Here is a 72089-nt window from a genome sequence, read left to right on the forward strand (position 1 = left end):
CAATCTCCTGGATCATTAAGGGGTGTAACCTTCACCCTGTGAACGGTTTACAAGTTCCTAAAACTTGTTGGCGACTCTTTTGCTCTAGCTTCTTTCCCTTTGGACGCCACCATGCTTTAGTGTATGATCACATTGGGGTTCAAGTTTAGGATATTGCTTGAAATATTCCCTATAGTTTTTGGCGACTCCACTGAGGAGGATTTCTATTTTAATTCCTAAAATTTATTTTGGTAATTATTTAGAATGAGTGGATGAGACTCGAAAAGTTTTAAGTATTTCATGTGCGTAATTTTGATCAATATTATTGTCAAATGCATAAAAAATATCTCATGGGAAATACCATCCATAATGAGTTAAAAACATAGGATTTTGACACGTAGGAAATTTAAGGAATATCTTTCACAACTAGGACCGAAATAATGCTGCGCGAAACTGGAAAATTGTATCGAGCACAGAAAGTTGCTGAGGCATGTAGGAACTAGCGTCCGAAAACAGAGTCTGTTGCCAACGATTTGATTCTGGCGCCAGGCGACACTTTTGTCGACAGGCGCCAAAGGCAAATTGCGGCGACGACCTCTATTCGCTAGCACCAAGTTCTTCCAATATCGAGCCAGAAATATGCGTTCTAATTTCGACCAGTTTCCAGCACTGCTTGCTCGATCCTACTTCCTAATTGAGTTTTTCTCACTTTTCTGAAACCCATATGCGTTCTATATATGGACATAACCCTCTGGTAATTCATGCTCCATCTACCTGATTGAACGCTCTGTGCAACACAGGGTACATCCGAGAATGTTGAATTCACCAAACCATGGAAGCAAGTTTTTAACTCGCGGTATCCCATCCACTCGCGCCAACCCTCTTTGACCCTCTTTGACTAACCCATATTCCGAACTTTAGAGAACTAGAGCCATGGTTAGGTTGCAAACTCATTGCATCATGTTGTGACTACTTGACTACTTGTGCATCTCTTACTTGTGCGTACTTATTATGTGACTAAACTAACCGTTTGGTTTGACTTGTGTTTGTAAATAAGTCTTAATAAACTAATTAATGACTAAAGGACTTTGCTTAATTAATTAATCAATTAATTTGAGCTAATAAATATGTCTAAAACCGAGTCATAGTCCTTTAAGTCAACCCGGATTTTTATTGCCGTATACTGCACAAGCGTTAACTAGTTTTGGTCATAGCCGGAGTTCTAGGAAAAACTACGAGTCTTACAAAATATGGATCTGTAGCCCCGAGTTTTATCTTTAATTTGGAGTTGGTTTCATTTCAATCAAAGTCACAGATCAAAAGTTATGACTAAAATACCACAGCTTGTCCAGCTTAATGCATATACATGAAGTCTTAATTTAGTCTTTGCTTGAATCTAGTCACATAGTCTAGTCACATGGTCATCAAACAAGTCTTAACATTTCACTTACACTCACTAGTTGTAGCACACACATTGTGTATATGTCACCATGACCATGTCTTAGGTTCATGCATGAGTCGGTTTTTTTCCGTCATTTGAGTTGGGGATACATTCTATTCCTAATTTTTCCATTTCTCTCCATCTACTTCATCTTTTCATTCTCTACATGCTTTCCCCATATCACAATATTCATTCTTCCTACCTTCTTCCATCTATTGCATGTTGAATAGAGTTTGAGTCAAATAATTAATATCCTTAATTTCCCTTTCCACAGTACTTGGTCAAGGAGAGAAGGGCGATTAATCAAGGACAACACCTTCATTCAAGTTCAACTTTTTGATAAACCAGTGAGTCGGAAAAGAAAAGCTAAGAAAATAATGGCAAGTCAAGAAGAAGTCAATGAGCTTAAGAAGCAAATGGTTGACGTGACTGAGGCGCTGAAGGCTTTAACCCTCAAAATAAATGACCCTGTGAAGTAACAACAAATGGAGCTTATGCAAGAGAGCTTGAGCAAGATATCTAATGACTATAAATTCCAGGGCATTAGCTCACAAGGGGTCTCGGTGGACAAGGAGCTTCTTCCGCAGAAGTTCAATGCTAATGACATCCCTAAATTCAAGTCAACATATAATCCTTATCTTCACATAAGAGCCTTTGAAACTATAATAAACATTAAGGGGATTGATAGGAATGTCTTTTATTCCTTGTTTTCTTTATCTCTTGAAATAGTTTGTCAACAATAATGGTTCTTTTCTCTTCAAAAAGAGAAAACTTCTACTTGGGATGCTATTGTAAACACTTTCATTGATAGGTATAAATGCAATATTCAAGTCGAAACCAATTATAGACAACTTGAGATGCTAAGACAAAAAGAGAATGAAGGCTTTACTTCTTTCTTCAATAAGTGGAGGGAAGCTTCCGCTAAAATGATTAAGGTGCCCACCGATAAAGAATCTGTGAGGATGTTCATCAAGAATTTACAAGAAAAGTATTCAAAGCACTTAAAATATCAACACAATTTGAATACTTTCAAAGACGTCTATGAAATAGGCATCGAGATTGAAGATGACCTCGCGAAGCAAAAAGCTACTAACAATAGCAACCACAGTGGCTGGAAAGGAAAGAAGAACGACAATCCTTCTTCTTCCGAAAACGCCCACTCTAGTGACAATGTTAGTACCTTTGATCTCAGTGAAGTTTTAGCCATGGATAATCAAGGATCAAAGAAGCAACTAAGGAAAGACTTTACTCCCATTGGGATGGCTACGATATTGCCTTCAATCGACTCCATGCTAAGGGACTCATTACTCCCATTGGACCTATTCAAGACCCCACACCTAAAAAGAGATTGCCTAGTTGGAATTCAGATGCACATTGCAAATATCATCAAGGTAGGGGTCATACTACTTAAAGCCTTTGGAAGCTAAAAGAGGCTATCCAACATTTGATCGAAAATAACAAGCTTTCCATGCCTCCAGCTAACAAGAAGAGGGAGTAATGATAAAGCAAACGACGCAAGACAAAGGCGAGCTTCAACGATAAGATTTCGTGACCTTTTTTTTTTTTTGTATTTTCTTTTATTTACCCTTTCCTCAATAAGTCTAGCATAGGCACCTTTTTATTCTCCTTAGATATATTTTATAGGGTCATTATTTCTTTTCCTTTAATAAAAATGAGCATTTATTTTCTTGCATATGATCATTTCATTACATTGCACAAAAAAAAAATAAAAAAAATAAAAATCATTGTCGAACTAAGCACAAGGTATACCAATGATTTGAGGCACTCCTTGTAGCCACATCATATCACCTTTCACCCTTTAAACATGCAATCCTTTTTTAATAAACCACTTTGAGCCTCGTATAACAATAGACCCTTCATTTTTCAACCCATATCTACCTAACTCTGGGATGGGATGGTGTGCAACTTATGCAATTTTCAATTTCATAAAAACCTTGAGTGACTTCAAAAGATTAAAATAGGAAAAAATAAAAAATTATAATTATAATAAAAGTTCACAAAAGGGCAAGTGTTCTAACGTCTTTGATATGAAAATATCTTCTATAAGAACACGTCTCAGATTGTGTTTCTTATCGAGTGCTCGGTACCGTGCCTGAGAAACATGAATGCCAAGGGAGTGATAGATCGCATGATCGGGATTTCCCACACTTATTAAAAAAAATTAAAGCAAAAAAAAAAAGAGCTAAAAAAGAGTAAGAAACCTCAAGCATGAAAATACAAATATTCAAAAGCATAGTTGCACACCTTGGAGGCTTATCTAGGGTCTTGAGCCTTTTATCCCCTTCTTCTTCAACCTTTGGCCTAACCACGTTACAACCCTTCCAAAGACGTTTTGAGGTATACACATACTTGTGCGAGGTTCGGCTAGAGCTAAGTTCGGCCTGATTCCTAACGGATACGTAGGCAACCTCGCATCGAGGTGCGGCCGTAATAAAAAAGCATTCATATTTATGTTCATAATTGATCATATCTAGGAATTTCCAATGCTCATCCCTTTTTATTTAGAGCTAGACTTGGGAGCTTGATCCCTACATTATAAACTTACATAGCCTAAAGAGTCACCATCATTTGACTCTTCATGAAAAATATCTTCCCACACACTTAGCCCTTGCAGCCTATCTTTAGTGTCACTTTTACACACATCACAGATACATGATCGAATAGTCCTTCCCTTAGGAACCCTTTGTCATGAAATCTTAACACAACATTGAAGCATACTTCGTCATAACAAAATCACTCATCACTCATCATTGCATCACAAAGTACGAAGTGCTTAATCTCCATGCCTAAGTTACCTAAATACTTTCATTATCAAGTCAACTAGGATAGTCTAAGATGTTACAATCCTTGTACTAATCTCATTCAAAATGCACCTTCAAAAACTTCGCTTCTTTCTTTTTTCGCATCTTTCTTTTTCGGGATAAAGTTGGTACCCCCTCCACAATAATGACGGAAAATTTTTGCTTTTTTGCATTTTCAAGTCGCACGATCACACATTACAATGCACCCACGAGTCATGTGCACATTGAGTCATGTCGTGTTATCACATTGAGTCAACACTATGCACACACGAGTCACACGAAGTGAGTCATCATTATGTCAAGTTTATACCTTGAGTATTGTCAAGTCAATATGTCAAGAAACACTAAGCCTTAGGTCAACCCTAAAGAAAGAGATAAGCAAAGTCCTATAGTCAAAAATATAAATGTAGGTGCATCCCAGCAAGTGAGCACATTCCCGATTTTTTTGAAAAAAAAACCGAGAATATGACGCATGAAATTCTTCAAAGATGAGAGGAGTTTGAGCGAAATTACATGGATTAGTAAGTTAGAGATGAAGAGATTTAATTTACAAAAGATTTGAGCGGATTTGGTTGGAAAGAAACGATCAGGCTCAAACTTCGGAGCAACGAATAGCAGCAGCAAGGGCAAAATAGGGAAATCCGACTCTAGCGCCAGATGACAAGGCTGTCGCCTGGCGACAGAAACAAAGTGCGGCGCCAGAGTCTTCCAGCAGGCGCTGGTGTGGCAACACAATGTGTGGCCCCCATATTAGATTATGCGGACCTAGTACAACAATTTCCGAGTTCCTTGGTACGCCAGTTAGCCCCTATAAGCAATTTGACATGATTAAGTAGTCGGTTTGATAACAATCGCAAATAAGTGATCGACCTGACAAAAGATCGTCTCACTTAGATTAAAGCGCCTAAACATTGGCTCATTGCAAAGGCACAGACATATTGGTTCACAATTCAAAAGCACTGACATACTGGTTCACAATTCAAAAGCACCAACATACTTGTTCACAAGTAGCAAAGCGCCGATGCGCTGGCTAAAGCAAAGTTCAAGCGAACTTTAAAAGATCAACAAACGTTGGTCTTCGGTAGTTTCCTTTGGAATATTATCGCAATAATTGAGGATGACTTCAAGTGAAGTTATCTTCGACAACATTCACTAAGATTGTGGAAGTTGTCACAAAGATTTGAGAAGATAGCACGAGATGGGTGGTCTTCGACAGCATTCGCTAAGATTGTGGAAGTTGTCACAAAGATTTGAGAAGATAGCACGAGATGGGTGGTCTTCGACAGCGTTCGCTAAGATTGTGGAGGTTGTCACCAAAGATTTGAGAAGATAGCACGAGATGGGCAGTCTTCGACAGCATTCGCTAAGATTTAGGAGGTTGTCACCAAGATTTGAGAAGATAGCACGAGATGGGCAGTCTTCGACGGCATTTGCTATGATTATGGAGGTTGTCACCGAGATTTGAGAGGGACGGTTCGTGATGAGGCGGTCTTCGACGACTTTTACAATGATTGGGAAGGTTGTCGCTATGATTCAAATAAAAGACTCGAGATGTATCATCATTGATTGACGGCGTTCCCTAGATTGCGGAAGAATCGTCAAAACAAACAGCAAGATGGCCTTCCCTAGCTTGTGGAAAGTTTTCACAACAGCAAACAGTAACAAATTGGTTACCTTCAGAGACGTGTGCTCGACGGTGCAAGATACACGTTTCTTAACTCTCTTATCTGTTTAACTTACGCTAGTTTGCAGGTATCAGCGTTACAAGAATAATTTTGGATCGCAGAACGTTCTGAATCATTCTACTTCCCTATCGATACTTTGACTTTTGTTTTTGAAACTTGTGTTTCTCCAAACTCAGTCAAAGTGGGGGCTTTTGTAGACACCCAAATGTGTCTCCCCAAAACAAAACCCACTGATGAATACCTTTCACGTCATTTGATTATCGAAAATAGCGAAAGTGTGAAAAGTCTAGTGATGATGATGTTTTTATTAAAATATATCTTCTTTCTGTTTTTGAAAATATTTCTTTTCTTACCCTATTTTTGAAAAAAACAGCCAATCCAGTTTGGTTTGGCCAATGGAAAGGGTCCAATAATAGTGTAGTTGGGTTGGGTTTGAAAAGAGCTTTCCAACGATATATTATAAGCCCAATTCCGATGAATAATGAGGACGTTATGGCCAAAATACTAAACTGGGCCCAAACCGGATTTTACCTATGACCCAATGATCATGTGGAGGGTCCCAATGTCTAATCCGATTCCTAAACTAATAAGGATTAATTAGAAGCTTATATAAGTTTCTAAAAGATCTTAATTATCCTTTTTGAAAAGATAAAACGAAAGAATTTGAAATTGAATAAAACTTTCCTTTTTTTTAATCCTTATTATATTCGAATTTAAAGATGTTCAAAGACAATCAGATATTATTTTCGTTCCTCATAATCTTTATCAAAATTTTTTATTTTTGGATATATCTTGAAATTATCTTTCCAATGATATGTTATAATATTAAATCCGACCTATAACGAAAAAGATATGAATGAGATATGAAACTCTATCCAAAACTGATATCCTTCCGCTATTTCAGTCATATCTTTTTAACTACAACTTATTTTAATCTGATTCGAATTGGGTTGGAAAGTAGACTTCAAGAGCTTTTCAAAAACATATTATACGTCTTATTTGGACTTCTGGATCAAAAGATATGATAAAAACAAAATCCCCTAAAACTGTTGTCCATCTAGTTTTATTTCGATTTGAATTCGGATTCTTTTCTTAGTCTTTGACCCTATTTTTTCTCTATCAATAGGTCATATCTCCCCTTTTTCAATCATCAATTCTCATCATGAATTTTTTTATTATCTCCCTCTTTCTAGCCTAGCGTTTTACAAACAAAATTCCGCATTCACAAGATCTAGACACACCTAGCATAGTTCGAAGTTGCCTTCGCCCTGGACGTGAAAGGTTTGATAAATGTGAGGGTTTGGTCCCAAATCTAGTCTAAACTTTCTTTAGATCCTCTATTTCAATTATTTGATTTAATTTTTTGTTTATTATTTTCCTTGAAGTTACTAACGCGTGTATTTTGTTATTAGAAAGAGGTACGAGGCATCCAAGTAAGTGCTTTAATTGTTTCAATTGATATTATGATATAGAAATCATAACTAGATTGTTATTATGATTCCTAGTATCATGTTTAGGGTAACAACTAAAATTTATAATATCAAATATGACAATTCTGATTCCTGCGATGCTTTCTTTTCTCTTCCTATATCATGTTAGTATCATGTTAGGGCTAAAGTATTGATTTTTTATTGCTCAGTGACATGCTAGGGTTTGTTATTAATCTTGTTAGTATCATGCCTAGGATCTTGCTATTATTATGCTTTAACATGATTATGCTTATGATTTTTATTATGATTTATTATTATTATTATGAATGTTATTATGTTGCTTAATTATATTTATTTTTATTGCTTGATCACGACTTTTATGCATGTTTAAAGGGAATTTGTACTTGTAATCACGCTTAAGAAGATAATTAATAATCTGGTTAAGGGTTGATTTGATTATAATTCAAGTGATCGTCAATAATATTTTATTTGTGCATTAATATTCAACCAACATAGATTAAACAGGTTTAGAGTTAATTCTATTGATTGCATGTTAGTCAGAAAGCGCACATGAATACGGTCAGAATAAAGTAGAGGCCTATTGTTAGGGCAGGTTCAATCTCTTTTAGGTTGGATTTGTACATTCATCCCCAAACTTCCAGTCTTGGTTCCGGACCTATTGGAGTTAACGATCTCCTGGATCGTTAAGGGGTGTAACAGTCACCCTGTGAACGGTTTACAAGTTCCTAAAACTTGTTGGCGACTCTTTTTCTCTAGATTCTTTCCGTTTTGACGCCACCACGCTTTAGTGTATGATCACAGTAGGGTTCAATTTTGTGATAATGCTTGAAATATTTCCTACAGGTTCCATTGGATCCAATCATTGCATTTGACGCATTTGGGTCTGTTATTAATCAAGTTTTAACATATATGAGCATGTTTTAGGCCTAATTAATAATCGGACAAGGCTCTAAGATAAATTGGTCTCAAATATAGGTTTTGAATTACTTCATAATTCTTTTCATAGTGCATAAACATTTCAACATTGATCTAACATGAAGAACGAATTTTTGTAACATCATCGCACTTCCTTTCGGGACAAGAGGCCAAAGTAGGTGTCTACAGTTAGCCCCTACTTTGATCGTGTCTAGAATAGACGATGATTATAGTAGTTAAAGAAATAAATCCGAGACTCATTCTGCGAAGTTCTTAAAGAATAGAGAATCTTTCAGAAATGTTAAGGATGTCGAAATGATCCTTCATTCGCTAAGTGTTTGAAACAAGTAGCTATTAAGGCTAGAAAAGTTATCTCTAGTCTCAACACGCTAAAGAATCTAGATTGATCATTTGCATTTGTAGAAAACTTTTACAAGTAAAGGTGTTTTGGGTGATGTCAAGTCATGAGAAGAGATCGGTTTAGAAAAAGGAGTAAAGGGGATGATTTCCTCTCAATCATGTCATCGTTGGTCTAAATTCTGATATGTCATTGAAACTTTAGCCTGATCTTTAACAAAGTAAAAAGATGAAAAAAAGTGTTTTCGGCATTCGAGCCTAGACGTTTTCGGCATTCGAGCCTAAATTTTTCGGCATTCAAGCCTAAATGTTTCGGTATTCGAACCGAATGTCCACAAGATAGAAATACATGTCTTAGGACTGGAGGCACGTATCCAAATCCAATGAGAGAGAAGAAAGTCAGCAACTCTCTCAACAGTTTTATCCACAAGATGAGTACACGTGTCTCAGGACTGGGGGCAGGTGACTACATAGGTGCAACATCGTCCCGTCGCTCTTAATACAGGGGGTGGACGGACACCCTAAATGTCTGGTAAGCTAGTAAGCTCACTAACTATCGTATTATCTTCCAATCAAGAAGTGCATGTTCCTGATGCTTCGGCGCGCCTGTCGACTCGTGAGCTAAGGCCTAAAGTAATCCTCTACCTTTTAGTTCCGAGAGGTAGATCTTTCAAAGCTTGGGCTGAAGTGAAATTTTACGCAACACCTACACCATACAATTTTACGATGTACGATACGCCTTGCATTTTTACACTGCATGATGACGCCTTCCTTTTTACTTTTGGACGTGAAAAAAGAAGAAAAGTCGGAGATTTATAACGTCAGTACAGTTAAATGACAAACCTGTCTATGGGAGCTTTTACGTAAAGCACCACTACGGAACGTCTTAAGACACATTTACGAAAAACATTCAAAATGTATGCTTAGGGAGGCACAAACCACAGTGTGCATGCAAAATGATGCAAAAAAATATCAAAAAAAAAAGAAACTACTTGATGCAAAGCAATTTTAAAAGATTTCAATAATTCGCGCATTATTACGTCTAACAACGTACAAAACCGTTGAGAAAAATTTTAAACGGATCGAAATTTGAGTACTGGTCTTGTAAGTGACCAGTGTCCGTGCGCAACTCAGTAGGTCACGCCGGCCAAGCGCGCACAAGAAACTGGGTTGCGATGGGATGCCACGCGCAACTTAATGAGTTGCACGCAGCATTTGAATTAGTAAAAGATTTTGAGAAGCGCGATCTGCATCTCACTTTCTTCTTCTCATCTTTCTCCAATCTTGATCTCTTTCCATTTATGGTTTTCGTTTGAATCTAAGGAAAGTAAATCTTTCTCCTTTTATTTCACCAGACTTTGATCTTGGTCAATAAAATGGAGAAATTGAATAAAGAATCCTAACAAAAGTTGGGGTTTTTGATTCGATTTGTTGTCATGAATTTGTTTGTTTGTTGTTGTTACACGTTTAAGTAATATATTGCAACAATTTCATGTGAAGTGATAAAGTATTGATCTTGTATGAGCATGTCAAGCATATATGTGTTTCTTTTTGTTCATTCTAATTTTGACTTTGTGCTTGATCTTTATTTCTCTCTTTTTTTGCTCACATAGACTATACTTGTTAATTTTAATGTAAATTGAAGTGTTTAGAACAACAATTTTGCATTAAAGTTATAAATTGAATTTTGAACTTTTATAATAGCATGAATTTGTTCTTGCGACTCATTTTTTTTTATGCGTAAGTTGCAAAATTGGCTTTATCAATGATAAAAATAACCGATGGTTATTATTATTCACTTATAAAACCGTGATTTCAAGATTTGCACAAAACTAGTTAGTTTAGGAAATTCTTGAGATCATCGAACTGGTGTAGCTTGGTTATATTTCGGGTTCGTAAGCCCCCATTTTACATTTTCGAATGTTGTAGCCCCCAGTGTTGGGTGACTTTAATGATTTGCTTGTTGTCAATAATTAGACCCTTTCATGTTGCTTAAATAGGTCTCTAAATCCCGTGTTTCGTCTTATTATGATAACAACTATGATCTTGGAAACGATTAAACTAGTGTGTTTAAACCGTTTTTTTACCATTCATAAACAAAGAAATTGCTAAGTCTAGTAATATTGGTCATTCAAAAAGTAAGGGGAAAATGAAATGTTGTTCAAAATTTTCGTCTATTCTTGCTACTTTTTGAATTCTTTCTTTTGAGTTCAAATTTTGTCACTGTTTTGAAGCTCGAGAAAAGTAGATGTTATCCTCCTTGGGAAATTCCAATGTGTGCAACAATGGAGAATTATTTAGAATGAAGAATCCTTAATTTCGAATTTAGGAGTCTTTTGTTTACATTCTAACTCATGAAATTGTTTGTCTTATGTTAATAATGTGTCTTGATACAATTTTCATGATGAATGATTGAAACCTAAACTTTCGTATGAGCAAGTATCATGATTTTGTTGCTCTATACTAGTCACACTCTCTAATCTCTAGAGTAAATTGAAGTATTGAAACAACAATTATGCACTAATATTAGTTCTTGAAGTTGAACTTAAAAATGGCTCGAATATGCAACTTGTTTCATGGCCAACTTTAGTTGCAAACTTAGTTTTTAAAGGAACAAAATGATTATTAAATCATTGTGATGCATTTGAAAATTATAAGGCTCTAGATCTGCAACTATTTAGGCGATTCTCGAAAGTAGCTTGAATGGCATGAATATCTCATTTTGTTTCTTTGTGGATATTGGAGTCCCCATGTGTCGGGTTATGCGGATTCTTGCTATTTCTCAAGTCATGGAGCCCCCGATTTGGGGTAGTTCTAATGACTTGCTATTGTTTAGGCCATTCATATAATCATGATATTGAGATGGACCTATGTATATGTCCTATTTTTGTTTTGAGATATTTAGGACAATTACATGGCTTTCACATTTTAGTTAAAGTCATGTTCGAGAAAGCAAGTTAGTTCTTTGCTTGTTTATAAACCAAAACAATTGTGTTTAAGGTTTATTATATCATACCTAATGTCTAAACGTTTGTAAAGATCATTGTGGTGATTTAGTTCTCAAAGTTGATTTAGAACATCAAATATTTTCTTTGTTCTTATCAATCATTGATTTTAGTCTTGCAGGTGGCTTGTTTACCATCCCTAAGCCAATGAAAACAAGTTCTAGCCAAGAAGTCAAATCTTAGTTCATTCCTTTTGAAAATATAAATGTACATACACGTATTATCCAAAAGGTTATTGAGAATCTGAAAATTTATTTATTTGAGGAAATGAAACAAAATTCAGAAAGAAAATTTTGAATACTATTTTTTATTAGAGACAGGTTATTTCGAACTAGAATTCAAAATTTGGAAAGGGTCCAATAATTTAAATAAAAGTTTGTTTTGAAAAGAAACTTTTTATAGTTGGCAAAATATATAATATTATTTTCAAAATTGAACCCAAAATGGAAAGAAAAGTCTAGCTCGTAATTAAGTGTGACTTTTTGTCCATGATTGATGAAGGTAAGTTGTAATTTGCAACTTATTTTAACAAAGATATGAAAATGTGAGCAAACTTTCGTATATCTGATTTTGTTTAAGTTTTACTTTTTGTCATCATTGTCATATTTTGCTAATTGAAAGTGAATTTCTTTCAATTAAATAAGTACCGTAGTTTGAAAACGAATGTTTATCAAACCTAGATTTGGTGAAGTGTTAGAGTAATTTATAAAATCATTTGAATCACTTTCCAAAATATGGTCTCATTTTAAAATGAAAGTTAAGGTGAGACTTGTATTTTTAATTTGAAGCCCCCAAGAGTAGACTTAGGTGGCTTTTGCAATTCATGTATACATATGCTAGGGGATATTTTTCATGTTTATTTAAGGCCCCAAGATTTGTATTTTCAATTTGCGGAATATTGCATATGTTTATCATAAATTGTTTGATCAAGTAACATAATTAATTATCTTGGTCAAATAATAGGAAGTGGTATTCTTCCCTTTGTCATTTAAAGTTATTAAGATGGTTCGTAATAAGCTTTGCATGACATTGATTTGTAGCATAAATAGCATGTTTAAATCTGTAAATAGAGAGAAGTGGGGATGTCCTGGGTTTTTTAAGCCCCCAATTTGAGGCAAAGAGCAGAATAATTATACTATTTTTTAGTATTTTAGTTGCCAAATGGGAGGGATCATCTCGACTTACCCCCTATAAAAAGAAATGAGCAAAAAAGACGGATTTGTATAAAAAGGAAGGGGAATCCAAATTTCCCATAGAAGAATAAAGAAAGAAAATTAGACATGATTTCGAAAAGCAAGGATTACTGGCTATATATTTGAATCATCGTGATGACTTGGCAGTGAGGTATACGTGTGATAGCGATAACGATCATTTTTTTCATGTAGCAATCATGTTCAATCAATGTTCCTCACTTAGAGAAGATGGAGATATCCCACGCAGGCGGACATATTAGTTGCTCATGATAAGTGAGAAGAGCAATGCTCAAGAGTTGTAAAAGACATCTAAAGTTGACGTCAAGGCTGTCGATATATCAAATTAATTTATTGTGTTAACTCTTTTCCTTTCTAGGCAATGTATATAGAACATGAATTACCTTGGTAATATATAGCCCTATTATTAAAATAATAAAAGATGATTTTTTTTTTGTTAAGTGATAATCATCTCATTTTTCTTTGGCAAAAGATATGGAAAACATCAAATTTAGTTTTATTCGATTGCTTTTCTAACATGATGTAATTAAGCCAATGGCTATCAAATCATCCAAATCATTTGAATTTTTGTATAAGATCTTAAAATCATAACTCATCACTTCATGCATTTTATATAAGGGCATGACTACTCAATAGTAGGTCCATATGTGCAAAGGCCTAAGATTGGCCATATTTTCATGGAATGATGATTTTGGTATATGGTTATGGTCTGGTATATGGTTATGGTCTACCTCAAGGAGGGTCTTTCCAAGGTTGCTAGGCTTGGGGTTATGAACAATAGACAGGCTCAAGTATACTCCCAAAATCCCTTACTTTTGGTGCTTCTAAAATTTAAACATTTCCGCTTTGTGTTGCAACTTCCTACATTAGGTGCCTTTTCCTTGTCATCTCTCTTTTGTTTATTTTTTATTTATTTATTTTTTTTTACAAGTTTTTTTTTGGGTTTGGAACAATTTTTTGATCTTTTCTTTTGGGTTTAGACTAACTTTGTGTCCCCCTCTAATGCTTCGTTCCCCCAATTTCCTATTTGTATCTTTGCACCATTCCCATCCCAAGGTATGGAATAATGTAGGTTAAATAACTAAGGCTCAATTGACGAGGCTCAAAAGGGCTGCCAAAAACATGGATTATCTCTAAGGTTAAGAACATGGGATTATATTTGTGGAGTTTCAATTTGCCTCCTGTGTTGGTGAAATCATCATATCCTTTCTTTGTGGGCCTAAGATGGGCCTCTTTTCATTCAATACATCTTGTAAGCCAAAGCTCATCAAGATTCTTAAAGTGTTGAGTATGTATGCATTTTGATATTGCCTGTTTGTATGTATACGTTTTATTTAATTCAAGTCAATAACAATAAAAAGATTGAAAAAAGAACAAGATAGACGTACTAGAACATATATTTTTTATTCATTATTTAATGAGAGTACAAAATAAGTAGATTCGACAGCATGAATCTCTTAGTCTATCATAAAAAAAAAGGAAAGAAACCAAACATTACCTAGGGTGCTACATCTTGAATTGTTGAAAAATTCTTGAGATTGCGTCTTCGAGCTTTGTCCGTTTCTGACGTAGTTGAAATCTTCTCTGAAAATCAAGTCAATCTATATAATTCATGGTTTCAATTATCAAGTCCCTTTCAATTAATATTCCCACAGTATAGACTTTTTGAAATGTATCTAAACCAAGTTATTGTAAATGGCACTTGTATGGTGGTGACATATTGTCAATGAGCTTTGGGACAAGTTCATGATCCGGAGGTCTTTGTGGAATAAGAGCAACCTTTGATCGCCACCTGGAAAAAAAATCAATGAAGCCTTGTTCTTCCCCTTGCTTAAGCAATTCGAGATCGCGCAAGGTAGTTGTGAGCTCGATGTTATCTCCATATTGGGTTAAAAATTCTTCTACAACGTCACTCCAAGTGGAAGTTTGTTTTGCATCAAGGTTATAAAACCATGATCTAGCAGTTAGGTTCAATGAAAGAGGAAAATTACATGCATATAGGCTTGGCTCAACCCCTTTCAATGCCATAATTCCAATCAAGCTCATTAAGTGAGTCCTAGGATTGTCTATAACCTTAAAGGTTGGAAAATCCGTAGTCAAGAACTTTTCTGGGAGAGTCTTGCCACTAGGTTGTGGTGTAAGCTCATAGTTGAACTTATTCCCTGAGTTAGCTCGAAGGACTAGTTTCTCCAAGGCATCTACTCTTTCGGCTCTTCCTTTTTCTTGCAGAATGTTTTCTTTTTCTTTTTCTGCTTTTATTTTAGCATTTTCTGCTTTTTTTATGAGCCTTCATTTAGGCTTCTTCTTCTCCTAGGGCCTTTAGGTTTTTGAGTTCCTCTCTAAGTTTCTCCAATCCTGCTTTGTCACCCATGATTGGACTAGTATGCGAATGTGGAAGATGATATACTAATGTGTATCACGAGAAATTGAGCGTTTTCACTTAAACCTTTTCTGCCAAGCATTCAAACAATGAACCAAGGTCAAAATGATTGTTTTATTATTATTTTTTAAATCCTTGTAATACGAATTCACTTTAAGCAAGTTTGTTGATGAAGAATGTCAAAAAATTCACAAACAATCATTAATGGAATGTCATGATTCGTGTTGACTTCAACAAGGTAACCATATAAGGATTTTACTTTAAATGAATTGTTTTCGAAAAAGTTAGAAGAGAAAGACAAGAAACTTGGATTGAAAATGCTCATCAAATTTTAGGAATATTAATAAACTCGAACATACTCCTTAAAATGATCATATATACTATGGTATTTGTTGATCACTTAGATTGCAATAGAGATCTATATCATTTTTTTCAATTATGATTCTCATATTTCTCATATTTAAAGGATAATATTTTACTATTTGCTTAAAAAGAATGATGGCCTCCGAATGTCAAACCCAAGAAATAATTAAATCATTTTCTCGGTTTTATCATTCATTATCTTCTCTCTTTTTTTTTTAGAATTATAATTTTTTTTTTAATTGTATCGTTTTTTTTGTGTGAGGAAAACATCCCAAGAAAGGTTTCTCGGGATTTTTTTTAAAACCATAGAAGAGGTAAATAAATTATACTCTTAAATAATCAAGGTTGATCAATTACAACTAAAACATGATGAACATAAAAATAGACACGTTAAAGAATAAACATATTGATGACGTCCTATTAAGGGATGCGAACTTCTAATGACGAACCTCATAAGAAGTAATGTCATTAGTTTGATTATAAAGTACGTAAACGAATCATCAGAATAAAAAATAGTATCGCGCGCAATTTTCCGTCTTGCGCTAAGGTGGAAAGTGCATCTTCAAGAGTAGCATCTACCACTTTTTTTTTTTTTTTTTTTTTTTTTTGCAAAAACACAAAACGAACGATAAAAATATGTTTTTGGATTTTCGAAAAAAAAAACAAAAAAAGATGATCATAGTAAAAGGTAAACAACGTTGTTATCCAAAGAGATATTTTTAGCATCTACTTAACGATAAACCTTGAAGCGGTAGTATCGTTTTCTCCATATGATATTGCTCGTAACGAGTTAAAGTCAACATTGAACAGTGGACGCGCGCAAGAAACAGTGTTGCACGGAGGTGCTGCGTGCAACTTCTGAACTTGGGCTAGGATGGCGCACGCAACTTTGACAGTTGCGCGTGACTTCTGGTAGGTTCGACAATTTTTTTTTTTTTTTTTTTTGCAAAAACGCAAAAAAGAACGATAAAAGAAACGTTTTTTTTTTTTTTTTTTTTTTTTTTTTTGTAGAACAATAATTTTTGCGAAATTTTTTTATTATATCTCTACATAATAAGTTGGAATTAGTTAGATTGGACATGAAGCACATATTCATGTAGTCACATAAGCAAATAAGAGGAACCGCCAAAGCATACATTGTCATTCTAAGGTCAAGGCTTGGGTGTCCAAAGGTACCATATCTTAAGGGACAATGCACGAATCAATTACACAACGTGTTGACCCATGACATAGGCCTCCCAACATTTTGTTGGCGATATGGGTGGGATGATTGTTATTGATTTTGGGATAGAAGCCTAGTGTTGGAAACCCCTAGTCAATGAGCCAATCCCTAATGGTTAAATTGTGCTATGATTATGCATGATGTAATGTTGGTTGTTTGATATTTACTTTTGTGAAAAAGGAAGATATTATGCGTTCGAGTCTCACTCTCTAAATAAAGATTATCCAAGTTAGTTCTCGTTACAATCCATAGGCAACCTAGTGTTGAAAACCTTGAACCATAACTACGAACTAATCTTGTAACCTCTAAGTCCCAAGTGGAGTCGCCACTATAAGGAGGGTGATTCCATCGTAAGGGGGTCCTTCCTTAGATGCCAATTGGTCCATTAGAAGCCTAGGACTTTAAACTTGTTAAGGTGTAGTAGAATTTGAATTCCTGACTTTTGGGGGGACCTTGAATTAGAATTGATCTTGTCATCATGCTTTTTTAAAAGAAACAAGCAGGAGTCGCCAATGAGTTTTGGGAAAACTCATAAACCTCGTTCATGCCTTTCTCCTATGTGGAGTTCATGGGATATTTAGCACAAATCATAAGTTTACCCATGCCGAAATTGGTATACATAAGGGCAAAATGAGTTCGGGAGCGAGGGTACTAAGATAACGTTCCCTTTAGAGGGGAATCGCTATCTTAGCCCTAGTACGACCTCTACTAGCTCTTCCTTTTTCACAATTTCATTACCAAACAATATATGCAACGTGATACTGTAGGGAATATTTCAAGAATTATCTCTAGCTTGAACCCCACTGTGATCGTACACTAAAGTACGGTGGCATCCAAAGGGAAAGAAGATAGAGCAAAAGAGTCGTCAACAAGTTTTAGGAACTTGTAAACTGTAGACACCTAAAAATGTCTCCCCAAAACCAAACCCGTTGATGAACACCTTTCACCGCCATTATTGGTCGAGTTGAATATTTAATCTTTGGAGTGCTTAAATTCATGTTCTATCCAATATATTTCATGAACCAATCCAATTTCTAGCTCATTTCCCTAAACCATAACCTATTTTCCACTTTTCGTGTCCACATCGCAAAACTGAGAGAAACTGATTTCATGGCTATACAATTTTTATCCAATTATTATTTTGTTGGATAGGCCTTTAAATAATCTTTCCAACCATATATCATAAGCCCAATTCCGAGCTATAACGAAAAAGATATGAGCAAAAAGTAAACTCGGCCTAAAACCGACACTCTTCCACTAAAACGGCCATATCTTAAAATCTACATATCATTTTGACTTTATTCTAATTGGGTTGGAAAGTAGACTTGATAAGCTTTCCAATGATATATTATATGCCTTATTCCGAGTTACGGATCAAAAGTTATGATTATTTTAAAAACGGGTAAAAAACTGAAATTACCGCGCAGCAGCAAAAATGCCGCGACGCGGCAAAAGCTGACGTGTCACGGGGCTTATTCCCGTGACATGGTGCCCATCTTTGTAATTCTGCACTATTTTCCCCCGTGTCACGGGATTTTGCACCGTGTCACGGTGCAATTTTCCGTGTCACGGTGCCCATTCCGTGACACGGGAATATTCCGTGTAATTTCCGTGTACTTTTTACACTGTGACACGGCATACTGCACTATGCCACGGTGGACAATGCCGTGTCACGGCATTTCTTCCCGTGTCACGGTGCACATCCCGTGCCACGGGATTGCTCCGTTTTTTCTCCGCGTAATCCCTAAACGCGTTTTCACTTCCCGTAACCTAAATACTTCCCATGTCACGCAAATTTGTACCGTGTCACGGGAAAGTTTCCCGTCTGACGGTGGGATTTCCCGTGTCACGGTACACTTTGCCGTGTCGCGGGATACTATTTTAGGGTTATTATCATTTTAGGGTTCCGTGTGCTCCCTCAGCACATTTTCTCTATAAATACCCCCTCATTTCTGATGTACGGGGCACCAATAATCATTCTCTCTCACCTTACACCAAAAATAATTCTCTTCTCCCTCTTTAACCTAATTTCTAGCCTCCTTATTCTTCCATAACAATTCCCCTAAGCACTCCAAGGAGTCTATACTTAACCCGAGGTTCCGTCCTTAAACCAAGGCGTGAAAGGTACAAATAACTGAGGGTTTGGACCAAATCAAATCTATATTTATTTAATTTAATTTTCATTTGCTTTTTATTTTCATTGAAGTTACTAACAGTTTATTCATGATGTAGCAATTTAAAGGAACGCGTAGAATGTAAGTAAATAATTAAATTAATTACTCTTATTTTATTTTATATTGCTAGTATAATGATTAAGTTATTTTATATTTGATTTGACTAACGCTATTATGGTTAAATTGCTTCCAATGTTAATGTTTGTTATATATTATTTATTGATCACCATATTGCATGTTAAAGGGAATATGTAATTGAAAATCACGCCTAATAAGATAATTTGGACAACAGGTTTAGGTTCCTTTTTAATCTTGTTATTTAATCAAGTGATCACCAATATTTTAGAATAATGTGAGCATTAATATTCAACCAATTTAGCTAAATAATAGTTTGGAGCAAATTGAATATTTTGTTTGTATGCCTTTGAGATCACAGGAATGCTTTTCAATATAAGAATCGAGTAGAGGCCAATACGAGCGAATGTGACTCCATGACTCACTTCGTACCATCATCCCCGATCCTCCTTTCGTGGTTCCGAACCATATGGAGTAAGTAATCTCATGGTTTATGAATGGGGTGTAACCTTCACAGGTCAATCGTTGTTGCCTATCGTTGTCCCTTTTCGTGGTTGCCTTATAATGATCCGTGAACGGTTTACAAGTTCCTTAAAAAGTTGTTGGCGGCTCCCTACTTTATTTGTCCCTAATCGTTGTCCCTAATCGTAATGTCAATTCCCACTTCCTATGAGTGCCAAGCATATTCACAACATGCTTTTAACGTAGGCGCACTTCGAGCGACGCCTACAATTTGGCGACTCCACTAGGGAGGATTCTTGGTTATTTATCGATTTGCGTGATCGATATTTAATTAAGATGAGTGGATGAGACTTGAAAGATTCTTGAAAAATATTCCTGTGATTAATTTGGTATTTTTGCATATGCATAGATGTTTTAACGTCGCATTTAGGTCTGTCGCGTAGGAAAAATTGAATAACTTGATTGCGTACGAAGGAAAACAGGGCATCAGTCAGATTTTCTGACTGCCGTGCCACGGCAAAATCTGCCGTGTCACGGTACAGTACACCGTCTGACGGTGTGCCGTACCGTGGCACGGGAATTTTTGCCGTGTCACGAAAGTCCTAAAATCAGTCCGGTGGCTTATTTTCTCTTCTCACAGTCAACTTCCTTTGATTTTTCTAAAAAAACGTATGTGTTCTACATACGTCTTAGCCCCGGGGGATTTAAGCTCTATCAACCCAAAAACGCTCATGGCAATAAGGGTTCATCCGAGTTATTAAATCCACCCAAATCATGGAGTCGAGTTCGATTTCATCACGAACTCGCGGAGTCGCCCGTTGGCATACACCCTCAAGGGAGGCTGCCTTGCTAACGCGTCCAAACTCTTAACCATGGTACCCTATTGACACCAAATAAACTTGACCATAGTCGAACATAGAACTTGACCTTAGGTTGCGAACCATTCTTTGCATCATTGTGCCTACATGTTTTATGTTTGGTCGTTTTGATCCTAACCTTAACGATCTTTCTTTGTCTATGGTGGATTATTTTATGACTAACGATTGCCAATGGACCGTACTCACTTAGTAATTAGCAAAAAAAAAAATAAAAATAAAAAAAAAGGGAAGGGTTGCCGCGACACGGGAGTATCCACCGTGTCACGGCACAGTCCACCGTGGCGCGGTGGACCTACAACAACCAAAAAAAAAAAAAAAAAAAGTCTGCCGCGCCACGGGAAACTCTACCGTGACACGGTGGATTTTCAAAAAAAAAAAAAATTCTCGTGCCACGTCAGCATCCACCGTGGCACGGGAAAGTTCACCGTGTCACGGCAATTTCCACCGTGACACGGTGGATTTTCCAAAAAAAAAAAAAAAAATCGCGTCAGTCAAGTCTTCCGTGTTGATTTGGTCCTCGTGTCAGTCATTTTGGTTATTGTTCACATGTCTAGCCATACGATCATACCACGAGTCTTATAACATCACTTAGTCACTCACGAGGCAAGTATAGCCCACGCACTTTCTTTATGTTCCGACTCGAGTCGTGCACCAGGTCGTTTATGATCGTATACTAGGTTCATGCACCCTTTTTTCGTCATAATAAAAAATGAGTGGAGTTTTCTCACCTGTTTTCAAATGTCTATTTTTTCCTTCTTTTCCTATCTTGAGCAATGAGTCAAACAATTAAGTGGATTATTTTATTTCACAGTACTTGGTCAAGGAACAGGGATAGATTAATACGGTTCGAGTCATCACCGCAACAATCTCTCAGATCTAATAGGCGTTCAAAGAGAACTTTGCCATCTCCATTACTCATCACCTTTCAATGGCCACTAAAGAAGATATTGAGAACATCAACAAATCCATCGAGGCACTGTCTTCCATGATGCAAACCCTTACCACTAGGGTCACTACCATGGAACAAAACAAGGTCACTGTTTCCACTCTTGACAAACTGAAGGAACAAATGAGTAAGATTTTTGAGGATTTCACTTATGTGGAACGGCCTCCCAGTCCTTTAGATGTGAAGGACAGACTCCCTGAAAAGTTCTCCACTACTGATATTCCAAAGTTCAAGCCTACTGACAATCCAATATTCCATTTGAAGGCGTTCTCTGCAACCATGGCTCTTAAGGGATTGGACGTAACACTCTTCCCTACGGTGTTCCCTCTCTCCTTAGAACATGCTTGCCAAAAATAGTTTTATTCCTTAGATGCCAAGCATAATGCGACTTGGCAAGATGTCACCGACAGTTTCATGAATCGTTACAAGTGTAACATTCAAACCAAAACTTCTGAACGTGAACTCTCCATTCTCAAACAGAAAGAGAATGAAGGCTTCACCGCTTACCTGAACAGGTGGAGGGAAACAGCTTCACTCTTGGTAGATCCTCCCAAAGAAAGAGAGATGGTTCGCCTCTTTGTTTAAAATCTGACTCATAAATATAGGGAACATCTCAAATTTCTTCCACTGAACACTTTCGAAGCTGTGTACGACATCGGCATCAATATCGAGGATGAGCTAATAAAGACTGCTGGTAGTAACAATAATAACACTTGGAAAAACAAGAAGAACGACCATCCTTCTTCTTTGTCTTCTAAGCACGAAAATACTACCAACAATATAAGCCAAGTTGATATCAATGAAGTGTTAGCTCTTGATGCACCATTGCCCAAGAAGAAAATAACTTACACTCCTTTAGGAATGACTTATGATGCGGCCTTTGATCGCCTTTACGGTCAAGGCTTGATCACACCTATTGGACCATTTCCAGAGCCAAAACCTGAAGAAAGGAGCGCCAAATGGAATCCCAATGCCCATTGCAAGTACCATCAAGGAAGATGCCACACTACGGAGCAATGTTGGAATTTGAAGGACGTCATTCAAGACTTGATGGATGCAAACAAACTTCCTGTCCCTCCAGGCGGCAAGAAGTAATGAATACAAGGCACACAGATCCTTCGTGAAAGATTTCATGATTTCTTTCTTTATCATTCTTCTCCATTCCCCCATTCATGTCTAGCATAGGTTTTCCACTTTGAATTTTTTTATTTGTTTCATGTGTTTCGTTCACCTTTTCCATTAATAAAATGAGCAATTTTCCTTTACATATTGATCATAGAATTTTTTCATTCATTCATTCATTCATTCTAAAAAAAAACAAAAAATAAAAAAAAATCAATTACCGAACTAAACCCAAGGTACACCAATGACTTGAGGCACCTTTGCAACCCTGACATTCCCTGTTAACCGTTCAATCACATTCCATTTCTTCATCAACCATTTTGAGCCTCGTCTAACGTTTGGCCTTCATTTCTTCAACCCACATTCACTTAACCCTGGGATTGGAAGATGTGTAATTGTATAACATTCAAAAAGCAAGTAAAAAAAAAAAAGCAGCAAAGCAACAATAAAACAATGTCTAAAGGCAAGTGTTCCAATGTCTTTGATATGAACATGTCTCAAATTGCGTCTCTCATCGAGTGCTTGGTACCGTGCCTGAGAAACATGAATGCTAAGTGAGTGATGGACCGCATGATCTGAGTTTGCCTACATTGATTCAAAAGAATGAAAAAAAAAGGAAAAAATATATTGAAAATAAACTTGCAAAATTCAAAATTTTCAAATTCACAATTACACATCTTGGGAGCTTCTCTCGGGTCTTGAGCCTTTTACCCCTTTCTCCCTTAAACCATCAACTTAACCACATTACGACCCTTGAAAGACCTCTTTGAGGTGTACATACACTTGTGCAAAGTTCGGTTAGAGCTACGTTCGGCCTGATTCCTAACGGATACGTAGGCAACCTCACATTGAGGTGCGGCCACATTCATTCATATCTATGCATGATCGAGTAAAAGAATATCCAATGCTTATCTCTATATCCCTACCCATTTAGAGCTAGACTTGGGGGCTTGAACCCAAATCACATTAGCTTACCCTGAAGAGTCATCATCTTTAACTCTTCTCACATCTCAGCTCTTTCCATCGCCATAACCCTTGCAGCCAGCCTTAGTATCACATTCACACACTTCACTCACACATCCATATCTATATCAATCATCCTTCCCTTTAAGAGCCCTTTATCATGAAATCTTGTTTCAACACTGTGCATGTTTCAAGACAACATTCATTAGAAGAAACATTGTATACTTGCTTAACTTCCTGACCTGAGCAATATTCATTATTTCATGCACCACATAATGTGCTAAGAAACACTTATATATCAATGATTTTTAATCATACAAAGCATATCGTGCTTAGCTCCTTGACCTAGGCAACGTTCATTATGCAATAATCACTTCATCTGTATACGTGCTTAGCTTCCAGACCTAAGTGACGTTCAAGATCGTTTCTTTACACCATAAATGATGCTTAACTCCATGATCTAAGTTCATTCATCGTGTCACATGATGTAATTGTCCTTAGCCTCCTGGACTAAGGACATGCATCATGCATACATTACTTTCAAGAAAAGCAATCCAATCCATGCGATTCAATTTGTCTTGCTCAACGAGGAAGTTCAAAAATTTTATTTCGCGTCTTTTCTTTCTCATCGAGGGAAGTTCGAAAATAAAAGTTCAGTTTTCACATCTTTCTTTTTCGGGAGAAAGTCGGTACCCTCCACTCATAACAAAAATTGACGGAAAATTTTTGCTTTTGCATCTTCGTTTGCTTGTGTCTACACACACACATATAAACACACACACTCACAAGTCATACACATGTCATGTCACATCAAGTTAAATTTGGTCAAGTCAGTGGTTATGTCAATCACAATATATACGAGTCCATTGGCAAATTTTATTTTGCAGGTCTCAATTACAGTCTACGTCCGGGGACAAGCGGACCATCTACAGCCCACGTCCGGGGACAAGCGGACCATCTACATCCCACGTCCGGGGACAACCGAACCATTTACAGCCCACGTTCGGGGACAAGCGAACCAACTACATCCCACGTCCGGGGATAAGCGGACCATCTACAGCCCACGTTCGGGGACAATCGAACCACCATAATTTCATAACGCAAGGTTCTCGATACACAGAGACTTGCAATCTCATCATCTGTCGACTTTCCTCAAGCTTGGAAAGCGTTATCGGTGGATTTTTCTTCAAGTATAGAAAACCGCCAAGTCGGCTTTCCTCAAGCTTGGAAAGCGTTATCAGTGGATTTTTCTTCAATTATAGAAAACCGCCAAGTCGGCTTTCCTCAAGCTTGGAAAGCGTTATCGGTGGATTTTTCTTCAAGTATAGAAAACCGCCAAATTCCTTTGTCGGCTTTCCTCAAGCATGGAAAGCATCATCGGTGGATTTCTTCAAGCATAGAATGACACCAAATTCATACGTCGACTTTCCTCAGGCATGGAAAGTATCATCCGGTAGGTTTCTTCAGGCATGGAAAACGTTTTAACAAATGTCATCCGGTGGATTCCTTCGAGCATAGGAAGCTGCCAAATTCATTTGTCACCGATACACTGGTGCCAGATACGTATTATATCCTTTTACTCTTTTATCTGTGGAATTAACATTTTTCTGCAGGTATCGGAGTATACAAAGTTATTTAGGATCGCAGAACGTCTTAAATCATTCTCTGTCCCTATCGGCTACTTTGACTATCGTTTTCGAAACTGACGTTTCTACAAACTCAGTCAAAGTGGGGGCTTCTGTAGACACCCAAAAATGTCTCCCCAAAACCAAACCCGATGATGAACACCTTTCACCGCCATTATTGGTCGAGTTGAGTATTTAATCTTTGGAGTGCTTAAATTCATGTTCTATCCAATATATTTCATGAACCAATCCAATTTCTAGCTCATTTCCCTAAACCATAACCTATTTTCCACTATTCTTGTCAACATCACAAAACTGAGAGAAACTGATTTTATGGCTATACAATTTTGATCCAATTATTATTTTGTTGGATAGGCCTTTAAATAAGCTTTCCAACCATATATCATAAGCCCAATTCCGAGCTATAACGAAAAAGATATGAGCAAAACACTAAACTCGGCCTAAAACCCACACCCTTCCACTAAAACGGCCATATCTTAAAATATAAATATTATTTTGACTTGATTCAAATTGGGTTGGAAAGTAGACTTGATAAGCTTTCCAATGATATATTATATTCCTTATTCCGAGTTATGGATCAAAAGTTACGATTATTTTAAAAACGGGTAAAAAACTGAAATTACCGCGCAGCAGCAAAAATGCCGCGACGCGGCAAAAGCTGACGTGTCACGGGGCTTCTTCCCGTGACATGGTGCCCATCTTTGTAATTCTGCACGATTTTCCCCCGTGTCACGGTCCCGTTTTTAAAATAATCATAACTTTCTTTTTTTACTCGTTTTTAAAATAATCATAACTTTTGATCCGTAACTCGGAATAAGGCATATAATATATCATTAGAAAGCTTATCAAGTCTACTTTCCAACCCAATTAGAATCAAGTCAAAATGATATGTAGATTTTAAGATATGGTTGTTTTAGTGGAAGGGTGTCGGTTTTAGGCCGAGTTTAGTGTTTTGCTCATATCTTTTTCGTTATAGCTCGGAATTGGGGTTATGATATATGGTTGGAAAGCTTATTTAAAGGCCTATCCAAAAAAATAATAGTTGGATCAAAATTGTATATCCATAAAATCAGTTTCTCTCAGTTTTACGACGTGGACACGAAAAGTGGAAAATAGGTTATGGTTTAGGGAAATGAGCTAGAAATTGGATTGGTTCATGAAATATATTGGATAGAACATGAATTTAAGCACTCCAAATATTAAATACTCAACTTGACCAATAATGGCGGTGAAAGGTGTTCATCAATGGGTTTGGTTTTGGGGAGACATTTTTAGGTGTCTACATAAACCTCGTATTTTTTAATGAAATTGAAAAATTTTGAATCATAATTTTTATGCAGAATTAAGTTCTGAATCAAAAAGTAAAAAATATAAAATAATATTGTATAAAATAAAAGATATGAAAAATAGATGAATATTTTTTAAGAAATGAATATTACAATTATATAATTTGTTAAGTATTTTTGTAAGGAAGTGAATCGCATTTATATAAAAAGTGATTTTTTTTTTTTAAGGAAGTGAATTAATAAAATAATAAAGAAAAACAGTTTTGGAGGGAAAAACCGCACCAAGAAGTGACACGTGTCATTCTTGGTGTTTGTTTTAGTATTATGTTAATAATATAAATAGATATATACATACATTGTTGATTATTAATATTCATTATTGATTGATTAAAAATGCTCTACGCTACATTAATTAGTTGAAAACCCTAGCCTCTTTTTCTCTCTTCTCTCTCCTAAACCTAGTCTCCATTGTCAATTTTAAAGGAGCTTCCATCAGATTTCACCGGTGGAAAGCCCCAATCTTTATTTTCTTTTATGCCTTTTGTTTTAGGTTACAATAATGTCTCCCTCGAAAGAAAGGGTTTATCTCCTTCGAAAGACAAGGTTTTTTCGATCTCCTTCGAAAGACAAGCTTTTTCGTATTCCTTTGAAAGACAAAGTTTTATTTGTGCTTAATTTAGTCTCTGGTTGTGCGGGGCTACTATTGATTGTGGTTCGGATTCGGGTTACGAAATCAGCACAAGAATTTACTTTCTCACAAAATTGTGAAGCGACGACGGATCCACTCAAAAAGTTGTATAAGACGACGAATCGAGAATATGCCGAATTGTTATATTTATGTAGTTGGATTCTTAGCCCTTCCCGATTAGTTCCTGTTTGATTTTGTTAAATTCGTTTTCATTATCATTCATTGTCAATTGTAGATGTCGTATGGCTTCTATTAATGAAATTTAGTGTCCTTTAGGACTTTTTTCAAAAAAAAAAATAATAAATGCTCTACGCTCATAGTATTCACAAGGAAAGGAAAAAAAATTACCAAGTGATTAATATTGAAAATTTTACAGTAGTCATTTGAAATATGACTACCATAATGTTTTAATGATTATAAAGTTTATAATTGATATATTTTTTTTCCAGATAATTAATTATTTTACTTTATTTTAGGTATAAAATAGTATTATCAACATTTTTTTGATTTATCAAATTTTTAGTTACATTTGTGTAATTTTTATTCTTATTTTATAGTTTCTCGAAAAAAATTATTATATGTTGGATTAAAATTTTCAATAAATATGTATGCATAATAGATATAATAAGACTAATTGTGACTATTTTATAAGGTGAGAAAAATATATCAATCATATTGTATACTATTAAAATAATATGGTAGTCATTTTTCAAACGACTACTGTAAAATCATTCAATTAATATATTTGTTTAACAGATTTTCCTAATATTGTTGATAATAGTTTGCATTGTTTCCTCTCTTTCCTTTTTCTGCACCACCACTAATCAAAAATGCCAATTTTAAGTTCCTCTAAATTCACCTTCACAACCTTCCACGACACGTTTTATCTTTTCCCTTAATCATTTCAAATTTTTCATCACCTCCATTTTCAATATTTTTTTCCCTTTATTCAATTACTACAAAAATTCTACAATAAAAGGTAATTGAGTTTTTCGTTTATAAAAATGTAGCTTTCATTTATTTATTTTATATAAGTTGTAAAATTTGGCATCTCTCTTCACAAACTTTATTTTCAAATAAAAGAATGTTTCTAAAATTTCTATTAAAAAATAGATAGACAATCTTCTCTTCAAAACTCTTCATTGTTTTGTCTGTCACCGTTATTTGATGGGTAGATAAGACATTGAAATAAGTATGAGACGTAATTTTGCAAATGATTTAATACTTTGAAATCATTATAACTAAGAATGTAATAATATATCTTGGTCAAAAAAAAAAAAAAAAGTATTCATAAAAACGTAGTACATATTTACCATGTTAATTTTAGTTGCCTTACCTTTTAATTTGCGATAAAAGTTCTAATTAACTCCCAAAATTTTGAAGGTTTTTTTTTACCCCTTTAAATAATACGAGATCAAGGCGTCATCAATGCATTCCTTCTTGTTTTTCAATTTACAAATTAAGGTATATCATACCCATGTTCATAAGATTAATTATACCCATGTCAAAACATTATATGTAATTTTTGTTTTGTTTTTGTAACATTTTTGTGTAGAATTTTATTTTAAATTAACCATTGTTGTCCATGATTATTCTTTTATTAATTAATATTTTAAGTAAATATTTAGCCTTTGTGTTGTGCACTCACTTTTGTTGCCTATTTTTGGTGTAGAATTTTCATCTTTCTTGCTCATTTATCTAATTTAATCAACTTCTAAAAAGTGTATTGCTTTTAAAAGAAAATAAAGGAAGAACGTGATATCATCTCCAAATTGATGAGAAAGAGGTACATAGTGTTTTAATGACAAACAATTTAATGGTGTTAATGTGTTATTATTCAGCAGAGTTGTGTCCAAATTGTATTGATACAATTTTTTTGGTTTTAATTATAACATATTTGTTTTTTGTACATACACAGATTTGTTATTAATGTCTATATATAGTGGTTCTAGCTAGTGCTATGGTTGGATCCCGAACATGGTTTGGTGGAATCCTCTATCGTTCAGGTCTTAGGCGTCATGGAAATGAAAAGCTTCTTGAATTCCAATTAACATCCCATCTGGTAAACCTTATTAATTTTCATGTATTGTTCTTTCTTTTATTTTCTTTCTGTTTGCACCCATTTTTTTTTTCTTTTTTAATTTAATATTATATCAATTTGACTAAATTTTTTTTTTTGTGATCTTGTACCCTTTCAATGAATGCAATTATTTTATGGGATGTTGCATTTGGCAAATCGGCTATGATGAATTATAATACATGTTGGTCCTTACAATGAAGCCTATTTTTTTAGGGTTAGCTCAATCATTGCATTTTTATTTTTTTACACATAATAGGTTTTGTACCTAGTCTCATTTGAACATACTATATTCAAATAATAATAATAAAAAAAAGCCTCATGTTTAACATGAATTTATGTGTCTTGTGTATGGTCAACCCAAGTATGTGGTAATTACAAAACTACTCTTGACTCATACTCCTTTGTCACATAATATATTTCCTGTTTTCATATTTTGGAGAACCAAAATGTTGTTCTTGTTTTCATTTTTGGATAGTATGTAAAGATTATTATACTCTCACTTTTTTAACTTTATTCATTGTATTTCTTAATTTACCCTTGAATTTTGCACATGCCTTGTATTTTTTTCACTTTCTCTCTCTGACTTTTGTTTACGATTGTACTTTTTACATTTATTAATGTATTTTATCCACTTTCTTTTCTAATTTCTTAAATACCGTAAAAAAAACACAAAAAAGAAAATTATATTATGAAACAGAGGGAGTACATGTTTTAGGCGAACCCAAGTTTAGGAAAAAAAAAAAAATTTGGTCTTGGCATGAATTTGACGTCTAGCATATGCACACAATTAAACTATTAGTAGGTCAACCCAATTGACCAACGCCACTTTAAGTGCTAGAAGTTTAAATTCCAAACATGGGCAAGTAATTTACTTTTCAAAGAATAATATTATAACTTCTAGGACTAGACCTATACACAATGCCTTTATACAATCATCACACATGATTTTTGAATAGAACTGTATAGTGTCTCCTTATTACCGTTGCACATTAACAATTTCATATCGATCTAAACTCATTATTAAATACCTCGTCTACTTTTACATCCTACGTATTATGTAATGACCTTTATTATAACAGTAAAATAGAATGCATAATGCCTTTTATTTAAACAACTTCTAAACGAAAACTATGTTTGTTATAATGTGCCTTGCATTAACATTAATATCCTTTTATTGTTGGGATTAGGAGTAACATCAATTTGGAGTAAAAAGACTTGGTTAGGGGATACGACTTTACCCTGTCAAAATTTTATTTCTTTCATCATGATTTATTCTATTATTTTGTTTAGTTTAGTTTTTAATATGTGTGAGTAGTTTAATTTCTAGGGTTTATGGGGATCTAATAAATAATATGAAGGGGTAAATTATTGTTGTTAATTATCAATGCTAGATTAATTTTTACTCCTAATTGATTATTATAATCTAAATTATCTAAGTAACCAATATTTATGTTTGAGTATGAAACTAAACTACAAAGAAGAGGAATAGGGAGAAAACAATATATAAAAGGATCTAGGGCATAGGTTCACCAATAAATAATACTTCAGGGTAAAACATAGTAATCAATCATTGACATTGCATAAATAACACGATTAACAGGCTCTCGCAATTTATTAATCAACATAGATCTAACAGGCTCTCGCAATTTACTAGATCTAAGTTCTTATTGAAAATAGCCTTTAATATCAAATTAACATCTGCTCGATTCATCAATTTAATATTGCTATACTTTTACAAGCCGCAATTGTAAAACATTAAAACAATCCAATAAGAAATTATCATGCAATACCAACAATCAATAATAGTCAATCATCAATGCATCAATTAACCAGATTGTAAAGGGCTCACGCTACTTATTACAATCACACAATTAATTTATTGGTATTAAATCTCATCTCTCGATTCTTGACTTAACCATTTATAAATTAATCTGCCTATTGAAACTAGACCTAAACATTAATTCTCATCTCTCGAATCTTGAATCAATATTGTCAAACTCATGCATAAAAGATAGGCCTAATCTAGTCACAGAGCATTTTTTGTCGCACAGGTCTTCTTAGATGCCGCGCCCGATCGAGCTAGCAGCTCACCCGATCGGGCGCGCCTTCCCTTAATGGCACTCCCACGCGCATCCGCCCGATCGGGCGATTGCTTGCCCGATCGGCCCGGTCTTTATCTTCAAGGCTTTGGACTTCGATTGGGCTAGATTTCTCGGCTCAATCCATATTTCCTCTCGGGTCTCGAATACATGGTCCAATTGCGTCGTGATCCAAATAACCGAGCCCTTAATCACCGGCTCGATGGCTCTAACCGGCCTTGAGCTCCAAAAGTGGTCGCGTTCTTCCAATGCTCGTAGTTGCTTCATAAAAATCCCGGGAAAAATGCTCCAAAGGTGCAATTCCCTGCAAAACTCAACCAAAACTACGAAAACCCTAGAAAACACATATTAGTAATAAAAGTGGCCCGAAAGAGCCAAAAACACTACTAATAATGACCACGGGACGGGGGTAAAACACTATATAAAACAGACATATCATAGCTTCTAGCTTCTTTTCCTTAGGGTCTCTCAATTCATCCGGGACATCTATATTTTCTGTTGACAACTTTGCGATTATTTTGGCTATAGAATAGGTTAGTCCACAAATATCTAAACCATTAGAAATAACATTAACTACTACCTCAGGCACATGCGGCTTTGGAGGCCTGCTTGTCGTTGCATCTTTAGTGTTACTGGGCGCATCACTTTTCTTCTTTCCCAGCAAATGCTTGAGGTTGGCTCTCTTCAGGTGGAAGGCGACTTCTCTACGCAGGGCATAGAAATCTTCCGTCTTGTGACCATGCTTGCTATGGAACTCGCCCCACTTGCTTATATCATTTTCTAAATCCGGCTTACAGCTCTTCATTGGCCATCGATCTTTGTTGCCTAAGGGCTCCAGCTCTTTCACCATCGCTACAATGTTTACCTCGAATCCATACTCGGATATCTCTAGATATTGCGGCACGTCGATGATCTCTTCCACCTGCACACTATTAACATAGCGTGATCTACATGTTTTATATGGCTTATGTCGGTAATGATCCTCGTGGATTGATTGTAGCCTTGTGATCACTCAAGCTTTTGACATTCTAACTGGAACCTCAATTGGCAATTTCCTCGTCGATACGCATCTAGGCCACAGCTCTTGTTCGGACCTCTTCAAACGTTGAGCAGCGATACTTGACCATATCTCAATACAGATCTGAATCTTTATGCAATCCTCGGAGGAAGGCTTAGATGGTAGTCCGATTGTAGACATTTTTTATCAAGACCTTTTCCTTGTTCCCTTGAACAATCCGGTACAAGTCGCTCGTCTGCTTGTCGAACAACCTACTGCTTTCAAAATGGGAATAAAACTTGGTAATAAACATACCAAAGCTTGTGATACTACCTGGATAAAGCTTGCCAAGCAACTTGAGGGCAAGACCAGTCAGCGTCGCGTCGAAGGATTAGCACATGCGTGCTTCCCATCACGCGAACGGGATAGAAGCTAGCCACATTTGCTGCTTGTAGTACTATACATGCTACTCTGGACAGGTCCTCCCATCATAAAGCAAGGTAAACGTTGCAATTGGGAGCGACAACCTTCTAGGAATACAGGTTGTGAACAACTTGTCATTGAACGGAGTCGCTGCGAATCCATCAGGAGCTTCTCTCTGGACAGGGACCGGAACACCTGACATCCTCTTCATCATCGACAGCACCCTAGAGTTCTGCTTCTCTAAAGCGACAAACTACTGGAGCAAGATTTAAGTCTGATTTGGCTCATGATTATTAGTCTGCTGTTCTCTTGGAGTCTGGAAATTTCCTTGCTGCCTATTGTTCCGGATCGCAGGGTTCTTTTACATCTCTCCATCACTGGACTCGATATCGGTATCATACAGATATTCCACTACATCCAACAATTACAATCTAAGGATAAGACCAAGCACCTAGCTGCCTTTGGCGACGAAGACGGTTGCTCTGAGCTGATTCCAAATGTTGACGAAGATTAGCTACATTAGATTTCGTTGTTTCCTTCTCCTAGATCATACTCTCATTGGATTCCTGGGCTACCACGAGATCGCTTGAGCTTTCTCATAGGCTTCTGTCAGCTGATCCTGGGTCATTTTACAGGGAGATTTTTTTAAGGTTAAATCAAGGTATTTTGGATTTTATCTAGTTGTAGCCCCACGGTGGGCGCCAAATTGTTTATGATAATTTTCATGAGGTGGGGTTGAATATCAAAATCTAGGCTATGGATCAACTAAATAAAACCATAATTAAAGTTAAAACGAGAATAAATAAATGACACGAGACACGGAAAACCCAATGAAGGTAAAAACGGCGGGTAGAATAAGGATCTACCAAACTTTCACTATGTTAAATATTGAAGAGAATGGTTTACAATGTATACTTAGAATATTTTTTGTAGCTAAGTTGCGATGTGTCCTTCGTCTGACGATGCCTTCCCCTTATATAGATGATATTTAGGGTTAATCCCTAGCCGTTGCAAGGTGATAAACTTTGATTCTTGATTTCTGTAAACAGCTTCATCATTATCTTTTTCCTGGTTAGCCTTCTCACGGCATGACACAACTCAAGCATGGACTTGGTCTTCCACCTCTATCCTTCCCTAGAAAATAGAAGGGTAGTTGGTGCTTCTTTAGTCTGTTGAGGCAAAATTGTCTTCGTCAGGTGCTGGTCTTTGTCCGAGCTTAGTTTCATTGTTGACTTATGTTGACCATCGTTGACTTTGACTTACTAAATTTTACCCATAACACCCGGCCACCAACAACGAGTACTAATTATCTAATATATGAAAAATGGTATGAGAGTACAACCCCAAAGGATACAAAAGTATGGTATGACTCTCTATATTATATTGGATCTAATTCTCAAAGAGAGATAAGAAAATCACTAATGAGCTAGTAGTTGTGTGTCTTTTGTCATGTACACAATATAAGAGGAATATGATGGATGCTTATACTACAAATATAAGTCTTAACCATGGAGAGCCAGTATTATAACCTTGGAGGCCAAGGGTCTTCATGTCTTGCAGACTAAGGGTTTTCATGCCTTGGAGACCAAGGATATATAAGTGGCAATAATAACTTGTTTTTGACTTAATTTGTGACATGTACTCAACATTCTCCACCTTAGCACAAATTCTATAATAGTGTGTACCGTTGTATGAACCCTGGAGGGTACTAGGCAGATATGTCACTCGCTAAACCCGATTGATCTATCTTTAGGCTTAGAAATAGAAAGTGACATGTTTGAACTAGCTTGATGTAGAAGCCAACACCAAATTGAAGCTTAGTATGATAGATGAAGCCAAAATTGAAGAACTAATCTTGAAGTAAATAAAGATTTTCACTTTTAACGACCTTTATAATTTTATGAGCACCTTTGGAGACTTTGAGAACTCCACCTTGAGCTAAAAACGTGCACCCATTAATTAGAATCAAGAGTACCCATTGAGATTCGATTCTGCTTCATGCAGGAACATATCAATGATTACGTAATGTTCTAATATTGGTAATGTTCTACAATTCCCATCAATAATCTTGATTCAAATAGATCCTACTCCATGAATTTTACAATGATAATTGTTTCCCATAATAACAGAACCATTCTTTATTAATTGATAATCAACAAATAGATCCTGCTGAAAATAGACATGGTAAGCATAACCAAAATGAAGAACCCAATTAGAATTTATAATTCTAGGATGATAAGTAGCCAAAAGAACAACTTCAGAATCTGAATCAATGACATTAATAAACTTCAAACTTTTTGTATTCATTTTCATTTTCTTCTCTGTCAAGCTTTCTCTTAAGTTTGTAACAATCGGAAACATCATGCCCACGTATCTTGCAATATTTGTAGGATATGGTGGAATTATATCCTGTAAAGCTACACTGCTTTTTACTACGTGAGTTACTACCCACAACATACAAACCTTAAGAATATTTGTCGACACCATCAAAACTGTATTTCTCTTTGGACATAAGATTATATTTAACATCTTTATATAACAAAGTTTCTTTAATGCCATAAAGAATGATTTCCTTGAAGTGTTTAAAAGATTTGGGTAGTGAGAAAAACCAATAAAATTGATTTATATCTTCATCATGAATTTTAACATCTAAATTTTCAAGATCAATTAAAATAGAGGTAAACTCATCAAGATGAGTTTGGATGGGAGTATATCCGTCATGCGAATTGTGTACAATTTCTCTTTGAGGCGCAATTTGTTGGCAAGACTCTTGGTCAGGTATAATGATTCCAATTTCAACCATAGTCTTGTAGCCGAAGTTTTGTGAATGACTTCACGAAGAACTTCCTTGGATAGATAGAGTTGAGGAATTGATATGGCTTTCTCATTTAACTCCTCCCATTGCTCATAAGTCATAGTTGAATTTAAAACCAATATAGGTAAGAATAGCCTTCATTTGGACTTTCCAAATGATGCAACTAATATTGCCATCAAACTTCTCTGTATCAAATTTTGTCAACAATAAGTCATCTTAGAAAGATTTTAAAAATAAAACGCTCAGAAAACCTTTGGGTCGGACACCACTGTTGGGATTAGAAGCGCAAGCAAAGGCACAAAATGATGTAGAGAAATAAATAGAAAAAAGATGGACAAGAAAAATAATAAGAGAGATACAAATTTAACATGAGAAATGAGGTAAACAACCCACCAACAACAAGTACTAATTATCCAATATCTGAAAAAGGTATGAGAGTACAACCCAGAAGGGTACAAGAGTACGGTTTGACTGTATAGATTATTTTGGATCTAATTCTCAAACAGAGATAATTAAGAAACTCACTTATGTGCTAGTAGTTTTATGTCTTGAGTCATGTCCACAAAACAAGAGGAATATGATGGATATTTATACTATAAATGTAAGCCTTGACCTTGGACAGCAAGTATTATAATCTTGGAGGCCAAGGGTTTTCATGCCTAGGAGGCCAAGGATATTGTAAGTAGCAATAATAACTTGTTTATGACTTAATTTGTGACATGTACTCAAATTTTAATTCTATTTTGACCTACTTCTTAAGGCTTATTCTTCATTTGAATTATTTGGAATATCTAGTTTGGGATTAATTTTGTACTATGTCATTCTGAATAAATGCTTATTTTTTATTCTTTGACATCTTCCCAGGATCAAAGGCTACAAAGGTTGCGAGACAGATGTACTGTTCCTTTTGATGAAACTCGCCCTGATCATCAAGTAAGCTTTCTTGCACTTTATTTTGTTCTTGTTAAATCTATGTTCCAATTAGTTGTTACATTAATCATTTCATATGAAACCTTTATTTGTTATGTACTTCTCTATCCACTTAGAATCCATTACTAGTGCCCCTAATCGAAAAATAAAATGAACATAAGAAAGAGAGCAATGGAAGAAAGAATATAATATTTTAGGGGTTACAATTAGCTATTGAAACAAGAAAAGGATCATAGCTAAACATTAGGTAGTGGTCATCATATAGTTCTTGTAGTTCTTTTCACCTTATTAGTAATCCCTATCATAATAACTGAAAATTATTTAACTTGAAATTTCATTTATTCCTTAAAGGCTTGTTGTCCTTTAGCCACCTAAATAACCTTTAAAAATTAAAAAAAATTAAGGAAAATTGCAAAAAAAAATACTACCTCTGCTTTGCATTACTCGCAATAAAAGGAGTATTATTTGTGAGACATAAAATATTCCTTTGTTGTGAATATTGCGAACTGCAGGGAGTACAAACTTTTAGTGATCTGTTAAAGAAAATCAACCTTTAAATTATTTCTGAATAATACAACATTTTGAGGGTACCCGCTGAAAACATGTTATTACCGGTTAGTAACCTAAATAACAGGTTAGAAGGAACACGTGTCATAATCTTATTGGTTTAACAAATTTATTTATTTAGTGTTTTTAATTTTTGAAAGATTATTTTATTTATTTATTTAATTATATTTTTTAAATAAACCCATCCCCCACCCATCTCCCCCACCAGCCACGCTACCACCAAATTGGCGCTTCACCAACACCCTCCCGGCCTTCCGGTACCGGCCGCGCCCATTCCCCCTTCCCCAAACTTCAGCGCCGGCGTTTACACACTCCCCTTGTGTGGTTTCCTCTTCCCCCCCCCCCAAACCAGCACCCCCCTGATTCCCCTTTTCTACCCCGACAAAAACCCCTAAAATCCATTCCCCACTATAAAAAACCCAAATTGAAACCATTGCCAACAGTTGGGAAGGTTCAGTTATGTTTTTTTTAGGGTGGGGGATGGTTTTAGAGTGTTTCGTGGGATAAGGAGAGGGGTTTCCGGAAGGAGAATTGTGGTTAGGGGGAAGAGGGAAAGAGAAGAGGTGGTCGGCACCGGCACAAGAAGAGGGAGGATTTGGGCACGGCAAGTGCGGAGAGGGAGGATTTGGGCGCTGCTAACGTCGGTGAGAAGAGAGTGGGGCTCCTGGTAAATGGCCGGCGAAGGGGAAAGGGGATTGCAGCGGTGGTTGGTGGTGGAAATATGGTGGGGGATGCCTTTTTAAAAAAAGTTATTTTAATAGTTAATATCATAATTAAATTTTTAATTTAAAGTTAATTAATCATTTAGACAAATTTATTAAAAATAAATAAAAAGGTTAACCTATCATTAAGGTTCCATGTAAACTATCTTATTTAAAGCAAAAACCCTATAAAGGTGGTATTATCTAGAAATAATCAATAGGTTGACTTGTTTTTAGTGGACCGCTAAAACGTTGTTATCTTTAACAATTTTTTATTTTTTAAATCTTATAACTTCTTCAAGGGTTGTAATCTTGGACATTTAAAATTTATCTAGACATTTAAAATTTATCTATAATGATGCATTGGTATGAACAATGTATAAATAAAGTAAAAATACACTTTAATAATCTCGACTATTGACGATTTAGTTCTAATAATCCCAACTAAGGTTTACTTTTTAATAATCCTAACTATACCCTGAGTTTGCTTCCAATAGACTCAGTTATACACTTTAACTATGCACTTTAATGGAGCAACCAAAGAAGCAAAAGTTACCACAATGGTGCAACCATTTTTTTATTATGTTTTTTAAATTTTTGTTATTTATTTTTTAAAATTCGGTCAATCATGTGCATACATGTGGCTTTTAAAAACCAAAAAAAAAGTTATCATTTCAGCAGGTAATCGGTTTTTGGGTCTATTGTAACCAAAGTCAAGTTATAGTTAGGATTATTAAAATCTAAACCTTAGATTTGATTATTAAAAGTGAATCGGCAACAGTTGGGATTAATAAAGTGTATTTTTTCTGAAAAAAAAAAATCTCTAGCCGCATTTTGCATGCACCTAAAGCGATAAAAAGTCCTACTATGCCTAGGCCAATATGCTTCAATCGATCTGTCTTTAGGTGCATATATTTTAAAATTAAAAATCCCTAAAGTGCTTGGTGCACCTCATGTGCCTTAGATAAATATCTTTAAATGCATCTTACTTATCAAAAGAACACCCAAAAAAAAAAAAAAAAGGAAGAAGAAGAAGAAGTGTTCTACCATTTCATAGCACTTAAATGTCGTTTTTATACACTAGATACAAATCATCAATAATTGTAGAAGTTGTCTAAATTTTTGATAAATTATTTAGATGTGCCATTATCAGCCTATTTTTGTTCTATAAAATACAAATTGTAATCTTCCAACCATTATGGTATTTTTTTGCAATTCCACACTAGCAAATCGACAATAATTTGTATAAATGAACAGGAATCGCTAAAAGCATTGTGGTATGCTGCCTTTCCAAATGATCGTCTTACCGGTTTGGTTTCAGAACAATGGAAAGATATGGGTTGGCAAGGCTCAAATCCATCAACAGATTTTAGGTACATTTTAGTAGTAGAGTTTTTAGTCCATAAATCACTATGCCTAAAAACATGATGTTAAGTTCTAAGTTAAAATTTTGGTAAAATTATTTTTAAGTTTAAATTAATTAGCATTGAATATGTTTCCATTGCGTTTCATATGGAATTATGAGGATTCAGTAGGAACCAAACCTTGTTTCAACACTAGCAATCTAACAAGTAGAGAATATTAAGATTCATTTGGTGTCACTTCACTATTAAAAAATAATCTAATATTTTTGTCATTATAAATTTTTTGATGCTCCTAATCCCTAGCATTGATTATATGTGTCTTTGATGTTAAATATTTAGATAATGATGAAATTTACTTATCTATTGTAGACAAGTATAGATCTTTCATGAGAATATTGTACTATGTAGAACTTAATTAGGATACCATCATGTCTGCTTCATACATGTTTTGATCTATGTCATATATACTACCTCTGGTTCCTGTTACTTGCAACTTTGGGAGGTATTACGGACTCCTAGGGAAAACTTTTAAGGGTTGATAATGAAATGTATGGGTATGTAATTACGAGAGATAAATGGAGGGAATTGTTATGGTCCCCTATTCACTTTAAGGACGCACAAGTGCTTTTTTTTTTAATGGGAAGTTCCTACTCTTTTTTTTTTTTTTTTTTTTTTTTTTTTGACTTTTGAAACAAGTGGAAAATTTTTCACCAATTTAGTTTCCCTCCCTTTTTTCACCAAATTTTAAATGTAAAACCAAATTCCCCTGTCAAAGTACTGTTCATTTCATTCAAACAAAAGGTCCTCTATAAAATCACGCCAATCCATACTCAGCCCCCATTTCAGAATTCAATTTAAATGGGTATTGGGGAGGGGGGGGGGGGGGGAGGGAAACCATAATTTAAGTATAGTTACTAAATTCAAAAATAGGCAGCCCTACAAATTACATTATTCTAAATTAACAATTAGCATAATCCTAATTCCTAAGAGTTGTGTTAGTAGATGCAGCATCATTAATTACAGAATAAGGATCCGTTGAAGACCGTCCAAAAAAACCACCGCCACTTCATGACCAAAAGCCAACCTGAAAAAAAAGCCATGGGACTAATGGCAAAGTTCATAGATGAACTTTTGGATGGCCTTTATGATGTAGAGCAAGTAATGGAAGAAGAATTCATCCATGAAGAAGTTCCATGGTGGTATGAATCAGATGAGGAACAGAAGCAAGGAAACCATGAAAATGATGCTGGTTATGATGCAGATGATGATGCACACAATGAGAAACCACAACATAATGGCAGAACAAGAAGAGAGATGAATGTCGAAGAGAAAACAACAATAGTTAATGAGATTTTGCTACACATGGAGGGGGACTCACTGCCAAGAGGATTCTTAGCCAACTAAACAAGAAAATATTAAAGTGCACAAATCTACAACAACATTGTGGTTCCAGGTAATTAAACAATCCCTAGATGATGATATTGCAGTAGATGTAAGAGACAAAAAACTAGGCAAGACAGGACTAAAATATAGGGAATACACTTATGAGTTTCTTACATTTGTTCCTCTATACATGAGGACTATAGAGAGGGGATATGTTGTTGCACTCCACTTTACTATATCCACCTTACATAGGCTAAGGAAAAAATGCAGACTTAGAACACACACAAGCACAAATCACCCTTGTTTAGCTGACAACCACAAAATGTGAAGACTTAAATTGGTTCTTAGTTACATCAAACCAATACCAAAACAAGGGGACCCAACATTCATTGATACGCAATAATGGATACACATAGATGAGAAATTTTTTTACATAAATCCAGATCAAGAACATTCTACCTTCTCCCTTAAGAAAAAGATCCCTATAAGGCACAGTAGTCAAGGAGGTTCAAGATCAAAGCAATGTTCATGGGAATGATAGGGAAGCCCTTGTATGATGAAAACAAGAACATGTTGCATGATGGCAAATCTAGTCTTTTACCTTTTGTTAAGTATGAAATGGCTAAAAAGAAAAGCAAAAACAAATATAAAAGGACACTTGAGATAAAAGCTGTCAAAAGTGTGACAAAAGAAGCAATCAGATACATGTTACTCACACATGTAATCCCAATAATTAATGAGAAGTGTCCTCAACAACTACTAAAAGACAACATTTTTTGTTTGGATAATGCTATGCCACATCAGGTTCCAAAGGATGCAAATTTAAAGCAGCATGTTAATCAAATGCTTTCAACATTCAATTCATATTTCAACCAGCACAATCACCAGACACCAATGTGTTAGACTTAGGATTGTTTAATGTGATTCAGTCACTTCAATACCAATCATTTCCAAAGAATCTAGATGATCTTTTAAAGGAAGTTGACAGATCTTTTAAGAGTTTGATCCCCTTTTGAACAAGTACGCATAGATCACACTACAATCATGCATGATTAAAATTCTAGAGAATCAAGGTGGAAACAACTTCACTCCCTCACACATGAAGACGATAAGCCTGGACAAGCAAGGACTTTTACCAGAGTTGTTAGAAGTGGACAGAGGACTCATAGAACATGTTATGCATCATTTGGACACAATTTCTTTTACAATTACAGGTGAAGGGGAAGGTAACATGGAGGTAGATGAAGACTGATGCAAATCATCAACTTTAACAAGTTTTTTGGGAAACATAGGCTGGCACACATAACCATTTAATATTCTACTAACTTTTTGAATGTGATGATGTCATGGTTATATGTATTTTTGGTATATAATAAGCATTAACTATTTGGAGTCATGTACTATATCCAACTTAGTTGTTTTAAGTAGTCAAACACATTTGAAAGTATTAGACTGCAAAATACATTTGATTACTATTTCCATCATATTAAGTTTTTTTTTTCAGTTAAACCTTTAGTAGATGTTGGTACCTTAACAGAAACTTCTAACGGAGGTTTATGGAGCATCTAGACTACCCCAGTAGCTATCAGATGAGTCCCATCATCATATGGAAATGAAAGATGGTGATGCATTTATGGAAAAAGGGACTCAATGCATCTCAAACATAATACATATTCACAAGGTGATGCAGTTATGAAAAAAGGACTCAATTCAGAACGTATTCCATTTCCACAAAATCAACAACAGCTCATGATGCTCAAACATAGACACATATAACAATCGATCGGGGGACGTTCTGTATTTTACAAACAACACACAACTCACATTCCAACAAACCAGAAAATTAACCATGAATCAACAAACATTAATCACCAGTAACATACTACCACAAATTCTATAAGTGTAGGGACTCAATGTACACTGCAACCAGCTCACATTCCAACAACTAAAACATGAAATACGCAATACGAAGATATTCATAAGAAATTAGGATTTTAGAATTTACGCTGCGCATTCAATTAGGAGGAGGGTTGAAAGGAGGGTAGTAGATCTGCAAATAAGCCTCAATCACCTAACGATGCAACATTCCGTGTAGGAGACTAGATCAAATGCGTTTGACGCTAGAGGAAGGACCTTCGCCGCTATCGGGGGACTTAGAAGGTTGACCCACTTCGCCAACTCCAGATTTACTAGGTTAGAGTCCCTAATTTTAGATCCACCACTGAAAACTACAATAACAACGTCAAGAGCCCCACCACTAGTCGCAGGGTTGGCCACCTCAGCAGAAACCACCACAGCCTATTCTTTTGGTGGTTCATCATCAGCCTTAGCCTTATGGACCACTTCCTTAGGCTTCTCTTCCTTGTCGCTGATGTATTTAGCAAGATTAGCATAGCGAATCCTCCTCTGAGCAATGAGAGAAGCCTGACAAACATGTTTCATGTTTCATGTTTCCCGTTCCTCGTTGTGGCTTATAGGTATTGATTTCAGATCCCCTCTTAAATCTGCTAGAACCAAGTAATTCATAACATAAAAAAAGGTCTGCATTTTTCTCAATCGGGGTTGTTGTGGTGGTACTCTTACTAGAGAAAATAGAGAAATAAAGAAGGGAGAAAGGTGAGAACCAAGAACTTAAACAGAGAGAGAGATAGAGGGGAAATTACGTAGAGAGGGAGGAATGCGAAATGATGAACTAGGGTTTGGGGGGTGGGATTTATTCTAGAGAAATCTACAAAATAAATGAACTCAACCATATTGATATGATGAATTGAATGAAAGCATTCAATTTTGTTTGTTAGGGTGATAAGGAATTTTAAATAGATGGGGTAATTTTGGTGGGAATGGTTATTGTAATTAATCAATAGGTTAGTTTAATTAGATAAGATTAGTAGTTTAAGTAAGTTGATTTAAAAACGAAGTATGGGTAAATGGTAATTTTAACCCTAAAAATATATTAATAAAGGAAATAAAAAAAAAGGTTGCAAGTAATGTGAACCATCCAAAAATGGCAAAATTTGCAAGTAATAAGAACCGGAGGTAGTAATTTAATAATTTTTTGACACTAAGCTAATGTTGGCTCTATTTTTCAATAGGAATAATATATTAAATTATCAAAAGAAATTTATGAGCTATAATGTTGTTATCATGTGCTAAATTTTACTCAAACCTTTATGTTTTTTATTTCAACTTTTTAACCAATCTCATAAAACTTTCTTGAACTATATCTTAGATTCTCTATTAAAACTGCACTAATTTTTCTTAAATGTCATGTCGTTTACTCACAGTATTTACTTTATTCAAACTTTTTTTAATGATAGTTTTGTTATGTTCTTTTCTTTATATCGTGCGTTCTTTTCTTTAATATCCTACGATTTCTTATGTCATTCATATTAGCCAACCTCAAATCATTTTGGGACTAAAGATTTGTTGTTTTTGTTGTTGTTGTATTGAAAGAAATTTGTGAAATTCATTGATCTTGTTATGATCCTCATTTGCCTACGTTATGGATCAAACATTAAACTCTAAGTGGTAATGATAATCAAAACAGGGGTTATGGCTTCATATCACTGGAGAACTTGCTCTTTTTTGCCCGAACATATCCAGTAAATTCTCTCTCTACTCCATTAGTATTATATAAAGTGATTATAGTATGATTAATCGTTTCATATGATTTCATCACTAATTTATAGATTGTTTCATGTAATTCATTGGTTTTATTTCTAGGCAACTTGATTAAGATTATTGCAAACTTCATGCACTTACAAATGCAGGTCTCTTTTCACAAGCTATTGCACAAGCAAGATGGAAATAGAGCAATGTGGGAATATCCCTTTGCTGTGGCTGGGATTAATGTGACTTATATGCTTATTCAGATGTTAGATCTTTTCTCAGGTTTGATTGTGAGCTTTCCTATGAGCTTTAATACCTGATAGAAATTATGTTACTACTCCCTTTATATTCTGTTGATATTCTTTATGTGTAATTAGCATTTATTGTATTTCTCATATTAGGTTTGTACCACACCCATATATATCTATTAATGAGAAATCCTCCACCAAGGAAAATTACACATTCCTACATGGTATCAAGGTAAGGGTGCCTTTCTATCTTCTCTCTTCAACCCTCTCGACCCTTAGGCTACCGTAGCCTTTGAACAACCATCATCCTTCCTTCCATCTTCCATTGCCGGCGATGATGAAATTCCTCCACTTCCCTCTACCGAATTCCAACCCGCCTATGCTGTAAACAACATTAAAAATCTGATTAGCATCACCCTTGATCAAGAGGAAGGGTAATATGCCACATGGTTTGAGATTTTCCATATTCAAGCATGTGCGTACAATGTTCTTGACCATATCAGTGCCTCTGTTTTTCAACCGACATATATTGATGATGCGACATGGAAAAGGTTTTATGTTATTGTGAAAGGTTGGATTTATAGTACTATATTTAAAGACCTTGTTCACACTATCATGAAGAAAGGTGCAATTGCTCTTGAATACGGACCCAACTTGAAGAAGTTTTCCATGACAACAAGCACACTAGGTCTGTGTATTTGGAGGAAAAATTCAACAATACTCGACTTGAGAATTTTGCTAATATGGCAGATTATTGCAAAGAGATAAAGCTTCTTGCTAATCAATTGAGCAACGTCAACCACCCAGTCTCCGAGAGGAAGATGGTTCTTCAAATGATTCCTGGTCTGACAAAGGGGGAGTATGACACGGTTGCGACAATGATATCCCAAACCGAACCAACCCCAAGTTTCACTAAGGCTCGTTCTATGTTCTTGCTAGAGGAAACTCGAAAGTGAAAGCAAGATGAGCATCGTCAACAAGCCCTTATGGCTTAACAACCATCGAATGCTGCTACTGCACCGTCACCACCAACGCAGCCGCAGTCCGTCAGCCAGCGTGATGGGGTAGACTGCTGTGGGCACGGTCGTGGCAGAGGAAATGGAAAAAATGGGAAGGGGCATGGAAGGGGGCGTAATGCGAACTCTACACAGCAGCAGCAGTCCAACAGCCCATTCTTTGCGGCCTAACAAGCACTACTAGAAAATCCGTTCTTTTTAGACGCTTTTAAAGCTATTTTTCGACACTAAAAAGCGTCGATAATATTTTTTTTGACGCTTCAAAAATGCGTTGAGAAAAAGCGAGTCGAGAAATTTAGGCGTCATAAAAAAGCGTCGCAAATCTGGACGCTTTATTCAGTCCAAAGTTTTATACGAAGCGTCGAAATTTACTATTTTTGGCGTACTTTCTAAACTTTAGGGACGCTTTTTTGTGTCTAAAATCTTCAATTTAGTGACGCTTTTTGTGTCTAGAGTTTAACAGATTTGATGTTTTTTTGTTTTGGCAACCCATTTTCATGTCTATAATTTCTATGTTGGGGACATTTTCTTGTCCGTATTCTTTAAAAAATCTAGAATACATTTCCCAAAAAAACATATTTCACACTGAAAAATTATTACTAGTATTACCCAAAAAAATTAGGCTAAACTTTTTTTTATTGCATATAAGTATATTATAGTATATGTACAATATATCATAGTAATGAGTTTCCTATTACAATGAACATAATTCCAATTCATACTTCATTCGTGACTAGTAGTTGAACAAATATGTTCATTTCTTCTCAAAAAATCTTCGATCAATCTTCAATTTAGCTACTCCTTAAAATGCTTCCAAGAGGGCATAAAGCTAAGTTCAAATTGTGACCAATGATTGCTGAAATCTTCAATCAATCTCCAATATAGCAGCTCCTTAATCTGCTCATTTACCTCTGATGTTCTGGATCCCGAGGCAGGAAATTTGATTAGTTACATCACAATACTACTACAAATGATATGCAAAATATATCAACCTTGAATTGAAGAAGCACCAAAAAGTGATTGTGTTGGGCAGATCACATCACTTTTTTGATGCACTATTGAACTCTACAAAAGCATTTTGGAATACTTCGATACTAGCACAATCAAACCAGAGTTTCTTGTAATAAGCTGTAAGTCAATTTAGTCACATAGTGAAACTTAATATATAATTATATACTGCACTTATGCTCTCTTCCTAATATAATTTAATACGTGAATCTGTTTCACAAAAAGGTTAAACACCACAAAGATCGATATAATATACAAGAAATGCAATTTACTTTAGTTCTTCAGTAAGGTACGTAGATTAGAGTTTGCTGCCTGCAACTCTATGTTAGAAACCAACCTCTACGTTAAGAAAACCTTCAAGAGTTAATATAGCAGCAAGTAACAGTGTCATTCTCAAGATGTAATACTGATGGCATGTCCACCAGATCACACTAACATACCAAACACATGCATTCAATTATTTAAACAAAAGGCAAATATTGAAATAGTACTATGAATGCCGATCAATTGTGATGATTAAAAAAGAAACTACACCTAAGACTCGAAGCCACATCCTTCGTTCAAAATAAGGGAATTCAAGCATAAGAAACCAACAATAAAAAAATAAAAAATAACAATTTAACAAAGTGTATCATCATCCAAGGAAATGACTAGAGTAAGCTAAAAGTAGAAAAATTTTACCACAATAATGAAATGTTAAAACAGGAATAAGACACTTATGCTCAAAAACGTTACCTACCCAAGAACATAAATATCTCTAGATGTGACAAAACTATGGCTCTAGTATTCTTCTAGTTCACAATCTGCAAGAAACTCAACATTGATAGTAGAATATGCAGAAGCATATTAAACAACACATGAAAATATTGCAATGAATTGGAACTAGAATTAATAATTTGAACTATAATAATACAATACTACATTGGTTATGTGAAATGTTCTTATAATGATATGTCTAAGTAGCATATAGTGTTATGTTAAAGATGCAGACTTACTAATAATTTGAACAAAAACAAAAAAATCAGATAAATATGCCGATTAATCAAGTATAATAAAAGAAAGACATTATAGTACAACAAAACTTAATCTAGCTCTTACCATGTTCTGAGCACGAAATGCCTACAAATGCAGAAGAAAGTACATGATTGAACATACTTATAGAACTAAAACATAATAGTTGATTTAACTTCAAGTTCAATATCCATTTGCATGCTTTTAGACATCAACTTAATAGTTTATCAACTTAATAGTTAATACAATGCAAAACCTGCATTTGTTAGGATGTAATATTTTAGTTGGACAAACTAAAGTAAGATAGACCATGTCTGCAATCTATTAATGTGTTAGATAACAAAGGGTAATGAGGAAAAATATAACAGCTTTTCCAATTTTATTTAGTTATGTTATAACAATAATGATCCAACCAAAGCCCAAAAATTAGTGACAACAATAACTCAAGAATAATTGTGGAGAACACCTCTAAATTATTACTTAAGTGTACACACCAAAAGAATTCAAGTCTCCATGACCCATTTACCCCAATAAATAAAACCATCTTTCACAATCAAGCAGATGGATTAAAAGGTATAAATGACATACTAACAATTCCTACGAGATAATAAAATTAGGTTTCACCGCAATAATTATTATGCAAATAAATTAATCATAAATAAGACTTCAAATTCTTATTGTAAGAAATAAGTTAATTAAGCTACATATATCAAAGAGTATCATAAATTGACTCAATATAAACCCCAATTTCAGACTTGCGAAGCTTAAATCATCAATTATCAATTCCTTATTTAATTAAAATATATTGAAAACAATGCAACAAGGAGCAGAAACATATCCAAAACTTTTTTGCAATATGTCAACAGAGAGCTAAGCCGATTCTCATATTATGCAGGGGATGGAGAAAAAGAAAGTATTAGGAAAATACACAAGAGAGTAAAAAAAAAAAACAAAAAACCCAGAAATTCAAGCTAAGATGAGGAAATGAAAATATTGTTAGTAAAATAAAGATAGAAATCGCAAGCAAGGATTACCATTTAGATCTGAAACTCTAGAATTGAAATTGTGAGAAGAGGGCGAAGAGTGGAGGTTAGGGTAGAGATGGGGGCTGCAAATACTTCGTAATAATTATAAGAGAGATGGAGATTATTTTAGAAGTTGGGCGGTTCACAAGCTTTCCCCCAAAATTTTGATACGCAACACGTGTGCCCACATTGGTATTTACTGAAATCTCGACACTAATCTAAGTCGGGAAGATAAAAAGGTGTCGAGCTACCACGCTGCCTGCAATATGAAGTTGACGGCCCATGCTCAGCGTCGAGTCAAAAACGTCTAGAAAGGACGCATTTTGTAGTAGTGAAGCCCCTTAGTGGGGCAGACAGCCCACTTGGCAGCAACAACAACAAGGCCAGTGGGCCTCCCCACCTTGCCTATTTCCTAAAGGACCAATCTAGCAGTTCAGAGGGCAGCCCCAACCTTCTTTCATGGGCCCACGTCCAAATCAGAATCAGGCTTACTATGCTAGCCCGGCTCAATACGGATATGGTCCTCTCATGACCCCTACGGAATTCGGTCAATCCTATAGCTCCATTGGTTTTCAAACTCCTGACAACGGATGGTACGTGGACACCGGGGCAAATTCTCATATGACTCGTGATTCGAGTAACCTTTCTATACTGTTTAATTTGAGCACTCCTCAATATATTTTGGTTTGTAATGGCAAACGCATTCCAATTCTTGGTTATTGGTCCACTACTACCCCCCCCCCCACCTAACTCCTCTTTCCACCTAAAAAATGTCCTATATGTTCCTAGCATTATTAAGAACTTAAATTCTGTTAGAAAATTCTCTTGTTATAATGTTGTTTCTGTTGAATTTGACCCTCTCGGTTTTTCTTTGAAGGACCTTCTTTCGAGGACAATTCTAGTGAGGTGCAAATCTACTCTCTAATAATTCCTCTACAAACACTCATCTCTCTCTCTAGCTGCAATATCTCCTTCAACATGGCATCATAGGCTTGGGTGTCCCGGCACACCAGTTTTTGATTATCTTAGGAAGAACAATTTTATCAAATGTAATAAGAGTACTCATACTCCTTTATTCTACTCTTGTCCTTTAGAAAAACATGTACGACTCCCTTTTACGTCGTCTACTTCTTTATCATTTTCCCCTTTTGATATCATTCATGCAGATTGAAGGACTTCCCCTATCATTAGCAAATTGGGTCATAAATATTATTTGGTGTTGCTTGATGATATCTCACATTTTATTTGGGTTTTTCCTCTAAAATTCAAATCCCAAGTCTATGACACTTAAATTTTTTAGCATATTTGAAAACTCAGTTTGAAAGGAACATCAAAACCATTCAAAGTGAAAATGGCCGAGAATTTGATAATTCTCCTTTTCTTAACTTTTGTGCGAAAAATGGCACGATCTTCCATTTTCTTGCCCGAACACATCTTCCCAAAATGGCAAGGTCGAAAGACAATTCGCACCATTAACAATATGTCACGAACTATCCTCTTCCATGCTTCTCTCCCACCCTCTTTTTATGTTCATGCTATTCATATAATAGCATATATTGTCAACATCAAACTATCAAAGACGATAAAAAATATAACGCCAACCAAAGTCCTATACCGTAGGTTTCCCACGCAAATATGAGTGCCACCGCACCTCATAAGCTTGCTCCCCGTTCTAAGCCATGTGTATTGTTGGGGTTTCCTTCCAATCATCGGGGTTACCTTTTCTATGATCTATCGTCCAATAAAATCACCATTTCATATCATGTTACCTTCGTTCAAGACATCATCCCTTTCTCCAACCTCACCAAATTTTGTGAAAATGATTATGGTTTTTTGGACTCCAACATTTCTCCAATTCTAGCTCCCCTCCTTGTGTAGAATGGGCTCGGCCCACTTTCGTCTCCCCAAGCCGTTGGCCCATCTCTCCACAAGCCCACCAAAACCCTCTCACAAATTCCTCTCCCCGCACTCTCCCTACCTCACTTCAGAAGACCCCTCCGCATGTGGGCCCCACCTGCGGACTCCATTGCCTAACTCTCCTCCTTCACCTTCTAATCCCATTATTCAATTCGGATCAGTGACCCCAGCTTCGACCACTACTCCTTAAACACGACCTCTTCCTATTCCTGCTTATGTTATGAATAATCGTGCCAAATCTGGGATTTTTAAACCAAATTTGAAGTACAATTGCTCCATTCAAGCAATTTATTTTCTCCCTAAAAATCCCAAAATAGCCATGCTTGACCCGAATTGGAATGTCGCCATGAATGAGGAATTTAGTGCTCTTATAAAACAATATAACTGGGATCTTGTTCCAAGGCCGGATGGAGTAAACGTTATTCGATGCATGTGGTTTTTTAAGCATAACGCAGGGAAAATGGTGACTTAGAGAGGCACAAGGGAAGTCTTGTTGTAAATGGGAAGTCTCAACTGGTTGGTGTGGACTGTGATGAAACGTTTCGTTCGGTTGTCAAACCGGCCACTATTCATACTATTTTGAGTACTGTTATAGGGAGGGGTTGTCCCATCATTCAACTCGATGTCAAAAATTCTTTCATCCATAGGGATCTAAAAGAAACTGTCTCTATGCATCAGCCACCGGGTTTTGTGGACCCTCGGTTTCCTCATTATGTGTGCCGGCTCCGTAAATCTTTGTAGGGTCTCAAACAGGCACCTAGGGCATGGTACCAAAGCTTTGCTAATTATCTTCTTTAGATTGGTTTTGTGTGTAAAAAGTGATACCTCCCTCTTCATATTCTTTCATGGCTCAAATGTTTCTTACTTACTATTATATATTGATGACATCGTCCTAACCACCTCTTTTGAGAAACTTAAATCCGACATCATTGCTCTCCTTCAATTCGAATTCTCTCGAACTGATTTGGGTAAGCTAAGCTTCTTTTTGGGGATTTTGGTGCATCGTACCAAGAACAATATGTTTGTGAGTCAAAGTAAGTACGCCGAGGAGATTATTCGCCGAGGTAAAATGGCAAATTACTAAGTCGTGGCTAATCATGTCGACACTAAGTCAAAGCTTGGTGCTCTTAATGGCCAGCCAGTTAGTGATCCATCTCTTCAAAGGAGTTTTGCAGGTGCCCTTTAGTACCTCACCTTTACGAGACCGAACATTGCTTATGTAGTCCAACATATTTGCTTATTTATGCATGACCCAAGGGAACCACATTTTAACGCTATAACGCATATTATCAGATATATCCGAGGCACTACAGATCATGCATGGCATACACTTGTATCAGTATGCACCTACAAGACTTATTTTCTACACGGATGTCAATTAGGGGGGTTGCCCTGATACTGGGCGTTCTACTTCTGGGTATTTTGTTTATTTGGTTGACAATTTTGTCTCTTGATCGACGAAACGTTAGCCTACATTTTCCCGTTCTACTGTCGAAGCAGAATATAGAGGTGTCGCAAATGTTATTACCGAAGTTTGTTTGATCTAGAATATCCTTCTCGAGCTATATTGTCTTTTGCGTAAGGCATCCTTGGTTTATTGTGATAATATCTCTAAGGTCTACTTGTCTTGCAATTCGGTACAACACAAACGTACCAAGCACATCGAGATGGTGTAGGGAATTTTCAAGAATCCCACACATGAGCCCCACTATGATCATACACTTAAGTATGGTGGCATCCAAAGGGAAGGAAGCTAGAGTAAAAGAGTCGCCAACAAGTTCTAGGAACTTGTAAACCGTTCACAGGATGAAGGTTACACCCCTTTACGATCCATGAGATCTCTAATTACATTGTGGTCTGGAACTAAAATGACTGGATATTCGGGGATGACGGTACAAATCTAATCTAAAGGAGATTGAATCTGCCCTAAAAATAGGCCTCTACTTTATTCTTCTCGTATTCATGTGCGCTTTCTAGTTGGATGCCTCGTATCTCTTTCTTTTATGTCTAGGGCGAAGGCAACTTCGAGCATTGATAGGTGTGTCTAAGAACTAATGAGTTAGGTATGGTATTTGTGAAAACGCTAATTTAGAAGGCTAGAGAGAGAAAGAATAAGTTATTTCTTAAGAGAGAGAATTAGAGAGTTCTGGGTTATTTGAAAACGGAGGTCTAGGACCCTATTTATAAGAAAACAGTCCGAAAACTAATAGCAAAGAATAAGAATTCGAATCGGACTAAAATTGGTTATGTCGTCTGGCGACAGACTCTTGCGTCTGGCGACAATTAAAAGATAAAACGCGCTTTGTACGGAATTCTTTTCCTAATACAGTTAAGTAATTAGACTTCGCATTTATCAGTTTTAAGATCATATTTATCAAAATAAAATACTTGTTTTATTCCAAATAAAACTCTTTAAAATTATAACTATTAATCCTGATTCCATTAGAATATAAAAGAACCTTCTAGATTATCTAGAAGACTAAAATCAATCTAAATAACTTTAGGATCAATAATTAATAGGCCCTCCACTAGATCATTGACCCTCATATAAAATTCATTTTAGGCCTAATTTAGTATTTTGGCCATAACTTCCTCATTATTCATTAGAATTGGGCTTATAATATATCGTTGGAAAGCTCTTTTCGAGCCCTATCCAACTTCACTATCATTGGACCCTTATCATGGACAAAACTAAATTAGAATGGATATTTTCGTAAATAGAGTATATATTTTTTTTTCAAAAACAAAAAGAGAGATATTTCAATAAAAAACAACCGCATCAATAGACTTTTCACACTCTCACTTAGTTCGATAATTAAATGACGTGAAAGGTATTCATCACTGTGTTTGGTTTTGGGGAGCCACATTTGGGTGTCTACAGATGGACATTCACTTTGTTCGAGATAAGGTGGCTCTTGGCCACGTTAAGGTGCTCCATGTTCCATCTCCTTACCAGTACGCTGATATTTTCACCAAGGATTTACCGTGGCAATGATTTCAAGACTTTTGGTCCAGTCTCAGGGTTTGACCTCCTCCCGCCTCAACTGTGGGGGTGTGATAAAAAATATGTTAATAATCTCTTTATATTTTGTTGATATTCTTTATGTGTAATTAGCATTTATTCTATTTCTCATATTATATTTGTACCATACCTATATATATTGATTAATGAGAAAGCCTGCACCAAGGAGAATTGCCCAATATTACAATACCTAATGTTTTATGTTAGCTTTTTATTTCCTTCCTTTCTTTTTAGTTGCATCACTTTCTTAAAACAAAAATTTCAAATTAGTCGCATCAATTTCTTATTAAGTAAATAAACTCTGTCTTCTCTATCCTATCACATTACGTGTTCATTTTTTTATTCTCTAATTTGTATCTCTCTCGTCTCCAAAAATTGTGTAGGAGTACAATTTACAAAGTGATGCAAATAAAAAAAAATACAAAAAACGGAGGAAGTAGATGTTTTTCCCTTGGAAAGGAAAAATGTAATATAATAATCCCGCCTTTAGTCGGTCTTCCTTAACAATCCCACCTTTTGAAATTCCAAAAACAATCCCACCTTTAACATGGATCTTCCATTAACGTTCCCTGACCGATTGAATTGTTTTGGTAACCGGTTTTCTTAGGTTTTATGGCACGTGTCGAGGTTTAATTGGTTTATTCTTTTTTTTAATTATTAAAAAAAAGTAAAAGTTATGAAAAAAAAACAAAAGCCGCTGCCGCATCCCTTCCCCGGCAACCAAACTCAGGCGTCATCCTCGCCCCTCCACATCCCTGTAGCAGCTGCATCCCTTCCCCGACAACCCAGCTCAAGCATCATCTCTTCCTTGGCAACCCTAATCGGCGAGTGATTGATTCAATCATCACAACGCATCATCATCACCACCCATCTTTCTTCATGGCAGTGCACTTCATCATCACCACGCATCATCATCAGCGATCCTTAACATCTTTTATCAATGGTGTAAGCTCATTCATGGCAGTTGGATTGATTCAATTTCATTCATACCGTACAATTTCACACGCGAAATATGGTTTTCGGTGATGATGTTCTATTCATATGGGGGTTAGGGTTTCAAATGGGGTCGGGTTTCAGCTAAGGTGAGGGCAGGTGGGGCTGCAGCCTGAGGAAATGTTTAGAATGGTGGATTGAACTTGCCGCGGCGAAAGAAGTCATGGTTGGTGTAGGAATGCGTTGGTGTTAGGGGGTTGCTGGTAGAGGAGTGTGTGGGTGTTAGAGGTTTGTTGGTGGAGGAGTACGTGTGTGGGTGTTAGGGGGTTGGTGGTGGAGGAGTGCATTGGTGGTAGGGGCCGGGGTTGTTGGTGGGGTATTTTGAGGGTTGTGCTTGGTGTTGGGAAAATGGTGGTTGGTAAGGAATGAGGAGTTGAGAAGGTGGTAGTTTGGGTGGTAGCTCAGGTGGTAAACATGGAGGGAGGTGGGAGGAGATGAATTTAAAAAATTAAAAAAGTTTGACAGGTTTAACCAGTAATAGGTCAAAATGATCGTTAATGGAAGATCCATGTGTAAAAGTGGGATTGTTTCTGAAATTTCAAAAGGTGGGATTGTTTATGGAGACCGACTAAAGGTGGGATTATTAGATTATATTTTTCCCCTTGGAAATACATTGCTTCCTCTGTAGCTAAAATACAATCATTGTTCTTTTTAACAAAAGACGGTCAAAAGAGAGCTGGTGAATAGTGTAAAATTCAAAGCGGATCAAGGAAAAAAGAACGGAGGAAGTACTTTTTTAGTAATTGAATGGAAGTTCATAGTCCATTAAACAAGTTCTATATATATTGCTTTATAAATAATGTGCGAACTCTTATTTCATCATCTCATTAACTAAGATATTATATATTTAACATGGGCATATGTAATTATGTTAGTCCTAAATCATGTGTCATTCTGATATGTTTGATGCATGTTATTACTCATTGCAGATAAACCAAGATGCATTTCAGGAGTGAATTTTGTTAAGATGCTTGGAGGTGAGTTATTTTTTAGAGTGCCAAACTAGTTAATTGGATAGTTTTATTAAATTAATGTCAAATTTTGGTGAAATTCATAGAACTTATTTGAACGGATCATACTTGCATTTATTTTTATTTTTAAGAGTGCACTTATTAGTTTTGAAGTTCGTTGACCTAAAATGTCATTTTTTAAAAACAAAATTAAAAAAAAAAAAACAAAAAATGTCAATGTCTCATATGTACCCATTCAGAATCTTTGCTTCATGTCATAATTAACCAAAAAGGACAAAAATACATGCAAAGAGGTTTGAACACTAAACCTCCTTAAATAAAGACAACACTACTATCTAAGCTACAAATAAATCAGGTTCATTCATCATCATAAACATATAAATACATATTAGAACAAAAAAAAAAAAAAAAAAAAAAAAAAAAAAAAAAAAAACCAAAATAACACCCGAGGCAACGACCAGGTCCACACACTAGTTCATTTCATTAATCTTGGCATTTAAGCATGATTAAAAGTTAAGTTTCATATATTCTTCATGAATAGGTTGTCAAAAGCTATCACAACCCAAAAAAAATCAACTCGGGCATGACCATAATCCGACTTGCTTGAAACCAAGAAAATAGTGACTCGAACCCTATTTGACCTAATATGAAATTAGCCAAAGACTTAAATTAACTTGAGAATTCAAGATCAAACCGCGAACATAATTTGACTTGTGATGACTTGAACCAAATATTACCCAATAATTATTGACCTGAACTTGATTATGAGAAAACTCGATTAAACTCCTTGAACATCATCCTTACCTATAATAATAATTAACCCCGACTTACTTAACGCGATACATACTCGTCTTCAATTTAACTTGACCATGCCAGTTTCTAACTAGACTAGTATACAGCTTGACTCCAATTAAACATATAGATTCTCGAACTTATAAAATTACAACATGTTTGTTTATGGGGATAAATGAATAGGGATAGGGATTTGAGGTAAAGGATATTAAAATCCTATGTTTGTTTCTAGGGATTGGGATTAGAGAGAGGGTGGGACAAGGATTACATCACATCTTTTCCTTCAATTTCTATACCTAGGGGGGTTGGAATAAGAATGATGGATAGGAATTATAATTAAAATGGCATTTATACCATAATGAAGAGAAAAACTAAAGGAGAAAGATAGGGTTTGTAATGGGTATTGTAGACACCTAAAAATGTCTCCCCAAAACCAAACCAGATGATAAACAACCTTTCACCGCCACTATTAGTCGGGTTTAGTATTTAATCCCGAGAGTGCTTAAAAAATCGTATTTTATTAAATTCATATTTTTGAACAGTCCATGGATTAGTCTTGATGTTTGGTAAAAGCATAGTTTTAATTTCAGCCCAAACTTATTAATTAATTTTAAGCCCAAACCTTTTTTATTTTATTGTTTTATTATTTATTTTTGGCCCAAACCTTTTATTTAATTATTTTCTTATTTTAGCCCGAATAATAAAAGCCAGAAAAGGCCTGAAATTATCAATCGGCACTTAAAAAGCCGAAGGAAATTAGGGTTAAAAAATGTATTTAGACGGAAAATGGACTGGAAATTCCCGCGCCACGGCAGACTGCCACCGTGTCACGGGAATCCTTCCCGTCTGACGGTGGGACTTCCCGTGACACGGGAGGTCTGCCGTGACACGGGACATTCCGTTTCTTTTCCGCGTAAAACCCCTAACGCGTTTTTTATCCCGTTTTCTGAAAATTTCCCGCGTCACATCAAAAATGTACCGTGTCACGGGAAAGTGTACCGTCTGACGGTGGAGCTTCCCGTGTCACGGTACAGTTTGACCGTGTCACGGGATACTTTTTTAGGGTTTTTATCATTTTAGGGTTCCGTGTGCTCTCTCAGCACATTTTCCCTATAAATACCCCCCTCATTTCTGATGAACGGGGGTACCGAGTAATTTTATTATTTTATTTTCTCTCTTCTATGCTATTAGCCCAAACACTAGACTACCCTTTTCACTTCAAAATTCCTTCTTCAAGCTCTCAAAGGAGTCCATATTTTACTCGAGGTTCTGTCCTTAAACCATGGCGTGAAAGGTAGAACTGTTTGAGGGTTTGGCCCCAAAATCAACTTTATTTTATTTGATTTAATTTAGTTATTGTTTTATTATTTCCTTGAAGTTACTAACTCGTTTATTATTTTGTAGTTGCAAACAAACAGAATCAAAGTAAGGATCATGCTCCTTTTATTTTTATTATTTTTCTAACGATTTTATGTTGTTGGAATTGTGATTAAATTGGTTTTAATATTAATGTTGTTTTATTATATTTATGATCACCATATTGCATGTTTAAAGGGAATATGTAATTGAAAATCACGACTAATAAGATAATTTGGACAACCGGTTTAGGATCCTTTTTAATCTTATTATTAATTGAAGTGATCACCAATATTTTAGAATTATGTGTGCATTAATCTTAAACCAATTTAGTTAAATAATAGTTTGGAGCGAATTGAATTATTGTTTGTATGCCTTTGAGATCGCAGGAATCATTTTTCACTATAAGAATCGAGTAGAGGCCAATACGGGCGAATGTGACTCCATGACTCACTTCGTACCATCATCCCCGATTCTCCTTTCGTGGTTCCGAACCATATGGAGTTAGTAATCTCATGGATTATGAATGGGGTGTAACCTTCACGGGTCAATCGTTGTTGCCTATCGTTGTCCCTTATCGTGGTTGTCTTTTATGATCCGTGAACGGTTTACAAGTTCCTTAAAAACTTGTTGGCGGCTCCCTACTTTATTTGTCCCTAATCGTTGTCCCTAATCGTAATGTCAATTCCCACTTCCTATGAGTGCCAAGCATATTCACAACATGCTTTTTACGTAGGCGCACTTCGAACGACGCCTACAGGTATATTTGTAATTTTACTACATATTCTACTTTTATCCCTAACTTATACTAAACAAAGGATAATAACACTCCATTTAATCCCTATCCCACTCAAAATTCTCTATCCTTATCCTATTCTCTTATCCTTCTTATCCCTATCCCAAGTACAAAACACCCGTTACATTACCTATGTACATTCTAAATAAGAAATCAACTTTTATCAATTGGTACTAGAACTAACTTAATACTTCATCTGTTCTTTTTTACTGCACCTATTTCTTTTATCACGCTTGCCAATGCAAAACTTTAGCAATCAATAACTTTAAATCTTCATAAGTAAAAATTATAAAGTTGTATATTACGATAGTACTTATTGAGACAAATTAAAAAAGATATCATATGAATATATTTTTTCTTACATATCATTCACAAAAGACTGTCAAAGGAGAAGTGGTGAATAGTGTAAAAGTCAAAGTGGGTCAAGTTAAAAAGAATGGATGAAGTACTTGTCTTAAGCCAAACTCTTACTCCAATACAATAATGACCAGAACCTTTTTGAAATTGACCCTATGATTTCTCGATTTATGCAAATCTTGAACATGATATTGTCATGACATGGACTTGACAAGACCCATATATAACCGTTTGTACCTACAATGAGTAGATGAAGAACCTAATTCAAACTTGATAATAACCCAACCTATTCCAATTGTTGACCAATCTGACGACCCAAGCTAACATTGATCAATAATGAGCTTTTTACCTAACCTAAGGCTCGATTATGTTCAGCTTAATTTCAATCCAGTTCAGTTCAGCTTCAATCAATTCCATTCTATTCAACTCTATTTATTTCAGTTCTGTTGTCTCATAAACAATTCATTTTACCTCTATTCAGTTCAGTTTTGTTTAATTCAACCTAATCAGTTGAGTTCAAATTTAGTTGTTTACTGTTAATCAAAAGAAGCCTATAGCCATTAAAAATGAATATGATGATTCGGATTATTAAATAATAATAATAATAAATTAGGATTATTATTTGCGAACCGTTTAATGTTGAGATCGTTGGAATCAAATTTTTGTATTTTGTTTAAAAAATCCTTTTTATCATAATTTTATAGTGTATATTTTTTTTTTATTTTTTCCATTATAAATCTATATCTCTTGGTTGCAGAAGATGAAGAGGCCTTTGATGTTCTATTTTGTATTGCTTTTGAAATGATGGACGGCCAATGGCTTGCGATGAATGCCTCGTACATGCAATTCAATGTAGTGGTTCCTTTATTTCCTCTTGTTGTTTACATGTTGTTGAATCTATTTGTTATAGAATCAATTCAACCAAAAGCTTTACTTAATGGTTGAAGGCCAAAATCAGATTATATAATTTATCACGCCCCCTTACATGAGAGTCCATTGAGCTTGAAATATGGATGTTGCATGAGCTTAACCAGCTTCTAATATTCCACTTTAATAGGACAGGTGGATGAGATTCGAACATGTGATCTTTATGTTACGCTGGCTCTAATCCCATATTAAAGAGTCAACTCAATCAAAAGTTTAAACTGATGGTTGAATCCCAAGATTAGTTTATATAATCTATCACCATTTTTTAGCTTCCTTCAAATTAATTTATTGTTGCCCATTTTTGCAGGATGTTTTACAAGCAACACGAACACAATTGGAGAGAGAGTTGTCTTTGGATGATATGCAAAGAGTACAAGATCTTCCAGCTTACAATCTCCTATACAAATAATCACTTGTAAATTTTTGAATTTAGATCTCTTACTGACTAGGGTGGTTTCGAAAATTTCTGACGTGTAAGTGAATGGGAAATCGATCTGTTCTAGTCTTAGAGCAATGTGTGATTGTGCGTGCTGTACGGCATTCTGGTAAAGCTAAGATCACAGGAGAAGTATTTTAAAGATACATTCACTACTTGAATTGTTAGGATTAATTCCTACAATATACTTAATCTTCATATCAAATTAATTGGTAAAACATAATTGCAGAAACGTACCTGATTCCATGACAATTGATTGAATCCCTTATTGATTATGCGTCTTCTAGTAGATACACACTCTAGGGTTTCTCTCTATTGATGGGATATAATTGAGACTCTATTGTATGTACTACAAAAGACCATAACCCTAGATGTCTATTTATATATAGACCCCCTTCCCTAATCCGCCAATCATGCATTAGAAAAGGTCCAACGGTCTCTACACATAAAGGTAAACCCATACTCTATAAAAGACGTAACAAGCCCAATAATAATAATTACTTTAAATGGATTACTTGAATTTTGGGCTAAATTACATGACAACGTGTAATACTCTGTATTTTTATACGTATTTTATTTAAAATATGTATTTAATAAGGGTATTTAAATCATTTTAATATTTTAATTATGGTGTTTTAATTAATTACCCTATGTAAGTTTGGAAATATTTTTACTAAAGGAAAGTTTGTTTAATTATTTATTTTATAAAAGTTGGGGTTTTATTTTAGGAAATTATGATTTTAACAAGTTTTAGTAGGGAAGGGATTAGAAAAAACTAAATGAGGAAAGTTTAGGGTAAAAGGGTGATAGAGAAGGTTATAAATATCCCTCTTATGAGGCAATTCAACTTTGCCCATAGTGGAGAAAACCCAAGGTAAACTTCTCTCCCTTTTCTCCTTATTTTTCTTCTCTCTTTTTCTTTTTCTTTCTCCTTCCCCTTCCCCTTTTGTTTTCGCACCACCACCACCGGCAACCACCACCACCGGTGGGCCTCCAACCACCAGCCACCCAGCCGGCATCAGCGGCGACCACCAGTGCTGGCAGCAGCCGGCAGTGGCGCTGGCCTGCTGTCGGCAGTCGTGAGTTTCGAAAAAAAAAATATTTAAAAATCAAATCTTTCTTGCTCAAATTTAATCTATGCTTTAATCTAATTGTAAATTATGAGTTTTGGGATTTAGTTTTGATGTTTGATTATTATAATTATGTTAATTAATTTTCAGATTTGATTTTTAATTAAAAAAGTCCCAATTTTTGAAACCCTAGGTTCTTGATATATGAGTTATTGAAGGATTATGAAGTATATTGGGGTAGACCTTTGTTTTAAGTGTTTTAAGACTTAATTACAGCAAGTTTTAATTAAAATAAAGTGCTGGAATTTTTTGTAGAACACTTAATATTATGTTTCTTGAAGAAATTTTAATTACCCATTAATAGGGACTTAATTATAGTGTTTTAAATATAATTTCAGCTTACATTAATTAAATTATGAGGGGTTTTAAAATAGTATATATTACTTGAAATTTGTTTAGAGTGGATTTTAAAACTCTATTATGATTTTAATGTGTAGGAGACTTTGAAGTAAGCAATTTCTACTAGTCGTGACAATTTTAAAATCGTATTCAAGGTACGTTCGCGTACTTAGCATATTTTTGGTGATGTAGTATCATTCTAGGCTTGATTTAATTAATCCTAAATAGTATCATGCTAAGATTTATGATTGAAAATTGTGGATTATTGATATTGGTGATTAAATTAGAAAGCATGATTTATTTGAGATGGATTAATAGTTGGAAAATTAATGTTTGGCATGTTGTGTTTGAACCTCACTTTTATTTATGGCATGTTAGAATGCATGATTAATAAAATTACATGCTTAGTTACGTTTGGATTATTAAAAAGGAATTTTATTATGGTTCAAACAATTCTTATTGATGCTTTAAGCATGCGGAAGGAGCTATATAAGTGTCTATGTACACAAGGAATAAATTGTATGTTTGTGCCTTTGTGCACTTAAGGTGTTTTTAACATCGAGGGATAGGATTTTTGGCGCTTTATGTGTTTAAGGTGTCCTTGACACTGAGGTAGAATTAAAAGGGTTCAACATTAAATAATATGTGGTTACTAATTATTCAAGAATTAAATTGGTATGTTTGGTTGATTGAATAAATATTGTTGATTGATTTAGGCCCCGTTCTTTAGAGCTGCTTTGCTCTGCTCTGCTCTGCTGAAATCTGCTTTGCTCTGCTCTGCTCTGCTCTGCTTTGCTGAAATCTGCTCTGCTCTGCTATGCTCTGCTCTGCTATGCTCTGCTTCAATCTGCTCTACTCTGCTCTGCTCTGCCCTGCTCTGCTCTACTTAAAATTAATACTTAATATTAAATTATTATAATAATAATTAATATTTAATAATAATAAATAATTAATATTTAATATTTAATAATAATAATAATTAATATTTTATAATAATAATAATAATAAATAAATAATATTTAATAATAATAAATAATTAATATTTAATTATAATAATAAGTAATACTTAATAATAATAATAACAATAATTAATTATTGATATTTAATAAATAAAATAAAAAAAATAATAAATAATTATTAATATTTAATAATAATAAAAATAAATTATTAATAATTATTAATAAAAATAATAATAATAATAACAATAATAATTAATATTTAATAATAATAATAATAATAATAATAGTAATAGTAATAGTAATTATACTAACAGTAATAATAATATTTGTAACTAATAATATTAATTATAATAACAATAATTGATTTTTATAATAGCAATTAATATTAAGATAACGACTAATATTTAAAGATAATACTAATTATTAATTTTTAATAATAATAATTAAATAATATTTAATAATAATTATAATTAATATAATAATAATTAATATTTAACTTTAAAAATTTAATGATTATAATAATAATGCGATAATATTAGTAGTAGTAGTAGTAGTAATACTAATAATAATAATAATAATAATAATTATTATTATTATTATTATTAATATTTAATAATAATAATAATTAATATTTAATAATAATAATAATAATAATAATAATAATAATAAAAGTAGTAATAATAGTAGTAGTAGTAGTAGTAGTAGTAGTAGTAGTAATAATAATAATAATAATAATAATAATAATAATAATAATAATAATAATAATAATAATAATAATAATAATAATAATAATAATAATAATAATAATAATAATAATAATAATAATAATAATAATAATAATGATGATGATGATGATAATAATAATAATAAAATAATAATAATAATAATAATAATAATAATAATAATAATAATAATAATAATAATAATAATAATAATAATAATAATAATAAAATCTGCTCTGCTCTGCTCGGCTCGGCTAAAATCTGCTCTGCTGAAATATGCTCTGCTCTGCTCTGCTTTGCTTTGCTCTGCTGAAATCTGCTCTGCTCTGCCCAGAAGCTCAAAAGAACAGGGCCATATTATGCTTTGAAAGTCATCACCAAGTCCAATAATATGTAAATAACGTAAAGTGAAAGACATTACGCACCAAAACTCTTAGAACGTATATACCTTGAGTATGAACACTGGGGGGAGTTATGGGGTTTTATATTTAATCATAATTTCTAATGGAGTACAGGACGCTGTATATTCCTTTTTATTTATTATTATGCGCAGGAATTCCGCCACCTTTGAGTGGTTTTGTCGCTGGCACGGTTAGATCTCGTGTCAGTTAACCTCAATTTATTTGGGGGAGGTATAATTAGAAACCCGTTCGATGCGTAATCAACGCTAAATGAATTATTTAGTGTCTAGTAAAGTGTCTTGTTGATTGTTTTGTGTGCTTGTAAACAGGTGCATTGAGGTAAGTGTGTGTTGATAGGTGAGAGCATGTTAGTGTGTTTAATTACGCCTACGTACTCAGCTTTGCTGATTGTGTGTGTTTGTGTGTTTGGCCATGTCTTTATCTTGGCCCTATGACGACCCATTTTTAATGCAGAGTAGTGGGGACAAGTAGTGATAAACTTTTCAGGTATTGAAGCGTATTCATGACAAGGCATGAGTGAAGAGTGAATCATGCTAGTTTACGATGTGTTTTATGCTTTGTTTATTTATGATACTTTTCATATTGACTAACGCAAAGACTTGGTTTCGGAACGGTTTTGAATAAGGGCCTTTAATGGTTCCAAGTTGTAGTTTGATTTTATTTGACTTTGTTTGTTTGGTTTTAAACTTTACTTTCATTTGGTTGACTTTTGAGTTGACTTGTTTAAACAGTTTTTTAATTTAAAGTCTTCCGCTGTGTATCTTTGATAGTTGCCTTAGCTGTTTTCACAGTGGCGGTAATGTCTTAGATATTCCTAAATCGTATTTAAAAAAGTAAAGTGGGTATTTAAAAGAAAGGAATTTCTAGGGTGTTACAAAGTGGTATTTGGGAGCTTAAGTTGAGATTTTAATTACCACTAACCCAAAAACGTTTTTCTTACTATGATTTAAACTTGGCCAAGTGTTAATTTAATTATGCAATGTTATTTGTTCCGATTTTATTTCTTTTATTTTTGTTAAGGGACGAAATTTTTTTTTTATTTATTTTATTTTGGTCCGATTTTTTTTTTAAGTGGGACACTCGAATTTTTTTTTTTAGAGTGTCGGAATTTTTTTTAGTAGGGCCGAAATTTTTGGCCCTCTTCCCATTAATTTCGAATTTTTTTTAGCAAGGTAAAAATATTTTTTTTTTGTTTGTTTGTTAAGTTTTGCACGGAGCAAGGATTGAGGTAAGAATTATTTGTTAAAAGCTTTTATTAACATGTTGGTGAGCTTGGGTAGGAAAAGAAAGGGCATATAGGCTAGAATTTAATTTTCTTCCCTGTGTGCATAATTTTATTTTGAGTGTTCAAGCATGTTGTTTGACTAGATGTTTGTTGATGAAAGCATGCAGTATGTGTATTATTCTATGTGATCCTTCAAAATTGTATGATTGAACACCGAACTTAATTTCCTACAAGACTGTATTATTTATTTTATTTTTTTGGGAAGGGAATTTTTTTCTAAGTCTTTTCTCTACAGGATGCCAATCTTTCCTAGCAAATATACACAAATGGGATCACTTGTAAAGAAACACAATGAACACCCCTACGACTTTGTAGAAAAGATCAGATACTTTTGTTCCTACATGAGCAATGTCTTACGAGACAGAGTTTATGACACCCCTGATCGTATTTCGGCTATGATTGTCCATTGTCTTCCAGAGGAGCCTCCTTACATTGCTGTAAAACAGAGATTTTCCGATTTTTACCTTCCAGTAGACATTCCGAATTACCATAAATACAAAGACTATTATGGCCAATGGTATCCAGATTATGTTTTCTTGACTAAATATCTCGTAAGAGTGGAAAAAGCTCATTGTCAGCACCTAAATCTTCCCTACCCTGACTACTACTACGATAATCCAGTAGGGAACAATCCTCCTCCTAATCAACAACCAAGAAATTCTTCTTCTTCTTCTTCGTCAGGGGGTAGTTAGGCAGAAAATGGAGAACAACAAGAGGGAGATAGTTCACTTATGGATATTTCTAATCCTAATCCACCTCCAACTCCAATAATAATAGACATTTCATCAGATGAGGAAGAAGAAGGGGAGTTTGTACAAGTAGAACCCGAACCGAAGACACCTGAACCAATGGAGGAGTCAAATGATTCTGATTTCGATCTTTCAAGCTACAAACAATCCACTGACAAAAGGGACAACGTTCGAAAGGATTAGATTTTATAACTTTCCTTGTCAGGAATTCACAATCTTTATTTTAGTTATTATTATTTTAGTTTTAAATTAATAAGTGGCATGACCACACAAGTTTCTAGAAAATAATTTTTATTTTAGTAATTTCAGTCTATTTTAATTAATAAGGCCTGATTTATTTCCTTGTCAATTTTTTTTTTTATATATTACTAATAAATAAATTCATTTATTTTCCATTTCTCCCATTTCACATCAATATTCCAATAGCCAAAATTCCAAGCAACTAAATTCTAATAAATATTTCTAAGCTATGGGCATCTATGAGAATCTTTTATTTTTTTTTATCTATGTGATGCTTTATTAAATGTATGGTTGGTTAGCAATCAATTATTGATTGACAAAGCTACAAATTTAGGAAATTCTTAGCTTTCGCTATCCCAATTTGTTAGCTTCAAATTTTACTATGAATGTTTAAAGAGTGCTAAGTAATAGATGGGTGTATGTCTTGAGAACTAACCATAGCCATTTCTAATATAGACCCTTGTCCTTAATTCAAAAGAAGCAAAATGGCAGGGGGAAGAGGTTCTGGTAATGGTGGAAACGATTTGAATGAAGTAGTGAGGCAATTGGCAGCAGTTGCCCAATAATTGGCAAGAAACTCAACTGGTAATGGGGATGCTCAAGGGGAGCTCTTTAAGATGGTGGCACAAAGTAAGCCACCAACATATCAAGGGAAGCCTGACCCTACCATATTAGAAAACTGGTTGAGGGAATTTGAGAAACTATTTAGAGCTGTGGGATGCCCTGAAAACTCAAAAGTGAGTTGTGCTACTTACTATCTGAGGGATGAAGCTGACTTTTGGTGGCAACAAAATGAGACTACCATTAGAGGGCTACCTGGGTTCAATTAGACTAAATTCCAAGAGAAAGTGAGAGACAAGTTTTATCCTAGCTTTTTGCAGAAGCGGAAAGCTGAGGAATTCTCAAACCTTAAGATGGAAAGGATGTCAGTTACGGAATTGATGTGTCTATTTTATATAATATTTTACCCCCGTCCCTTGGTCGTAATTAGTAGTGTTTTTGGCTCTTTAGAGCCACTTTTATTACTACTTGGTGTTTTCTAGTGTTTTCGTAGATTTGGTTGACTTTTGCAGGGATTTATGCTTTTGGAGTATTTTCCCGAGATATTTTGGAGCAATCACGAACATTGGAGAAGCACGACCAGAGTTTATTGCCCAGGGCCGGTTAGAGCCATCGAACCGGTGATTAAGGGCTCGGTATAGGTGATACCGGGGCATTTGGACCGAGTATTCAAGACCCAAAGAGGAAACCCAGATTGGCCCGAAGAATTGGAGCCCAATCGAAGTCCAAATAGTGGCCCAAATGAGCCGCCCGGCCAAAAAGGCTGGTGCCCCGAGGCGCGCCTGGCCGAGCGGGAGAAGCTTAGTCTGGTGCCCGGTGACGCGCCTGGCCGGGCGCGAGATTAGTATTTGAGACAAAAAAGGCGCGCCCGATCGGGCGCGTGTTTTCTTAGTAGACGATTAACGTAGTTTTAATTTGTTTTAGTTTAGATTTTTTGTACGGAGTATAAATACTCCTCCGTAATACGTTTTTAGGATCTCTTCTTCTTCCCTTTTCACTTTTCTTTACTCTCTTAATTATTCTCTTAGATTTCTTTTCTCTTAAACCTTTGTTCTTAATTCTACTCTTAATTCCAGATTTATTTGGTAACGATTTCTCTCCTCTTTAATCTTAGTTATTTTATTTTATTCCTTTAATCATGTCTTATTTCATTGCTTTGATTAGTTTAGTTTTTAATATGTGTGAGTAGTTTAATTTCTAGGGTTTATGGGGATCTAATAAATAACATGAAGGGGTATCTTTTATGCATGAGTTTGACAATATTGATTCAAGATTCGAGAGATGAGAATTAATGTTTAGGTCTAGTTTCAATAGGTAGGTTAATTTATAAATAGTTAAGTCGAGATTCGAGAGATGAGATTTAATACTGGTAAATTAATTGTGTGATTGTAATAAGTAGCGAAAGCCCTTTACAATCTGGTTAATTGATGCATTGATGATTGACTATTATTGATTATTGGTATTGCATGATAATTTCTTATTGAATTGTTTTAATGTTTTACAATTGTGGCTTGTAAAAGTATAGCAATATTAAATTGATGAATCGAGCAGATGTTAATTTGATATTAAAGGCTATTTTCAATAAGAACTTAGATCTAGTAAATTGCGAGAGCCTGTTAGATGTATGTTGATTAATAAATTGCGAGAGCCTGTTAGTCGTGTTATTTATGCAATGTCAATGATTGATTACTATGTTTTACCCTGAAGTATTATTTATTGGTGAACCTATGCCCTAGATCCTTTTATATATTGTTTTCTCCCTATTCCTATTCTTTGTAGTTTAGTTTCATACTCAAACATAAATATTGGTTACTTAGATAATTTAGATTATAATAATCAATTACGAGTAAAAAGACTTGTTTCCCTATGGACATCGACCCTACTTCCCTATCTACTTTAGCTAGAGGACTTAGGAATTATTTTTGGTTAGGGGATACGACTTTACCCTGTCAAAATTTGGCGTCGTTGCCGGGGACACGGTTTTATTTTTATTTCTGATTGTTTTTGTTGTCTAGATTATTTCTTTTTTTTTGTCTTAGAGAGCGATAGTTCTCTGAGTCAAATCTCACATTTGCTTCTAGTTTTTGTTTATGCCCAGGTGTTCCAGATCAGGTTATATCCCATTCGATCCTGAGATCGAACGTTCCTTCCATAGACAGAAAAATCTCTACAAGCAAATCCTGGCGGATTCTGGTGATAATAACAATAATCACCGCGATCCTCCAACTGATTCCAGCGATTTAGAGGTATCATCAGACGCAGAATCAGAGATGACGGCTCCAAAGAAGCTTAGTGATTATTCACAACCAAAGCTTACGGATTTTCCACATCTCACCCCTACTCCGGCTCTTGATGGGGTTCAATTCGAAATCAAACCTCAATTTATAACGATGATAGAGAGGAAGCAATTCAGTGAAGCCAAGGGTGAAGACCCGAATCTTCACATTGCCGGGTATTGTCAATATTGCAACACCATCAGGCAAGCCGGGGTCACTCAAGACCAAATCAGGGAGATTCTCTTTCCCATCTCTTTAACTAGAAAAACTAAATTGTGGTTTAATGGCTTAAATAGAACTACACTTGGTATAACTGACTGGGAAACTCTTGTTTTGAATTTCTATAACAAGTATTATCTTGTAGAGAGAATAACAGTACTACGGAGTGCGTTTCAGAACTTTGCCCAAGAAGCCGATGAATCTTTATATGAGGCTTGGGAGAGGTTCAAGGACTTACAAAGAGAATGCCCTCACCATAATTTAGCGTAATGGCAGTTAATCCAAACCTTTTATAACGACATTGGAAATTCCTCTAGAATAATTTTAGACTCTGCAGCTAGTGGGAGATTTATGAATCTTAATGTTGATGATGCAGGTCAGGTTATTGAAGATATGGCGATACACAATTCCCAATATGGGAATCCTAGAGGATTTGCTAACAAGGGGAAGCATAGTGTCGACTCTGTATCCTTTTTGCAAGCTCAACTAACCTCTATTTGCCAAAAATTAGATAACCTGAGCACTGCTAATGTAGCCAATGTTTTTGCGATTAATAATAATTCTAATGAGGCTTTCAGTGAAAATTGTGGTATTGTAGGTCATTGGGAGCAGGATTGCAGGAGTTCCGTGGAGCAAGTTAATGCCTTCCAAGCTTATAGGCATAATAACTCATACTCCAACACTTACAATCCTGGGTATCGGAATCATCCGTACCTTTCCTACCGGAGCACTAATGTTCAAAATCCACCACCACAAGAACCACAGGTGCCACAGCAACAGCAGTAGAAATATTATCATCCCAATGCTAGCCAGAAGAACCAACCACAACAATCCTCCTCATCATCCGATCCTTTTCTGGCGGAAATTAGAGCAATGTTGGTCAATATGCAAAAGCACATGGAGAGCAGAGATGCGACAATTGATCAAATTTTAGCGCATAATAAAATTGTAGATAATCAAATTGCGCAACTCTCCGCTACTCTACAAGCCCGCCAACAGGGAGCCTTGCTGGCACAGCCCACTAGGCCTACGGATCAAGCATTTGCAATTACTCTAAGGAGTGGTTCAAACTATGAAGGGCCCTCTTTGCCCAGAGTTGATGAACCTGTTTTATTAAATACTGCTAATCTTGATTCCATTAAACCAAACAATGTAGTTGATAGCCCTGCAGGGCTAAAGGATAATACTAACATATCTAATTCTACATTGCAGGGTACAACTCCAGAGAAGGTGGCTACTCCAGACAAGAATAAGAATGCTCCAAAGCCAATCATCAAACTTCCTTTCCCCAATCGTCAATTGAAGACAAACTTGGATAAGCAGTTTGGTAAGTTCCTGGAGGTGGTTAAAGATTTGAAGGTAACAGTTCCCTTTACTGAATTGATCACACAAATCCCCTCATATGCAAAATTTATGAAAGAAATTTTGACGAGAAAAAGGTCTATTAGTGAGGTAGAGACAGTAGCTTTCACTGCAGAGTGTAGTGCCGTACTTCAAAATAAGTCTCCACCTAAATTAAAAGATCCGAGGAGTTTTTCTATCCCTTGTCATATTGGCAATCTCTTGATTGATAATGCATTATGTGATTTGGGTGCTAGTGTTAGCGTCATGCCATTATCTGTGTGTTCCAAGTTGAATATGGGTAAGTTAAAAGCTACCAATATAACTCTACAAATGGCCGACCGTTCTTTCAAATACCCCTTAGGTGTTTTAGAGGATGTCCCCGTTAGAGTAGGTAAATTTTATATACCTGTAGATTTTGTTGTTCTTGATATGGCTGAGGATATGCAAACCCCAATTATTTTGGGTAGACCATTCCTTAACACTGCAGGAGCAGTCATAGATGTAAGAAGTGGTAAGTTAACACTATCAGTAGGGGATGATAAAGTTGTTTTTAATCTGAATAAGGCCCCTAAAAGCTCCATGACTGAGGAGAAATGTTTCAGTGTTAATGTGGTTGTAAATTATTCTTGATATGGCGGTATCTTGTGTTGCATCTTTTTCAGATGAGATAGACAAATGGCAGAAGGAAGTCGATGCAATAGAAAGAGCACTCTACAAGGTTGGTCTTGGTTTCGAGGATGAACAAGTGGAACCGATCGAGCAAGTTGTGCGAATCGAGCCTACGGTAAGTGTTCCGCCAGATCGAGTTGCAAGTGTTGAATGCAATGACAATTTGAAGCAATCCTCGATCAAAGAAGGATTTTTACTGCGTAGCATTGAAGATCCCCCAGTCCAAGTCAAGGAGGATCCACCAGATAAGGTGACTTGGCGTCCCACAGGTTATGTCAGGAAGCCGCATCGCAGCCTAAACATCGCTAGACCGGGTGAGAAACCACCCAATCAAGCGTTAGGCCAAGGGTCCTAGAAATTGTACTTGGTAAGAAGGTCGTGCGGGACCTAGATAAACCAGTGCTTTGCGGGAGGCAACCCGTTTTTTTAATGTTTTTTTTAGTCTAGTTTTTCTTATCTTTTTCTTATGAGAGGAGATATGAGGGAATTTAATGAGTTTTATGAGTGTTTGTGCAGGTTTGAAGGAAAAAAGTTAGCCAATTTTTGGAAAAAAAGAAGAAAATTAATATTTCGCCGATTTAGTCTCGGGCCCGACCAGGCGAAGCTCGCCCGATCGGGCGCGAGAGCAAGGATCTAAAAATAAGAAATTTTGCCCGATCGGGCGATTGGCGCCCGAGCGGACGCAAAATTCGTCGTATACGAACTAATTTGTCCGCCCGATTGGGCATGCCTCGCCCGATCGGGCGCGAGAAGGGCGAAATTTTTGGCCTAAAGATCGCCCGATCGGGCGAATGGCGCCCGACCGGGCGCGAGAGCAAGAAGAAATTACGTCGGAAGATCGCCCGACCGGGCGAGTGGCACCCGACCGGGCGCGAACATAAGCAATTCAGATCGCCCGACCGGGCGAAGGCCGCCCGACCGGGCGCGAGTATCAGCAAGCAAAATTTATCAGATCTCCCAACCGGGCGACCCACCGCCCGACCGGGCGCGAGTGATTCCGCCCCTTCTTCTTCCTTCTTTTCTTCTTTCTTTCTCCATTTCTTCTTTTCTCCATTACCTTCTCTCTAAGATTTATCCTCCATTACTAACCCAAATTCAAAACTCTTTATATATTTGTGACCCTCTCTTCATCCTCTTCACTTTCATATAAAATTTTTTTAGTTTTAATTCAATAAATTTTCAACCCATTTCTTCAACATGGCTTCAAAGACGGCTAGGTCCATTTTTTGTAGGAGCTCCAGTTCGAGGGAGGAATACGAC

General features: G+C 35.4%; 1 protein-coding gene and 1 non-coding gene across 2 annotated transcripts; one reads left to right on the plus strand and one right to left on the minus strand.

Moving 5' to 3' along the window:
• The first annotated feature begins 29019 nt into the window (after positions 1 to 29019).
• Positions 29020 to 59918, plus strand: LOC145559646 (uncharacterized). The gene is made up of 8 exons (XM_081621036.1): positions 29020 to 29133; positions 36350 to 36418; positions 38941 to 39056; positions 43978 to 44032; positions 44201 to 44321; positions 55209 to 55256; positions 59309 to 59403; positions 59786 to 59918. The coding sequence occupies exons 1-8, from the start codon at positions 29032 to 29034 to the stop codon at positions 59885 to 59887; spliced, it is 708 nt and encodes a 235-aa protein (XP_081477162.1). The 5' UTR covers positions 29020 to 29031; the 3' UTR covers positions 59888 to 59918.
• A 9054-nt stretch (positions 59919 to 68972) lies between these two features.
• On the minus strand, positions 68973 to 69079 carry LOC145561016 (small nucleolar RNA R71). Its single transcript, XR_014093599.1, has one exon. It is a non-coding gene; the product is annotated as a small nucleolar RNA R71 (small nucleolar RNA).
• Positions 69080 to 72089: the final 3010 nt, after the last annotated feature.

The sequence above is a fragment of the Chenopodium album genome, chromosome 9, assembly GCF_948465745.1.
Source record: "Chenopodium album chromosome 9, dcCheAlbu1.1, whole genome shotgun sequence".
In the NCBI taxonomy this organism is placed as follows: domain Eukaryota; kingdom Viridiplantae; phylum Streptophyta; class Magnoliopsida; order Caryophyllales; family Amaranthaceae; genus Chenopodium; species Chenopodium album.

Bases quoted from the DNA above. Each gene is read 5' to 3' on its own strand.
- LOC145559646 (XM_081621036.1), top strand. From the start codon at position 29,032: ATGGTTGGATCCCGAACATGGTTTGGTGGAATCCTCTATCGTTCAGGT. The intron at 44,322-55,208 runs GTTTGATTGTGA...TACTCATTGCAG, and splicing joins GATGTTAGATCTTTTCTCAG to ATAAACCAAGATGCATTTCA. The intron at 55,257-59,308 runs GTGAGTTATTTT...TCTTGGTTGCAG, and splicing joins TTTTGTTAAGATGCTTGGAG to AAGATGAAGAGGCCTTTGAT.